This window comes from Solanum lycopersicum, chromosome 6 (genome assembly GCF_036512215.1).
Source record: "Solanum lycopersicum chromosome 6, SLM_r2.1".
NCBI lineage: Eukaryota > Viridiplantae > Streptophyta > Magnoliopsida > Solanales > Solanaceae > Solanum > Solanum lycopersicum.
Genome location: NC_090805.1, coordinates 34,740,134 through 34,795,894, shown reverse-complemented (window position 1 = coordinate 34,795,894; position 55,761 = coordinate 34,740,134). Strand labels below are relative to the sequence as shown.

The window sequence follows — 55,761 nt, the reverse complement described above, 5'->3', positions numbered from 1 at the left end:
AAATAAAGTAATGTATTCTTATTTCTTAAAAACTATTTTTCTTATATGTAATATATTTATATTATTATTTTTATAGATATGATCAAATTCAAAATGCAGTGAATTATTGTACACAAATTGTAAATAATAATGTTATGGGTGATGAACGAGTTGGTGAGTTGCACAATTATGAACCTTCTGAGCATGAATTAACAGACAGTGATGATATGTATGACAGCGATGATGATAATATGGATAATGCACCTAATGCATCCGTTGAAGATCAAAGTATTAATATCATTCTACAGCGATTCCATACTTAGATCACACTGACGAAAATGCAGAAGATTTATTTACACGAGAGATGACGGTTCCATTCGAACGGCACTTTGAAATTTAAACAATCCTAAACATATCCAGTCAGGTTCGATTGTTGAAAACTAAATATTTTATAGTTGTTTATTTATTTATTTATTTCATGTTTGATTAATTTAATTTGTATATGCAACTAGGTTTGTTATTTATGAATAAGATGCAAATGAAATCTGCAGTAAGAGCATATAGTCTTGCTATTAAAAAAGAATTTCTTTGTGATCAATCCAAAAGTAAAAGTTGGAAAGTTATTTGCAAGCGTCATGAGTTAGGGTGTGATTGGATGATTCGGTTTAGAGAGATTTCAAGCGGTATGTGGAAGACAGGAAAAATGATTGAACCTCATACTTGTCTTACAGATAACTATAAGGAGGATCATTGCAATTTGAATGATAACATGATCGCCACTTCATTAATACCATATGTTATGCAAAATCCGGACATAAATATTAAGATGATCCATGAAATTATCAAAGGAAAACATCACTATACTCCTAGTTATAGAAAAGCACAAATAGGTCGAAGAAAAGCATTTCGAATGGTTTATGGTGATTTTGAAAGTTCATTTAAGGCATTACCTCGATACATGGTTGCACTACAATTATTCAATCTAGGCACTATTATTGAGTGGGAGCATCATTCTACAACAATGCAAGGTGAGCAAATTTTTAAATTTCTTTTTTGGGATTTTAAACAGAGCACTGATGGTTTCAAAAGTTGTAGGCCGATCATTTCTATCGACGGCACACATCTTTATGGTTTGTATCATATCAAATTATTAATTGCGGTTGGAATTGATGCGAATGGAATTTTTTTTTACACTTGCATATGCTTTAGTTGCACGTGAGAGTTTTGAGTCTTGGTCATGATTTCTCAAGTTATTATGGACACATGTAGTTTGTGAACGACAAGGAATTGATCTTATTTCTGACCGTCATCAAGGAATCTTGCAGTGCGTTTAATCTTATGATTGGTTGAGTCCACCCAACACATATCATAGATTTTGTGTTCGACACTTAAAAGCAAATTTTAATAAAAAATTTGTAAATAATGAACTCGAAAATCTAATGTGGTTGGCTGCTACTGAGCATCAGGAGAAAAAATTTATGCAACGGATGCAACAAATCAAAACATTGTCTCCTGCAGCATATGAATGGTTGAATGAATTTCCTTTGGAAAAATGGACAATGTATAAGGATGGTGGTCGTAGATGGGGTGCCATGACGCCAAATGTGTCTGAGTCATATAATGGTTTATTGAAAAAAGCTCGGGGGCTTCCTGTGACTGCCATGGTTCGAATGACGTTCAAAGCTCTCGTTGATCGTTTTGTCGAAAGAAACAATCTTGCAATTGCATTACTTCAAAGTAATATGCCATGGCCTCTTGCGATAGATAAAAAATTTAATGATTAATATCAAAGAGCTCAAGGGCACACAGATGTGATGACTTACAACACAGGTGATGGAGTTTTTGAAATTCTTACTTTTGCTCATGATGGTAAAGGTGGAAATGTCCACAAGGCTACTGCAAAAGGTAAGAAATGTTCTTGTGGAAAATGGAGAAACTATCATATGCCTTGTTCGCATGCCACAAATTTTGTGGACTTCGCGGAATCGAGCCAAAATCTTATGTAAGTAAATTCTACAGTGCAAAATATTACAAACGAACATACAGTGAGACATTTAATCCAGTGGGTGATGAAATGTATTGGCCACCAGTTCCTTTTAATTTAATTACAAATACTGAATATTTGCGGACAGGTGGTACGCAAGGAAGAAGCCGACTTAAGAATGATATGGATATAGCTCCGGTTTGCATGACTAGAAAATGTAGTGTTTGTAAGGAGACAGGTCACACAAAGGCACGATGTCCTACTCGATTTTAAATATTTTGTATATGTTTTTAAGGTTAATGTGTTTTTATTATCTTGTTATTACTATTATGATATATATTTTATATTTATTTGTTGACATGAATTTAATTTGTCTTGCGCATTTTAAATATTGTACGTATAATATCTTTACATTATTATTATATTACTGATTTGAACTCTATTAAAAATAATGATTTGAGCTAATATAAAAAGTATTGATTTGATCTAACATAAAAAGTATTGATTTGAACTATGACATAAAGAAAATTAAATCCTGCAAACTTGTTCAAACATAAAAAAAAAAAAGAGGGAAGAATCTCATTACTTTGTTCAAACTTGCACGAAACAACAAAATTTACATATTTCAAAATTCGAATCTTCAGCCTTTTAGAATAAAGGTGCATAAAAAAAATTATTCTTTTGAATCCGAATCTTCTACATCTTCATTTTTCATCTTCATTTTCAAAATCTTCCTCATTTTGATAGTGACTGCCTGTTCCACATCTAGTTGATTTGTGTAGCCTAGTTGTTCTCCGAGGTGGATTTTGTCTATTAAGAACTAAATTTTGTGAAGCCCCAACATTAAATCTTGAATCATCGAACACAGTTATCTATAATACAATATAACAAAATATAATCAAATAAACATGCAATAAAAATAAAAAAAATTATAAAAAGTTAAAAAAATTGTATGAAAATTATTATACTTACATTCGAAAAATTCAATCTTCTACCAAATGGAGAATTATGTATAGGAAATTCATGCATACCATGTTGAAAATCATATTGAGATCCACTAAATTGCGCAAACCCAGATATTAGAACCTGTGGAGTTACAAAACCAACTGTTTGCTGACTAGAAAAATTTGGATTAGTGTTAGAGGGCCCTGCAGAAAAATTAAACGTGGGATAATAAGGCTCGGGAGTCGCCACATTAGTGTTAGAGGGCCCCGCAGAAAAATCAGCTGTTTCACCAGCGGTCCTTCTACCTCGACGAGCACCCTCTCTCGGTGTTGTTTGTCATGATCGGCGAGATACTTGTACTGTGGTGGTTCATCGTATTGAGTGGGAGGATTGTAATCAGGATCAAAGCTCAATCGCTTTCCCTGAAAGACCGCATTCATTGACTCCATTGAAATACGAGCGACTTCCTCTGCATATTGTATCATTTCATTAGATTGATTTTCATCATTTTCAATCATCCGAGCTCGACGATACTGCATTTCATGACCCCTAGCCTATAATGAATAAACAAATATTAATAACAAAAAAATTATTAAAGATTGACATAATAATTTAAAATTTACATAATATACATACTAATGCCTCATGTCTTCCTGCCATGTGTTGATACCCTTTTTGTACAACATGTTGTGGATTTCCTATGACCATGCGGGTATGCCTCATGTACCAACGAAAGTAATCTGTTTGATCACTTATAAATGGAGGTCGAAATATACGATTTTGACGTTGTTCCCATAAATATTGTGTATAGTTAAATGCATCTATATCTTCTTGTTTTATTTTGGATCGTTTATCACGCTTAAAATGATATTCGAAAATTGAGTACACGGTCCAGGAATATGTTGTAAATAACCGAACTGTCTCACAACACGATCAACCATGTGCCACTCACGATAAATTCCATAAATCAGTGGCACCAGTTCCATCAAGACACGTTGTCCTGACCGACACCACTCAGACAATCCATTAATAACATCTTTCGAATAAGGCTGTCAAATAAACTATAAAAAAAATAATTAAGTAAGATTATTATAAAAACAACATTGGCAGAAAAATATTTATGTGAAAATGAACAATCTTACAAAATAATTTTTTTGTACCATTGTGTCATTTAAAGATCTACCAAATATATTCTTATTTAAAATAAAATAAAATATGAATAGTTTAAGATACTAATAACATTAAATACCTGTTCATCAGTTAGATTATCTAGTACATCCCTAATCACACCGATTACAGTTCGTGCCTCATTTTGATGATTTCTACGTCGCGTCCATTTACGTGTAAGCGCAGTTGAAGTCTCAAGTTGATTGGTTCTTAGAGGCTTTGACAATGGTTGCAGGGGAATAATTCTTTCCCATGCCCAAATCTACAATAAATAAATTCATCATTACTTATAATGCATTTAAATTTAAAAGTGCATATTACTAGTATATAAAAAATATTTAATTAAAAAATATGTATACCTGCACTAAAGAGAGAAATCCACAAACTTCATTTGATTTTTTCATTGACGCACGACATAAACAATTATACAAATATGATAATGCGGCCGATCCCCATGCTTGAGTTGACATTAAATCTAAATTTCTCATGTCAATCAAAATGTCCAAATTAATCTTATTATTAGATTTATCTGGAAATATTGATCCACCACATAACCATAATAAATATAATCTAAATCTTTGTTGAACTTCATGCTCAGTTGAGTTATCATTACTAACTTCCAAACCTTCGATATACTCAATCAATTTATATGTTAACAATTTACTAACACCAGAAAAAACAACTAGTATCGGGTAACCATCCTGTTAATTGAAAAATCATTACTTGTCTACCTATAATCCTAAAGAATCAGCTCCATTTAAAATTATAGGACTACCATCTACTACCATTCCGAATAAAATTTCAATATCTTGTAAAGTTATGGTAGCCTCGCCAGTTCGCATGTGAAAAGTATGAATTTCCGGACGCCACCTTTCAATTAAAGCAGAAATTAATCTGGTGTCATACGGCACACATCCAACATCAAGAATTCCTTTAAATCTACAATTTTCAAAATATTGAAGGATGCGAGAATGTAATGGATGATATTTTAAATGTTGCCAAAATTCAATATCACCACGACGCGTATATAAGCAAGACCTCTCTTCTTTTATGCTACCATTCAAAATTCCTTCGGAACGATGATGAACTTGAATTTTTAATACATCATGCTCTACTAGACCAGGATGTACGTATAAATTTGACGGATGCATATCTCTACACAAAAAATAAAAAGAAATATTAACATTAATATAAGTATCAAACGATTGAATATACCAACAATATCATATAAAAGTATAAAATAAATTAAAAATAAAATAAATTTAAACTCACCTTATAAAGAAAATGCTTTTAAAAACTTTAGAAAATTTGAAGAATAACAAGAATTTTAAGATTGTCGAAGATTGAAAGTAGATTGGAAAATTGAAAGATTGTTGGTAGATTGAAAGATTGAAAGTAATATGAATATGAAGGATAAGTCCAATTTATAGCATTGAAAGTATATTAGTACTATTTACAACTGAACACTTTGTTCAACTATTTATAATAAAAATAATTTTTTTACTATTCTCATGTGATCATCTTTAACTTTATATATATATATATATATATATATATATATATATATATATATATATATATATATATATATATATATATATATATATCATTTTGTTTTAGAAAAAACATTCAATAATTTTTCTGCCTTTAATTTTTTATTTAAAAAAATTAATTATTTGAATTCAAATATTATTTAATCTAAATTCAAAATAATATCTTTTTTTAGAAAGAAAATATATTTATTACTTTACTTATTTTTAATTTTTTTAAAATAATGTATATTTTCTTATAAGTTATATATTTAAATTTTAAAAAATAATATAAATTTTTTTTATATAAAATCGTTGTTTTAACATTTTAAAATTTTTTTTTTAAAAAAAAATAGCTTCCTGCAGCGATTTATATTATAATTTTTTTTTAATTTTATAAATCGTTGTATATTATAATTTTTTTTATAAATCGCTGCACTGGCAGCGATATACCTTATTTTTTTAAAAAAAATATAATTAAAAAATAATATGAAATCGCCGCCAAGACAGCAATTTGTAAGAAGCAAAATTTTGAAATCGCTGCTTAGGCAGCGATTTCAATTTTTTATTAAAAAAATAATTTTTGCAAAATCTCTGCCTCAGCAGCGATTTTACTTTTTCAGGTGAGGTAAGTCGCTGCGCCTGCAGTGATTTTACCGTTTTGGTTAATATAAAATTTTATATACCGTTTTGAAATTTTTGTTAATATTTTTTACCCTTTAAGTTTCGGACTCAGATTTCTAACGATATGGAAAAAAAAATATGTGTCAACACTTTTTTTGAGTTTCATATCTAAACTATTGAAAGTGTAAGTTTCATATCTAAACTATCACTTTTTATTTTGAGAAACACACCTCAGTGGTGTGTGTAGTGCACTCTGTTTTTTATATGAAAAAACTTTGACACATGGTATTCCACATAAATAAAATTATTTTATCTAGATAAAAATTAAATAATAAAAAAATAATATTAATTAAAAATTAAAGAATACTATCCATATAAAAAATTTAATTATTTTTCTTACCTCACTCCACCACCTCCTCTACGTACCCCCTCCCCCGACAACCCCATCTGTTTTTTTTATAAAAAAAATTATTTTAAAAATTTCATATTACATTTTCCCCACTCCCCCCCCCCCCCCCGCATTTAAAAAAAAACTACCCCATCCTATTTAATTTTCTAATCTTAATTTTTTTTATTTTTTACGTTTTTTCTTATTTTGAGTTAGATATGCATATACAATTTTTTTTAGAATTTTTTTTACTAGTGTACCGAATATAATATAAATAACTAAAAATATAAAAAAATTTGTGGCGGCAAGTAAAAAATATTTTCGATATGTATATCTAAATACTGGAGAAAAAAATTGAAAGCAGAGGATTAAATGAGATGAATAGAATTATATTTTAAGAAAATAAAATAATATTTAAATTAGTATTTGATGAGGAGATGAAAATGAAGTAAATATTTGTAACCGGTAAGATGTGTTTATTTTACAAAATATTCATAAATATTTGTAACCGATAAGATGTGTCAATTCCTTAATTTTCTTCCAAGTAGTTGGTTACTATTTTAGTTGTTGTCACAAAGTTAGGTGTTCCTTTTTTTTAGTTCTCCTTTCATCTTTATTCTTAACTAAGAAGTTTGGCCGTGCTTCGCACAATTATTAAATAATTAATTCATTTTTAATCATCTTGTATCACTCTATTGTCTACTTAATTATATTATATGAAACTCTTTATTAAATTTTATATCTTTATTATATTGTCCGATTAAAATAGTGTCAAAGTTAATTGTTATTTTCTTATTTCCTCTATCCCACTTTAAATAGGTCACCTATACTACATTTGCCCTCATTATTTATGATGCTAAAAAAATCAAAAATATTCCCTATAATCCTCTACCCAAATAGAACTACATCTAAACTAAATACACCGAAGATGATTCTAAAGCAAAAAATAAATAAAAAAGAGAATTTCTGTATCATAAATAATTGAATTAAATAAAAATAACTTACAAATTTACGTATAATTTGTACTTCTAATTTCATATATTAAATTAATTTAAGATAATAATAACAGTATACTTTTATTCTATGATTCTAAAAATAGAATGATTTTCTAAATGAAATATTAATAATTGAGTTGAGTGATTTTTTAAGTAAAATATCAATAATTAAGTTTTTTTTTGAGTTATAAATAAAACAAAATTGACTTTTTAAATAAACAACAGAAGAAATTAACAAAAAAAAAAAACAAAATACTAATAAAAATGAGAAAAGGCCATAGATTGAAATTAAAAAAAAAGTTTTGCTATTTTTAATCCTTTAATTAAAAATTAAGAGTAAAGATAAAAACAGAAAAAGTATAATTTATAAATTAGGGATAATGCACAAGTATACGCTGAACGTATGCTCGAAATCTCAGAGACACACTTATACTATACTAAGGTCCTATTATCCGCTGAACTTGTTTTATTACTAATTTTCTACCTTTTTCGGTCTACGTGACACTATCTTGTGGATCCAACGCTAGTTGATTTATTTTTTCAAACTAGTGTCACGTTAGCCGAAAAGAAATAAAAAAAATTACTTATAAAATAAGTTCAGGCGATAATAAAAACTTAATATAATATAAGTGTGTCGCTAAAATTTCGAACATAGATAGAAGGAATACATACATTTTCCCTATAAATTAAAAAGAAGCATAGAAGGAAACGGAATTGTAACATAAAGTTTATACTTAAGTTACTTTATAAATAAAATAAAAGGGAACGTAACTTATATTCTATATTTATTTTCTTACTTTTTAATGGTCATAATTTATTTACTGTGTTTAGATTTTTCTTTCTATTACCTTTTTCTTTTTATTTCTTTCCAATTAATTTGATATCTTCTTCCTTGAATTTTGAAAGTTGCCATCTCTAACTCCTCATTCTACTCCATTATCACACTAAATTTTATTATTATTTTTAAAAACAATAAGTACAAATTTATTTTTTAATTAACTCATCGTATCATTTAATATCCAATATTATAATTCTCATTCTTTGTAAATTAACATGATAGAAACAAAGAATTGATACTTGTAATGATCGCCATTCTTAAGATTTACAAATTGACTTGTCAATTTTTGATATGTTGCGCTTCTTTAATACATATTCGATAGATTTTGTAATTATTTTATTTTGATATACATATGTGAGTTTTTATAAACTTTCATTTACAAAATAAATATTTATTATTGATGATTTTATTTTCAAAATTTTAACTAAGAATGGAAGAATATGAGATTAAACCTGACACTTACTTTAACAAAAGAATGTATCCATCAATATCTTAGCATCACCAAGCATCACATTGTAAACATATATTTTCTTTATCTGCAAAATATTGAAAAAGAAAAAATTACTAATTTACAAATAATATGACCTGCAAAATATGATCAGAGTAATGATGCATTACACAAGAAAACATGATGTATTTGAAATTTATAACTAATTCAATACTATATATAAGGTTATGTTTATTTTGTTGTTAATGTTGCAGTTATGTTAACGTTATCGTGAAATTTTATAAGTCTTATTTGTATATTTACTATTTATAAATAATTATGATTTACTGTTAGGAATATGAAGGTTTCATGTAATTATTGAGGGTGTTGAATTTTTATATTTATATAGCTGTCAATTTGGGATAGTGGGCCGAAAGAGAGAAACATTTACATGTCATTACTTTACTAAACGTTAATTAAAAAGGGAAATTTTTCAAAATGTCCGCATTTAAAGGACTCATTAGCACTAATTTTAATATTTAGTAAAAAAGATATTTTAGTTTGTTATGTATCTTATTTATGTTTTTATTATTTATTTTTATTTGAAGAATATAATTATTCAATAACAAAAAGGAGAAAATTAAGGGGGGAATATTTCAAAAAAAGGCAAGCATTCTTAATTTTCTCATCAATTTTCAAATAAAATTTAAATTTTATTTTTTTTTCTCCAGAATTTTTATCTTTTTAAAATTATATTCATTCCACAATATATTCTATTTATATTTATTATAGTTTTTTATTAGTTTGTATTCATTCCAATAGGTATGCCGAATTTATCTATATAGTCATTTAAGAAATATATTTGTATTTTCATATATTTTTTCCCTATATAGTTATTTTTTTCTTCAAAAATCCTGTATGTATTCATTTCAATATGTATTTTATTTGTATTTCTATCTATTCTAGTTTTTATTTAGAATTTTGTATAATAATATATAAAATACAAAAAAATAGTATGATGAAAAAGTGAATGAAATATAAAATTGAAAAGAAATAATTGAATATTTGGTGTACTCATTCTTAAATAAAATACATAACTAGTTGACATACCTTTAGAATAAATACAAATTAGAAAAAAAATGTCAAATTCAGTTGACATACCTTTATTAGTTTGTATTCATTCCAATATGTATGTCAAATAAAATGTAGCTATTTAAGAAATACATTTGTATTCGTATATATTTTTCACTGTGTATTTATTTTTCTTTTCAAAATCTTGTTTTCTTTTCTAAGTCCTATTCATTCCAATATGTCTATTATTTGTATTTGTATTCGAATACAAATAAACTAATAGAAAGTTGTTTTTCTTATAAATAAAATACATAACTAGTTGACATAAATTTGGATGAATACAAATTAGGGACAAATACAAGATTCATAAACCATGCAACATGAAATTTTTAATAAATACAAATATTGATAGTATACATAGTGATTTGAATACAAATTAAGAAAGCATACCAAATTCTAAAAAAGAACTATAAATACAAAACAAACTAATAGAGAATTGTTCGACAACTATCCGATCTTCGTCGTCTTTTTCAAGATCCTCACGAGTAGACAAAGATTCTACATTTGCGTTCTGAATTTGAGGAAGGCTTTGCACACCAATGAGTCTTGTAAATGTTCTTGCCCTCTTTCTTCCCTCATTTTAGCAGCGGATCATACATTATACACTATTTGTTAAGTAATAAATAAATTAAAGGATGAAAAATCACCAGAAATTGGTTGATTAAGATGAATACCTCTAGTAAGACTCTTGGATTCAGCCATTGAAGAGTAAATCATAACGGAAATTGAAAAATACAAACAACATTTTTTTAAGATTTAAACAAAAATAAAATTAGAAAAGAAATCTGAAAATAGGATAAAGATTAGAGATACTTTAATCAAAAGGAATTCTTGTTGATTCAATTTTGGATTAAAAAAACAACCAAAATATATGGCAAAAAAATATTTGCAACTTGAATGTTGGATGAAAATCAGAAAAGATAACCATGAGAGAGAAAAAAAATTAAATGGGAGAGAGAATTAACAATTTGAAAAGATAAATATGAGAGAGAATGATTTTTTTTTTTAAAAAAAGGATATATAGAATTAACTGAAAAAGAGAGATAAAATAGGAAGAAAATTGGGACACATAAATTTTTTAAAATAATGACATTTTTGACATTATTGCTAATATTTATAAGTATGGATATTTTTACTAAATATGTTATTTATTTTGACTAGCTTACTAATTTTTCCTTCAAATAATTAATTAAAATCTATTAATTATCTTAGCCTTAATTAAAATTAGAAATTATATGAAAAAACAAACTTATATCAATAAATTACTTAAAATAACTACTGATTGCTTTATTTACTATTCTCCACTTATTTTTGGTCATTATTACGGTTGTCAGAAGTGTGCTTTTTCCTCTTTTTTTACCCCAGTTCACACGCTACTTATGTGTCTCTGCAAAAAAATTCTTTTAACCTTTTTTCACCCTAAATTCAAAAATTCAACCTCTCCCTCTCAATTTGTTCTCTCAAATTTTTCAGGTAATTGTTTTTTCGATTTCATTCTTATTTCATTATTTTATTTGTATATTACTGCAAAAAAAAAATTCCTTTTAAGTTTTTTGATTTTATACATCCAAAATCATAGATGAAGAAGAAACACCTTCTGAGATAATCACTAGAGGTATACAACCAAATTAACAGTTTTTGTATGATTTTTCATCTTTTTCTTTGGGTTTAACTCAGGATTTCGAAGAAATTTCAGGATCCATTGCTAAATTTTGAATTAATCGACAAGAGTATATGTCGAAATCTGGTAATACTCCATTGAAGATGCAAAAAGTCATGCATATTGCAAAATAAAAAAGGAAGACCAAAAAAGTGGATAAACATAAAGAAAATAATTTTTTTTTCATGTTTTGACTTCAAAGAAGAAGCATAAAGTAAAAAAGATTGCATCTACAAGCAATAAAAGACAACTCAGTTGAAGTTTTGATTTCAAAGAAGAAGCGTAAAGTAAAAGATATTGCATTTACCAGTAATGAAGAAGATGCCCAATCTGATTCAGTTGAACAACTACAATTTGAAAGAATTGAGGTAAACTATATATATATGTATATATATAATGTTTGAAGTTCAGATATAAAGTTGTATGCATATCTTTAACGGTTGGAATAGATTTGTATCTTTATATACAAAAATGAAAATTTATATTTCAATTGTTGTTGTCATTATTTTGATATTTGTGTTTTACTTATTTTTGGTTTCACAGTTATATTCATGTTTGTATAACTTTTTATTTGTATATAGATATTCACTTTATATAACTTTGTATTTGTATATAGATATTCACTTTGTATGACTTTGTATTTGTATATAGCTATTCATTTTGTATAAGTCTGTATTTGCATATAGATATTCACTTTGTATAAGTCTGTATTTGTATATAGATATTCATTTTGTATAGTTTATATTTTATACTGTTTTTGCTGTCTGTCTTTATAATTATACATTTGAAATTGTATAATACATTCCCATTATTTATTAGGGAGCACAATTTCTTTTCAAGGAAGATCCACTTTACACCCCACATATGCAATACTATATCAATATTGGGGTAATGGATCAATTACGCTCCAATCAAGCTGAGAGATTAGTGAAATGAGGCACCAGACAAGCCAATCAGATCAAACGTTGATGTGGATAGTAGTGACCGTATCATAGTCACTTAGTTTTATTGTATCTTTTATGTTTATTTGAAATTTTGTATTAGCAGTAATACTTTGTGAATATTCCAGTTTGATGGGAATAACATTTTGTTGGCTCTATTATTTTGTTTAATGATCTTTTATTTGTTGATGTTTCACATATTATACAATTTTTTCGTGAATATAACTGATATAACTAATTTATACAAATGAATAGTTTTACAATACTTTTTGAATAATTATTCAACTTAATTGAGAAATCATTATACAAATGCAATTATTATTGTAAAAACAATAAAAATTTGTATCAGCTGTCTTTTTAGTTTGTTTGTTAGTTTATATGTCATATGCAATTATACAGTCTCATCAAAGTATTTACAGGACTCACTAATCCTGCAAATGTCACCTTTTGACTTCAAATTCGCCAATTTTTTTTATACAAAGTAATTTCAAAAATACCAAATATTATCCGCAGGTTGTATATCAAAATACAAATGCAAATATCAAGTCTACATTTATACGAACATTAATTTATAGAGACACTAACTTCACATAAACTATAGTTATCAATGAATTATAAATATTCAAGTAGCAATTCAACTTAAATTACTTTATACAATTTTACAAATTAAAATCACTTTATACCACTAATTTATACAATAATTAGCACAATTTAATTATTTCAATTATTTTATACAATTAACCACTGAAATAGCTCAATTAAACAAGTAGAGATAAATTGAAATACCATCTGTAATCATGTATCAATACAACTAAAATAATATTCAAATGACAAAAGTCAGGCAATGTTAAATGTATAAAATCATCATATATATTTAAAACTGAATCTTTCTAAGCTTTTTGAGGCTAATTTTTACAAGAACGCCTATTGTGTCCTGCAATGCCACATGTACTGCATGTTTTGTCTCCTTAGATTCAAACATCTCTCTTGCTGATTTATCGCGAGATTTTTTTTCTTGGTCTTTCAAGAGGCATTTTGGACTCTCGAGGCAGAACTAAATCAGTCATTATATATCCAAGGACCACCCACTGTATTTTATCTGGCAATGAGTATATTGGAAATTCATAAGCCTTCAACATTGTTTATTCGAGCAGATTTCATCTTGTCCTAGACTTTTGAACTTCAAACAGCCCAAACATGTTCACATGATATTTCTTCATACTGAAAGCTTTCACAAGTACACTTTTTTAAGACAAATTATATAATTTCTACCTTTATCATTGACATTGTGAACATATTCTGTTGACGGAGAAACCTGCAATATACAAAAATAAATCAAAACAGATTATTTATGTATAAATTTATACAAAATTTAACTTTATACAAATAATCATTGAAACAGCTCAGTTATACAACTGCAAATATAAAAATCTATATTTATATGAACACTAACTTATACAGTCACTAACTCCACATAAACTACAACTATCAATAAATTATACATATTCAATCGCAATTCAACTAAAACTAGTTAATACAATTTACAAGTCTAAATCACTTTATACAAACTAAATTATACAAAAATTAACTTTATATAATTAATCACTAAAATTGTCCAGTTATACAGCTGCAAATATTAAAGTTTTCATTTATATGAACACTAACTTATACAAACACTAACTCCACATAAACTACAACTATCAATGAATTATACATATTCAAATTGCAATTCAACTAAAACTAATTTATACAATTTTACAAATCTAAATCACTTTATACAAATTAACTTATACAAAAATTAACTTATACAATTAATCACTGAAACAACTCAATTATACTTCTACAGATATAAAAGTATACATTTATACGAATACTAACTTATACAAACACTAACTCCACATAAACTACAACTATCAATGAATTATACATATTCCAATCGCAATTCAACTAAAACTAATTTATACAATTTTACAAATCTAAAACACTTTATACAATCTAACTCCATAGGAAACAATTGAAACATAGACTCAATCAAAGCTTGGATTATCGATTACGATTTGAATTTCGATTAAATAATTTATATAATTGAAGCAGTTTTTTCGACCTAAATATCAACCGATTCAACCAAATCTCCAGAGCATTAAATAGAAAAGAGATGAAACTATATACCTAAACTGAATCGATTCATTGTATTATGTACCTGTTATATAATCAACTATGAAATCCACACCGATTCGACAATATCAAAAGAAAAGTGAGTTGCCGGCGGCGATTGGAGGTACTCAATTCTATTGGCGAAGGAAGATATAATAGGTATAATTTATAGCGAGCGTGAATTAAGAGACTTATACCCTCCGAGATTATCGCCATTTACTTTTAAAAAAATTGAATTCCTTTTGTATAAGCTATTATAACTGTAGCTACTAGCTACTGTTTGTAATTATGAAACTTTAGCTATATATATATAATGCACCTCTTTTTTTAAAAAAAAAATTTATGAAATATTAAATTAATATATATATATATATATATATATATATATATATATATATATATATATATAATGCACCTCTTCTTTTTTTTTTTAAAAAAAAGTTATGAAATAGTAAATTATTATTCAAATCGAATGTTATAGCCGTAATTTATTTTAATCGTAATTTGCAGCAAACATCCTTTTTTTGTCATCTAAGTCGGTATATAATTAGTCATTTTTGGTATATAATTAGTCATTTTATATATTTTGGTATAAAATGTATAGAATGTGTTTGTTTTTGTACAAATACAAGTCTTATTATACAAATTACAATGTATAAATGAATTTATACAAAACTGGACAATGTCTATAAAATTAAATGTTTGTAGCGAATTATACAAATCAAAGACTCCATAACAGATATAGAATTTATTATGAAGTGATGCAAACTATAGCTATAATATACAAATATAATTTTTATGATTGTTACGTATAGAAGTTGCTCTATTTTTTTCCTGAAAAAAGCAAGTAATAATATACTTTTTTATATACAAATTTTGGATTCAATATATCTTTATGATATTTTATTCAGGTTCTGTACATTGGAAACAAATTAACTTTGAGAACAAAAAGATATAGTATATATTTTAAACAAAACAAAAAAGGTTTGACAACAATTTTAATACCTAATACATACATTACGAACCGAAATGTGATACTAACTCCATCCACTTTCAATTCTTATAGTTTACGGTCAAACAATAGAACTTTAACTAATATTTTATTATAGATTTTTTCATTATACTAAAATGTGAAAAATTACAATTTATAGTACTTTTCGTTTAATTTTTGATATCTAAATATTTTGTATAAAATATCAAATTAATGTAACTTAATTTAACTATAAAAATTAGTCAAACTTACATTTGAAAAAGTAACATGACTAATAAAATTGGACAGAGAAAATATATACATTTAATATACCAAATTTGTATATAAACTGATTTTATACATTTTTTTATACATTAGTGAAAATTTAATATGAAGAACCAAAACATTTAGGGAACTATGCTGTGATGGACAAGAGGAGTTAAATCCAAAATAATTTTCAATAAATCTAAATCACATTGATTTTTTTTATCACACCTACTTTAATACCTACTTCATACCACAAAAATAAAAAAATATATGTATATCTTTATTATGTATAGTATATATATGTATACACTAAATTAATATATAAATTCAGTGTATGAAATGTGTGTATAACTCGATTTCAAAAGAATATACTAAACTAAAACTACTGAAATCATAACTTTAACAGTTTGTATACATTATTATAACATTAAACTTTGATGAATATATATATATATATATATATATATATATATATATATATATACCAATTTAAAATCAATTTCTATATCCATATTATACACCAATTCAATCCATTTTACACACACACACACACACACACACACATATATATATATATATATATATATATCAGCAGTTCAAAGTCTTACTTACGTAAAGAAAGAACAAAAGATTCATAAACAATATGTGTAAAATGGATTGAATTGGTGTATAATATGGATATAGAAATTGATTTTAAACTGGTATAATAGACTAAATTAAATTCGAGGAAATCAGATTCTATATTTTTAAGGATTTATTTGTAAAAATTGGTCATACTTATACGTGTATACAATTGGTTTATAAACTGATCATCCTTATATGAGTACAGATACTGAGAAAGTGCTCTACTTTGGTACTATAATGAAAAGCACTAAGGTATGAAAAACTACTATTCGTAATCGGACCATTCTAAATGTAAAAACCACAAAGATATATAAAATATAAGTTTAACTTTCACATGTAACAAACATAAAAATTATATTTGTATGTTATAGCTATAATTTGCATAATTAAGTTCTATATCAAACATAAATATGTACATTTCACTACACATATACAAAAGAAAACAGTTATATAATCTGTTTTGGTATACGTATACAAAAGATCAATTGTATAATTTGGGGAAGATAGTTTTTGTATAATCATAAGTATATAGGACGAAAATATATGAACTTCTATTTGTATATATACAATTTTCTCTCGCTTTATACAAATAGAAACATAAATACAATGTACACATTTATGTTTGTATAAAGTGAGAGAAGTGAGTGAGTGAGCAAGATCTAGGAAGGCGGCGAGCGAAATCTGGGAGAGAGGAGAGAGGAGAGAGGAGAACGAAAATATATGTATATATCAATTTTCTCTCACTTTATATAAACACAAACACATTTTATACATTTGCATTATGTATAAGCGAGAGAGGCGAGGGAGAGACCGAGAGTGGCAAGCGAGATTCACTAGAAGATCTAGAGGTGAAATAACAATAGTTTGTTATGAAATACAATTAAATCAAACTATGATCATAACATTTAATTTGAGTTAATAGTTTGTTATTATATATAATTTACCCAAAACTAAGTTTAAATGAAGATATCCAAGCGATCAACAAATTATATAGTTTCTAATACGTTTTATTTTATTTGTTCACTCTTGATCTTGATTTGACACTCGATAACTTCTCGACGTTGACAACATGTTCATTTCGAAATTCTTGATCCATCAAATTTGAAGATATCTTTTACTATTTTTCAAACTATTTTGAAAAAGTAAACGAAATTTTTAATTTTTCGGATATGATTTCAAATTGAAACAAAGAACTAATAAAACTCAAAATGGAATTAAAGAAATAGCTAGTTTTAAATATATACAATAAAGTAATAAGTCTACAATACATATAGTCATGTTTCATTTACATAAAAAAATATTCAAGTCGTAGGAAGTATATATTAACTATACAATATAGCTTCCCATAAGTCATAGAAATTATACACCTCAGACTATACAATATAGCTTATCTATACATGGGATATACAATGACCATACATTAAGAGACAGTCAAACAACTGGAATTTAATTTAACTATACATGAAATATATACGGACTATTCATTCTCAATCAACTCAAAATTGCCTCTAAATAATCCCAAATTTTAGATATGAAATCCTCTTGATACTTTTGAGTCTATGGACATATAACTGAAGATTTATGAGCAGTGAAAAAGAAGAAGAAAAAGACGTAAGAGAAAAAGAAACACGCAGAGAAATTGAGAAGAAGAATATTGTTGTTATTCCAAATCTTACTTTAATTACATTGTAGAGTTCCTCTTTATAATAGTTGTGATATCTTGATCACACTTAGTTATTCTAACATACTTACAACTAATTGTAACTACCTAACTAATTAATAAAAGTAAGTTACATACACTGATTTAGGAACATGTATAAGAACCAGGATCACACATTTGTCTCTGTTCATTCTTCTCATTCCAACACTTCCCCTCAAGCTAGGAAGTGAGAAGATGTTCAAAACTCCTAGATTGGAACTGAGATGTTGCAGTTATACTTTTATAAGTCCTTTGGTGAGCAGGTCAGTAGGTTGATATTGTGTAGGAATGTACTTGGTAGACACTAACCCTTGTGTGTTTTTTTCTCTTATGAAATGACAATCAATTTCAATGTGTTTGGTTCCCTCGTGATAGACTGGATTGGCTGCAAGTTGCATAGTAGCTTTGCTATTAGTGTGTATGTTGATAGGTAGTGACACATCAATGCTAAGTTCTTCTATTAAACCTTTCAGCCATATAATCTTTATCACAGTCGTTGCAATACTCCTATATTCAGCTTCAGCTAAACTCCTAGAAACAGTTGTTTGATTCTTTGATTTCTATGAAATTAGAGACCATTCATACTGCACAAAGTAATCAGTTATTAAACTTCTAGTTAGAGGACATGATTCCCAATCTGCATCACAATAAGAAGTGATAGTATTTTTTGAGTAACTGGACAGTAGTAGGCCTTCTCCCGGTTGGTTTTTCACATATCTCACAATCCTTATTGATGCAGTCATATGTGACTTCTTAGATTGTTGTAGAAATTGACTTAATGTCTGAAGTCCATAAGAGATGGCAGATCTTGTCATAGTTAAATATAGTAGTTTTCCAACTATCCTTTGATAAGCTCTTTGATGAATTAGTGGATCAGGTTCTGCCATATGTGTCTCTCCCCTATACTGTTTGGTAGTCAATTTTGAGTTGGTGTCAATTGGAGTAGCACCTGGTTTAGATGCACTTAGACCGGTTTCAAAAATCAACTCTAGTGCATACTTTTTTTGATGCATTAGAAGCCTTGCTTTGATCTTGCAAATTCAAGTCCCAAAAAGTACCTTCACTCTCCCAAGTCTTTCATCTTGAAAGCTTGTTTCAAATGATCTTTTGTTTCTTCAATTAGGAGCAAATTGCTTCCAGTAATCAACATGTCATCCACATAAATAAGAATTAGAATCATGCCTATTGTTGTCTTCTTTATAAACAGAGAGTGATCATGTTCACTTTGTTTGAACTCAAATTTGAGTAATGCCTGAGATAATTTAGCATTCCATTGTCTTGGGGCTTGCTTTAGTCCATATAGGGATTTAGTGAGTCTACACACTTTACTCTCCCCCTGACTCTTAAATCCCTGAGGAAGATCCACGTAAACCTCATCAGGTAGATACCCTTGTAGGGAAATATTGAATACATCCATCTGATGGATATGCCATTGCCTTTGAGTTGCAATAGTTAGTATTGTTCTCACAGTCTTCATCATCACCACTGGACTGAATGTCTCCTTATAATCAATTCCTTCTTTTTTGCTGTAACTTTTTTCTACTAGTCTTGCCTTATATCTCTATATTTCACCTGTGCTCTTATATTTGATCTTATAGATCCATTTGCAACCTATAGTCACCTTTCCTTTTGGAAGAGTAACTACTTTCCATGTATGATTATTTTGCAGTGCATTAATCTTAGATTGCATTACCTCAACCCACTTAGGATCATAAACAACTTCCTTGTAGCTAATAGGTTTTGTACTTGCACGAATCTTCAACAAATATGATTGACAGGAATGATTTACCTGATCATATGATAGGTATTTGTCCAAAAAGTATGATGTATGTTTAGCCTATAGAGATACAAAGGATTTCATCCACAGTGGTGGTTTCCTTCCCCTTGCAGATCTTCTATTTTCTTCTTGTACCACCATTGGACCTGGTTTAGGAACCTAATTTATATTAGGTGCATGATTATTGATTTCTGCAAGGACCTCCTCAACTGAACTTGTTCCTTGATCCGGGCCAGTAAAGATAAATTGATGTGATGATTGTCCATCATTTAAACCAGTGAATTTGAACAAAGGTGTATGTTTTTGATCTTGTGATTTAAATGAAAATATATCTTCCTCGAATATTACATCTCTGTGTACAAAGAAAACATGAGAAGTTAGATCATATAACAAGTAACTTTTTTGAGTAATTGCATAGCCTAAATGAACAACTATTCTGGCCTTACTCTTTAGTTTATCAGGTTCTTGTATATTTTTAGCAAAACACAAAACCTAACACTCTAAGATCTGACAATGTAGGTAATTGTGTAAAAGGAGTCTTGTTATTAATAACATGACTAGGAATTCTGTTTATAATATATAGGGCAACTTGAACACATAGACCCCAAAACTTAATAGGAATGCTTCCTTGAAATCTAATAGCTCTTATACGCTCAAGAATATGCCTATGTTTCCTTTCAACCACACCATTTGTCTAAGGAGTATAAGCATAAGAAGTTTGATGTAAAATGCCTAAAGAAGTAAACATGGTTGAATACACATTATTCAAGAATTTTGTACCATTATCAATTCTTATGCACTTAATAGTTTTGTTAAATTGGGTTTTAACATGAATCAGAAACTATTTAATAATAGTACACACATCCGATTTTAGTTTTAACAAGAATATCCATGTATACCTAGATGTTTTAACAAGAATATCCATGTATACCTAGACATGTCATCTACCACAGTAAGAAAATATTTGTGTCCATCTTGACTGAGGTTTTTGTAGGAAACCCAAAGATCCATGTAAACTAAATCAAAACATGCAGAACTTTTTGAAATACTAACTGTGAAATGTATCCTTATTTGCTTAGCACAAGGACAAATAGTGTATTTATTGAGTGTCTCAGTCATACTACTTAAATCCGATGACAACATCTTCTTCAAAACTGAGCTAAATACATGACCAAATCTTTTATGTCACAAATCTATTTCTAGTTTAGAATCTACTTCTAGTAATTGAATAGAAGAACTAGCTGCAATATCAACATCTCTTGAACTTGTATTTCTTTGCAATATCTAAAGTCCTCCATATTCTTTACTAATCATCTTCACCCTTCCATATGAGAGATCCTAAAATATACAAAAGTTAGGAAAAAAAGTAGCAGAAAAATGCAGTTCCTTAGTAAGTTTAGACACAGATAAAAGATTAAATTGGAATTGTGGTACTTTAAAAACTCCAGTGATCACATCATTGTTAAGAAGGACACTTGAACCAATAAATTCAACTAATGAAAAATCTCCATTGGGTAAATGTACTTTCTTTTGTTTATCAACCTTGCAAACAGTGGATTTGTTCAAAAAGCTCAGATTAGCCACCATGTAATTAGCGACACCTGTATCAATAATCTAACAAAGAGTAGAACCATTATTGACAGTAGAGTTAAAATAAGTGCTTGTACCTGCTTTATTACCTACTACATTAGCTAAATGAAATTGTTTCGAATCTTTGTTTAGAAACTGGAGCAATTGTTGATAATCCTTTGATATATGAAACAGTTCTAATTGATTGTTCTCTTCATTTGAAAATTGTGTATAGTCATTTGCAGTGAGTTTAGCAGAATGACATATAGTTAGATGTTTGTGATGAACATGTTCCTGAGATTATGTACCTTCCATCATTGCATTATATGCAGTGTTAGGCTCCTAATTCTTGAATTTGAAATCTTGATGATACCTTATTAACTTGTAGCACTTACTCTCGTGTGATTCTTAAGCTTGCAATAATCACAATACAATTTTTCATTCTTCTGGAATTTTGGAGTACTACCATTTTTTGAGTACATAGCTAACTCATACGCTTGTTGGACAGAATTAGGATTAGACCCTAATATGCCTGTTGTAACTATTACTGATTTTTGACTCTCATCAGACATGACCATTGAATATGCTTGATTTACTGACGGAAGTGGGCTCATTAACAAGATCTGAGACCTTGCTTGTAGGTAAGATTCATTTAAACCCACAAGGAACTAAAATAGTTTGAGTTTCTGTAGGTGTACTAGATTCTCTTTTGATTTATCACATTCACATGAGGAAGTAGGCATCACAACCTCAAATTACTCCCACAACCCTTTCAATTATGAAAAATACATAGACACCGAATTTGTTCCTTGAGTTATAGTTACAATCTCTTGAGGGAGATTGAATGTTCTTGACCCATCTATTTTGTTAAATCGTTCATACAGATCCTCCCAAACATTTTTAGCACATGTTGCATACATGATACTTCCAAGAAGGCTTTTCTTTACAAAATTCATAAGCCATGACAATACTACAACATTCACCCTTTACCAGATATATTCTAATCCTGGTTCCATCTACTAGCCTCATTTTGTTTCTTCCTAACAGGGCTACTTTCATTAATCTATACCACATAGAATAATTTTCAGAATTAGTTAATTGAAATGAAATAATCTGACTTCCACTTACATCAAAAGAATGAAGAAATAGGGGATGATTGTAATCAATGTCTGAAGTCAAGTTTCCACTTCCAGATCCTGGATTTGATTATGCATTAGGGGCAAAAATCGTTGTATTTGAACCATTTATCATTGCGTTATTTGCAAAATTGTGATCAATCAATCTTAGTAGAATCGTTGATTGATTTATTCAACTAGGAATATCAGTTGATTTTGCTCTGATACCATGAAGATATATGAGCAGTGAAGAAGAAGAAGAAGAAGAAGAAGACGTAAGAGAATAAGAAGCATAGAGAGAGTTGAGACAAAGAAAATTGTTGTTATTCCAAATCCATAGAGAGGGTTGAGAAAAAGAAAATTGTTGTTATTCCAAATCTTTCTTTGATTACATTGTAGAGTTCCTCTTTATAGTAGTTGTGATATCTTGATCACAATTAGTTATTCTAAAAGACTTACAATTAATTGTAACCACCTAACTAATTAATGGAAGTAAGTTAGTTACACTATAACAATGATTTAGAGAACATATATAAGAACCAGATTCACACATTTGTCTTTGGTTCATTCTTCTCATTCTTAACAATAACTCACTTGAAATGGTCCACATTTTCAATTTGTCGAATTTATATTTAAAAAAATAAGAGAAGAGAAGAAGATTGATGACGAAGGAGGATAAGGGTGGAAGAGGATGAGGAGGAGGAAAGAAGAAGGAAAAGAATTTATTAATGGTGAAATTGGAAGGAAGAAGACGAAGATTTTCGGCCAAACTTAATAATTTTAAGAATTTGGTCAATATTCTAGTAATAGAAAGGATCGAGTGACTACTTTGCATAATTCTCCCTTAAAAAGACCCCCAATAAATAAACATTTATGAGTGGTGAATGCAACTTTGCACTCCGCCAAACTATTCAGTGATTTTCGGACTGATATGCGTTGTTGCCAGATTTTTTAGTACATACATGTTTCAGTAAAATAATCATAGTTTTGTACTCTGAACTCCCATTCAATTTAAAAAAAGACTCAAAGATCTTTTAACTTATTAGATTATGAGTCACCTAATCATCTTAAGTTAATCCTTAGATAACTCATGCAATAATTAAGTCGATAGAAAGTCTTTAAATTTGATTTGGTGTTTGAGGTAACTTACGGCCATAAACCACATTCGACACACTTACTACACTTAGTAAAGGACCTTAACATACATATACAACTTAGAAAAATAGAGTTTGTACCCATACACATACAGAAGATGGTTCAAATATTTGCTTAGAAGTTATGAGGCATTACAATCTTTGTTGTGGCTAGATCAACCTAGCTGGGTGTTCGTGGAGTTGTTCTAGATAAGGTTGACGTTGATGTTAATATGATCGTTATTTCCAGTACCAGCCATTGAACCTTCTAATTATCTTGCTACACAAGAACATAATTTGCTAGCAAGAATTTAAGAGTTCGGAACCTAAAGGGCGAAAAAAGTTGACTAAAATTCTAAAAAGGTATATCACAATACTTTATAACCAAAAAGGTAAAATCACTATTGATGTAGGGACTTATTTTGACGGCGTTAAGCAAAATCGCTGCTCGAGCAGCGATATTGGACAATTTTATTTTTATATTTTTGTTATTATTTTTTTAAAATTCTTTTTTTAAATTATAAATTGAAAATCGCTGCATTTGTAGAGATTTTAGTTATTTTTTGTAAATCGCTCCTTTAGCAATGATTTTAGTTTTCTCTTTTTTTTTAATTGTGTTGCAAAATCGTTGTTTTTAGCTTCTTTTCTTTTACCAATTTTTAGCTTCTTTTTTTTTAATTGAAACTTTTTTTTAATAAATATTTCAGCCAATCAGATTATGATTTAAAAAAATAATTGGCTAAAATATTTATAAAAAAAAAAAAGAAGTTTCAATTTTAAAAAACAATCCACAAATAATTTGTTAAAAAAATAATAAAACATTAACTACTAAACGCTAATTCTGTAGCGACTTACAACAACAATTTAAAATAAAAATACTGAAATCGCTTTCTTTGCGATTTACAAAAAAAAAAAAAATTAAAGCGATTTACAATTCATAATTTTTTTTAAAAAATAAGTAAGAAATTTCACTAAAATCACTGCAAATGCAGCGATTTAAAATACACAATTAATAAAATAAAGAAGCAATTTGTTTTTTTTTTTAAAAAAAAAACTTAAAAAAACAACAACAAAAATCGCTGCCGAGGCAGCGATTTCAAAATTTTAAAATCAAAATCAAAATTGTACAATATCACTGCTCGAGCAGCGATTTTGCTTAACACCGTTAAAATAAATTGCTACTTCAGTAGCGATTTACTGTTTTGGTTAGAAAGTGTTTTGATATACCTTTTTGAAAATTTTGTTCATTTTTTTTTGCCCTTTAAGCTCTGGACCGAAGAATTTAGAAAAGTCAAATTAGTAGCAGAAATATCCTTAGCCCCACAATGAATATCAAACTGTTTACCCTAAAAAATATATATTTTAATTTGCAAGAGAGGTTTAAAGGATATATAAATCAAATTGTTAATCAAATAAAATAAGTAATGTTGTAAGAGAATTAAACTAATCGAAATATAAAACAAATGTATCATGTAATTGAAATATATTCCAACATAACATTCCTTTCCCTATAAACATAAAATTAGAAAAAGAAGAATGTAACTTTATTATATAATAGATTAATACATCTTGAAATGCCATTATAAAATCACAAAATAATTTTATTTAGAAAGTAATTAATTAGTGAGGAATCATGAATCGTAGCAGTGGGGTTAGGCATGTATTAATGGAGGATGTTTTCTTAAGTGGATGAAATGATTAGTTAGATTCTTAATTAGGAGAACCTTTAAGTATAGATGTGTTTGGTCTTCTTTATTTTTTAACGTAGTTAGTAATTACTCCTACTCTATTTATTTACTTGGTAGGTGCATATAACTTTTATTTATTTTTCATTTTTTCTGATTTAATCTCTCTTTCTTTTTTATTGGGCAATAACATTGATTGAGAACATTCATATATTGTGATAAATATTGATCTCATATATTTATCACAATATAGGAATGTTCTCAATCAATGTTGTTGCCCAATAAAAAAGAAAGAGAGATTAAATCAGGAAAAACGAAAAACAAATTAAAGTAATATGCACCTACCGAGTAAATGAATAGTTAAAAATGTCCCTTATATATCAACAATGATGAAATTAATATTTAAATTTCATTTCAAGTGATCGAATATGATCTTTTAAACCTGTGACTTGTGAGAAGGATTAATATAAATAGAGAAGTATTGAGAACACTCCTAAGTTCGTCGTGATTTATTAGTTTTATCCAAAAATTATTGATAACAGACATTCTTTTACTTAAACTCAACTTACTTATAGGGATCTTGCAGCATGAATAAAATTTCCTCCTCAATTCTCTCCAAGTTTATGGGTATTTTCAATACTTTCACAAGTTTTTATTAAGAGTCTCATGCTCTAATAAGAGTTATGAGACCATTTGTTATGTCATGTGACAAATCATGAGTGTACCCAAGTTTAGTTAGTCAAGTAGCTAAAAGGGTTGTTTTTAAGACTGTTACTAGTTCGAGCCTCGAGGACGAAACTAATAATTTATGTCAAGTTTAAGAGTGTTTTCAATACTTTTTACTATCATATATTAATGTTTTTTAATATAAAGCGAAAATGTTTTACAATATGATAGTACCGCATCTAGTATTTACTATAATAATGTTTTTGATATGTATGTTTTCTTTACATACTCCAACTGTTTTGTCATGACTATGCACTTAATTAAGTGTTGGGGCAAAGCTTACAACTTCATTTACAAATGTTTTTTTTGTATGATTTGTGTTGTTTATGTATCACTTAATAACAACATATATACTTCACCTTTTTCCAAAAGTGAAGGATACTGAAGTGGACATAACAATTATACTAATGAATAATGTCTCTAGCTATGTTTATATGATGAATACTCATGAACAATAATCTCAATGTATTGTACTTTTGGGTTGTTTTCATCTATAAAAATATGGTCACTCGATCTACTAATAATTTTTTGTTGTCAATTGTAATAAAGAAACAACAACGTGATGCAAAAAAAAAGAAACAACTTTCGTTTTGCTTTATTTATGACGTGTATGAACCTAACAACAACAAAAAAAAGGACCTTAATTTAGGGTAAAAAGTTAATTTTATAACTATATAAATTTCTGATTGTGCCTTTTTAAATATTTCTATTTCAAGTTTTATCATCACAATTCACAAGTCACAACCATGCTATTAAGATCGGCTAGACTATAGAGTAACAAACAATGATTAATAGAAAAAATAATTTTAAATAATTATAGTATTTTATTTATGTAATTATTTATCTTGTCCTAAAGGTTGATATGAACTCATATTACGAGTCCTTAACTTTTTCATTCTCATTTTGTTATATTTATTATTTTATTATGAAATATTGCAAAATCTCTCAAACGGTTAAAATCTTTGAATTATGCAAAAATTATTGTTATTTATTTAAGAAAAGATAAATTTTGCTTTTCCAAGTCTATCTAAATTTCGAGCATGGGAAATAGTCGATAATACTCTTTTTGTCTCTATTTACTTGTTCATTTTTGACTTGACATGCATACGCCTATTAAGAAAATATTAATTGACATAGTAAGTTTATTATTTTACACAAATTAATTGATAGAATTTCGAAATTAATTTACCCATTAAAGATGTTTTACCTTTTTCAAAAATATTATCTCTCTAAATAAATTAAAGGTATAGTAATTAAAAAATATTGTCTTTTCTTGATTTATCAAAAATAAATAAGTCAAAAGTCAAAAAGTCAAAATCGAATAAGTAAAAAGGAACAAAGGGAGTATTTCACTATCATTCTATAAATTTATTAAATTCAAGACAGCACTATTTTATTGTGATCGTATTAATATTAACTCCATAAAACAATGTTTTGTAAAAATTGAATCAGTCAATAAATGGACAAATGACAGAAATCACAAATTTTTAAGGTAAATTTATCATTTGTTCCTTATAAGTTTATAATTACATAAATCTGTCAAACTAATATAATAATATAAACACTGATACATTAATTTGATGCGCGAGATACATTAATCGTTAAGTAAGATATATTACATTTTATACACGATACACTAATTTCATGTACATTTTACACCTGATACACTAATATGATGAATTTTTAATCAAACTAAGCCATTATATAAAATAATTTACCAAAGTAATACATTTTTCTAAAATTTTATAAAATTAGTATAAACCTATTTCACGGTAACGTTTTAGGATAAATTTTTTTATAAAAAAACTAACAACATTAGGTTGATATACGTTACTGTAAGTAACATTTTACTCCTAAAATGTTATTTTCAGTAACGTTTTACTCCTAAAACGTTACTATGAGTAACGTATATCAATCTGACGCCATCAACTTTTAAAAAATAAAATATATCCTAAAACGTTACTGTGGAATACGTTTATACTAGTTTTGTAAAATTTTAGAAAAACATATTATTTTGGTGAATGACTTTATATAATGGCTTAGTTTGGTTAAAACCTCCTAATGATGTGCGAGATACATTAATTTGATGGGTGAGATACATTAATCTGATGCGCAAAAATGAGGAATTTTGATAATTTATAAAACTAATAGGGGAATAATGATAATAAGAGAACTTAAAAGTAAGATTTCTGTCATTTTTTCATAAATCAAACTTGAAAAACGTTATTGGATTATTGATCAATGGGCTTTTAATGATTTTATTAAAAAAGAAGTATTGGTTATTAGTTTACTTTCAATTTTTATTGTTGGGTTATTGAATAAATCAATAATTTATTAAGATGATGGTAATTTATTACTTTACCCTTCATAAATATTAGTACAATAATTGAACTCTACACTACACTATATGCACTTCATACTTCACACTTCAAAATAACTCTACTTCAAATCATAATTTCATATTATATTTTAGCTACAACGTGTAATTGCAGTCTTTATACTACATATAATTTTATTAATGTAATTTTTTATTATATTTTTATTTCAACTGACCTATTTGTTTCACCGTATCATGCCAAATTGTCAGAGAAGAGAACTCATTTTCTTATTTGATAAATTGCAAATTATTAAGGTTAATATTGATAAATAAAAAATTACTTAAAAATATCTTACTATTAATTTTGTTTTTGCTTTAATATGTTTCAAATTCGAATACATACTGTTTTATGTTTCATATTCCAAGAAGCATCCCCCAATAACACTAATTCTGATGATATACATTGGAAAATATGAATTGCTTGTCCATTGCTATACAGCAGCATGTGACAAACTCCTTTTTTCAATAAAGCGACAACTTCTGTTCACAAAGATTGTTCATCATATCATTAAATCTTTTTATTACTATAAAATAAACTAAATTTAAAAAAAGTTACTTTACACTTCTCTTAAAAAGATAAAAAGACACTATATATGATTCATTATTTGACTAACCAGAACCAAAATCTTAATACAATAATTATGTTTTTACTCATGAGTAGTGGTGGGTATAATAGTAAGGCAATTATATATATTAGTGAAATAATTTTTAGCAAATAATGATAGTTTTGTGAGACTTAAGATTTAATAAATGTGATGTAACCAAAGTTGGTGAGAAGAAGATGTAGGTGGTGGAACTTAAATGAGACAAGACTGATTAGGGAACATGTACACCTGTCTATGAATTTATCATGTGTGGACCTATGCTTTACTATTTGGGTGGCCATGGTTTAGTTGCCTAAGCTAATGGGAATTCATCAAACCAATCTTTTATTCACACGTAATTCCTTCAACTTATTTCTCAACTTGTGATTCATTTATTCTTAAATACAAATTTTGAAGATTTATTAGAGAGTAGTATAAAAGATTAACTTAGACACATTCTTAAATTACGACATATGACATAACAAGTGGTCTCATATTCTTATGATAGCATGATATTTTTGATAAAAAATTGAGAAAAACATTGAAAATAATTCTAAATTTGATGAAAATTTAAGTATATATTTGATGCATGTTGCAAGATCGAGAGTATATATAAGTTCAGCTAGTTAAATAAAAATATGTTTTTAAATCTATCAATAATTTAAAGGTGAAATGATTATTCACACCGCATTTATTAGTAGGAAATGTTTTTTTTCATGGAAAAATGACAGAAATCTCACATTTAAATTCTCTTCTTATCATTACCCCCCATTAGTTTTATAAATTCTCAAAATCTCTCATTTTCATGCATCAAATTAATATATCAACGCATCAAATTAATGCATCTCGCGCATCAAATTAGTATATCATGTATAATATGTATATCAGATTAGTGTATCATGTATAAAAATGTAATGTATCTTACTTAACGATTAATGTATCTCGCATAAAAAATGTATCAAAGCTTACATTATTGTATCAGTTTGAGGAATTTCTGTAATTATAAACTTATAAGGAACAAATGGTAAAATTACCTTAAAAGTATGTGATTTCTGTCATTTGTCCTTTTTTTATTTCCTACTCGGTGTCCGAAGCCCTTATTAGTAGGGAATCCTTTTTTTAAAAAAATTTCACCCAATATTCGAAACCAGCTAAATCGCGCACTTCAAATCTAATTAAGAATTACGCTCCTAACAAAATTCTCTTTATATCTAAAATCAAACTCAAAATCTTTGATAAAAATAAAACCGTATCCCCACAATTTCACAAACCTATGTTGATGGTAGGGATTGCTCTCATCCTTCGGTGGATATATAAATTGGATAAATAAATCTTCAATCTCAATATATTGATCCACGTTAATATCTTCTCATTTAAGATCTTCTAAAATATCCTTTTCAAAGTTTTAAAGAAGATTAACATGAAAAGCCATTGATATGTGCTCAAAACAACAAGAGGGTGTCCCATTGTGTACCACTAGCAGCCTAACAAACAAGACAAATCAAACGTTATGTTTTAATTTACTTGGACAAGTAAAACTGCTTATTAATTCATTCAACCAGAGCATTCTTTTTCTTACGAATAAAAGAGATACTTTAAAAAAATAAAATAATAATCTGAATGTCGATAAAAAGAAGACACACTTGTCGATCCTTGGTATTATGTACCTTGTGTCATTCAACGTATATATATATTTTTTATTATTTTCACCGAATATCTATTATTCATATTAAAAGTTTGATTATTTCAAATTTACATAAAATCAATTTAAAAGGAAACACTTTCTGTCAAAAAAAATTTATATCATAAATTCAAATCCATAATCTCTAATATGTGGCATGTCATTCAACATATTAATGAGGTGGAAGTCAATTTAACTTTGAAATATTGATTTGCCAAGTCAAGATTAACAGCATCTTTAAAGTACTTTCCTTTGTTATCAAAACATTTTTTTAAGCACTAATTTGTTTGTACACTAGTTTGCATTTCTTTTTATTTTTATTTTATTGTTATAGAAAGGGGAATTGGCCATCACTATTTTCAAATGAGGATAAAAAGCTTTCTTTTTTTTTTAAAAAAAAGAAAACTTTGCTGATGTTGGGGAAAAAATGGGAAAAGAAGAAAAAGACAGACAATAAGGTAAAAAAAATTATTTTATTTTTTTCCTTGAGTTTTGATCTGAATATTAAAAAGATAGGGAAGTGGATTAAAATTATAAAAGTAAGGGTGACATGCAGATGCTATGAATTTTAAAGTAAGGTTTGGTGCTGAGAATAAGCATTATAAACATATTTTATCGTGTGTGAAGCAAATTTGCGATTAGAAAGGATCAGGTACCATAATCCACATTAACAGCCCCTGCCCCACTTTCACACCTTTTTTCCCCTCTATTTTTCTTTTAATTAAATGTCTTATATATAAAAAAAAATATGAAAACTTGAAATTCTTTTTGCAAAATGTAATACTATTGAACTTTATTTATTGTATATTATTATTACTATATAGTATACTAGTTGAAACAGATGTAATTATACTGTCTTGTCTCAATTAATTAAGGAACCTTTTGCTTTCCAAAAAAGAAAACTGTTTCTCAATTAGAATTCCTAAATTTTTCAGGTGACAATTAAATCTCTATTTATCATCACATCTCTTCTTTACTACTACTCTTATAAAGATAAACAAACACATAGCTTCCCACCACTTGTCATGGCATTTTTAATTCGTGAATTTATAATAATCGCTTGAATTTTTTAATATTTTATGTTTTATTTTGTAAGTGTGTTTATTTTTATGTTGTGCGGAGTTGAGTAATACTCTACTTGATTTAAACTAGAATTGGTTTAGTCAAGTTGTAATTGTTGTAGTGCAAAAATCTAAAAGATTACGAATTTGAAGATCATGGAGGTTTATCATCGTCCTTATAGGCTACTTGTTGATCCACATCCTGTAGTTCCACCAATAAGCAAACCGTTACCTCACCATGGTTACTCAAACGAAGCGAATTTCGATACAAACATGGTGATTATACTAGCTGCTCTGCTTTGTGCATTAATATGTGCTCTTGGATTGAATTCGATTGTGAGATGTGCGTTACGTTGCAGTAGGAGATTTGCTTTCGAGTCAGAAACTGCGCGATTAGCTGCAACAGGGCTGAAAAAGAGCACACTCAGGCAACTTCCTCTCTCTGTTTATGGATCAGGAGTTAATATTCCGGCAACTGATTGTCCCATTTGCCTCGGAGAATTCGTTGATGGTGAAAAAGTGAGAGTTTTGCCTAAATGTCACCATGGATTTCATGTCAAGTGTATAGATATTTGGTTGGCTTTACATTCTTCATGTCCAACATGCCGACAATCGTTGCTGGAACAGAACACAACGGCAGCAGCAGCAGCAGGGGATGTGGAAACTGGATTGAGCCAACCAACTCTTCCTCCTCCTGCTCCTGCTATTGCTACTACTCGTGCTGTTGCTGCTGAGGAGGTTGGTTAATTTGCAGTATCTGTTTGTTTTCAAAAGGGAAAAATATGTAGGTGATTTCAGGTTATTTTTTATAAAATCATATACGCAAGATTGATATAGCTTTCAATTGCACAAAGATGTGCTAGTAGAATTGATGTCATTCTTCATTTTAAAATTTTGAGTTTGTTTTCTTTTCAATCCAAACCTGTATTTGGAAACGGTTCCATTTATCCAATCTTTGAATTTGCTTTGAACTTGTCTTCTTAAGAAAATTGCATATGTTTGGCTAAATGGTGGAGTCAAGGTATTAACTTTTTATGTTCGGTGCCAATTGGTTAGGTGTGACTTTGAGGTTATAAAAGAAAATCGAGTGACTTTTTGTCAAAAGAACAAATAGTTTAATGACTTTCTACGCTAAAAATCTCCATGACTAAAGTGAGTAATGAGATAAGGTTCTCCCTCCCCTCCTAGTAGTTCTGGACACAGGGTGCCCTTCCTTCGCTCTATTCCCAATTCCTCGGCTAAGCTGAGTGACTTTCTGTGAAAAGAATTATTAGTTGAGTTACATCTGAGATATTAATTCTTTGGATGAGTAAAGCAGAGTTCATAAATTTCATGTGATGGTCAACTTGAGTAGGTGCTTCCATACTTATTCCACATGATATGTTTTTTTTTCCGGTGATTATAAGCTATTCGTAATAATTTACAGTTGCGTTGTCAGATGTCAATGGTAAGATGGAGGTCTTGTTACTATGGCCAGCTAGTCATGTAGATTAAATATCAAACCATGATCTTGAACAGCCAGCAACACTGCTACTGCTTGATTAATCTGGATCAGCACTCTGGAAACTGCAAATTTGTTCATAGAAAGCCAAAAGTTTGAATATTTGTTATGCTTTTTTTTTTTGGTTTCTCTCTGTTTGATTTGACAAGGCACATTCATATATTGATTGTTAGCCAGAAGGAACAAAAGGAATCATTAGCATGTGCGAAAAGAACAGAATCTCTCTACACAACTTTTCATCATATAGCTCTTTTCTCCCCTTTTATAGGTCAATTTGGTCCACAACATATTTATTTCAATCTGCAAAGCAAGGTATCAACTGGACATTTAGGCAACATACCCTCTCTGATACCGCTTATGACGTTTGATTGATCAGCATTATCTTCTACTTGATTAGGTTCAAGTAGAAAAGATTGCTGGTAAATACTACCATAGTGCGCAAAGGAACAATGTAGAATGATGATTGAGTTGAAAGAAGTCAATTCTAGAATTAAGATTGGATACCCTTTCCACTTCTTGCTTGCAATTGCGATCTGTCACCGTGTTCTTGTCATCAATGAACTGAGTAATGATCATATGAGATTACACTCAAGTTCAGTACAAACAAAGAAAGGCTAGAAATTTCCCATTTGCATAAATGTTTGTAGACAGAATAACAAATACCTATGCTAGTGGGAGGTAGTAGGTACATAATATAATTACCGGAGGCAAAACTAATGTGGCCTTTATATAAAACAAAAGCAAAACAGCAAAGTGCAGTGCTAGGAGACAGCATGTGTGCTCATTCAAAGCCAACCCAAGTGCCCAAAGTACCAAATCTGTACGAAGGCCATCAATATTCAATAGTGTACCTTTTGGAGCCATTTCTTGATATTCTTCTGATAATTGGAAGTAGAGTGCTAATAATACTATGATACTGCTTTATTCAAACTCCTTTCCATGGCTATGTTCTATTGGTGCATTTCATGGTTAAGGCGGATAATTATACCAAATATGGTACTCCACTACTTTAACTTAATTTGTTTCAGTGTTGGAATATTTGCAAAGCTAAGGGGGATCTCCTTGAACTGACTGCACACTTTTATAACAAGTGTTTCAAGCAGGGGAAAGGATTCTTTAGAGGCATCCCAACTTGAAATCCATAAGTTCACTAGTTTCAAGAACTAAAGCTTATGGAAAGTAATATCTCCAAGGCACTAATCTCTGTTGTGAACATCACTTAACAGCGACTCCCATGATTGGAGATAGTCCAAGCTTGGTAGTCCTGTAATGAAAGATATCATGCTTTCTAAACGAGTCCCCATAATTTGAAGGCAAGTGTAGCTCGGATACAATGGTGGACCACTCAAAGGTAAGTTGTAGTATTTGAAGCTAGGTGAGACTCTCTAATAATTCAAATATCGTTCTAAACATAATGAATGTGCTAACGATATATTGCTTCAGGGTTTGTCTAATTCTGTCATATTATTTGTGTGTCTATAACATATACTATCAACATTGTCGTCAACTTGGATTAATTTCAGAGACTCTGCCATTGTCCTCCTGGAGAGCTGATTAGGGGTTTGACAGGTGATTTGGGTATATCTTAGTTTCCCATGATGCTCAAACTCCCCAAAATAATTGTTCCACCCATGTCGGATCTTCCAAAAATGAACTATGTGAAATCCAACATTTTTGAAGAGTTGTAAACAATATAAATGGCTTTTGTACATATCATTTCATATTAAGCTACATAAGTCTTTGAGGATGCATGCCGCATTGGTTTTTCAGCTAGCTGCACAATAGTCTGTCTATGCTTTTGATGCACTTGTCAAATTCAAACAAATCTTCATTAGTTTGAGAGCAATTAAGGGAAAGCAAGCATCAAATAGGTTTTCCTGGATTGGTCATTGTCAGTGATTCAGCATGAAAATCAAACTTATATGTGTTAACTGCAAGGTATGTTAGGTGATTTAGTGGTTTGAACCTAGCTGATGAAGACAAACGATTGAGAACTCAAATCCAAGACCTCAATTAACTAACCTGCCAAAAGGAAATCCCATGAGTAGATTTTCCTGGATTGGTCGTTATCAGTGACCTCAAGTGTTGGTGGAAAGGCTTCCGTGTTTTGGAGCCCATAGATACAAACTTAGAAAGCTTTTCACTGTAACACCATGTTACTGCTAATTTGATTCATCAAGTAATTTTCAGCAGATTCAATGTTCTGCACAAAGTCTTCCCCTATGCATAAATAATTGGGTATGTAATCAAAACTCATAAACATAGTCATCCAACTATATTCTTCCGATAGTTAAATAAAGCATCTTTCACTTCATTCCACCAATATTCTTCCATTTTCCTTTTTTTGATAATCTCTTCGATCATCAATCACTAGATTGCTATGTCGAGTTAGCAGATGCTTAGATGGAGCTACGCTTAAGAGAAACGTCCAACGACCACATCTTAGTCACCTCCACATTAATTTGCTTCATCTCTTTTAAGATTGTAGAAAGTGAGCAAAAAATATGCCAAAAAAAAAGCATTATACTGAGCAAGGATAGAGTCAATCAACTTCATATGCCGAATTGATGGTATCGTATGTCTCTGAATATCTTTAAGAATTTTATGTTCATAGTGCACCGTTGCGACATCTCTGAAAATAGATGACAACTCCTCCTTTAAAATGGATGTAAGAGATGACAACTCTTTCTCCAAATCACTCAAAAGAGGTTTCATCAAGAAATCTAAACCAAATTTAGATTTCGACATCTCACTCAGTTTCCTTTAAAGAGAATCTAGAAAGCTCAATCCACCAAAGGTGGGAACTGAGATGCAGTATATTTTAAGGCTTTGTAGTAAGTCTTCACTTGTGCTTTTAGATCTTTAGTATTCTCCAATATCTGTATTGAGCAAATACTTATTTTGCTAGTGTCATCTTAATTTGTTTATATAGAGAGCTAGGATGAAGCTTTTGAATTACATATAGTACATCACCCGCTATAGTTCCAACCTTTTCCATAACCTCATTCAACCAATTACCATTAATAACATGATTTGACACATTAGCATCAAGGAAAACCAACAAGAACTCTATTGCCACATCAACATTTTGAGCAGATATATTATCAGGAAAGTTCTCGAGATTTTTGTTTCTGAAATACATCAACACAATGTGGAGATGATGAGAAAATCCTTTGGTAATTTCTTGTATTTGATAGGAAAGAAACAAATTCCATTGTTTAGTGAGAAAAACACAATAGACAAGAAGAGAGGACTGATAGAAAAAAGAATTATTTTTATTGACTGGAAAAAATAATTGTGATGCAGTCATTCTAATAAGCAAAAACATAGTAAACGTTAAGCTAAAATATAGTAACTATCCAACAAGATTTTCTCCTAAAACCTAGGTAACAACCCACGTTTAAACTACTTCCTATAGACTAGCACAAACAAAACAGATAAGAATTTATTCTCTAACATAACTCTAATTTACTAAACTAAATTATTAAAACTAACACCCTCCCTTAAACTAAAAGCTCTCAAGCTTAAGACTGGTCAACGGACCGGAACCGATTCACCGGACCGGAATGAACCGGTACCGGACTGGACCGGAACCCGTTGACTGGTATGTTGACTGGTACCGGGATGAATCGGACCGGAATTACCGGGATTATTCATCGGTTCCGTCCTGTTCCACTATATACCGGGATGGAACCGGAATGAACCGGAACGGACCGAGATGGAACGGGACGGGATAAACGGGACAATACTTTTTGGAATTATGAAAATATAATTTTTTTATTTATTTTTTAAAGTATCAATTAATAGTTTTTAAATTTATACTATAATTTTTTACTTAAGTTTATTTTAGAGATATTTTATTAATTTTTTTGTTGTTGTTAAGTATGGAAGTAAAGTCTAATAAAGTTTTCAAATTTAAATCTTTTGAGGTTTATAATTTATAAGTTATTACTTATATTCATTAATATTTAATTTATAAGTTATATTTATAACTTGTATTTTGTAAATATTAAATAAATAAAATTTGTAATTTTAAAAAAATTAAATTAAAATAAGGATAAAACAATTACAAAAATTAAAAAATATCAATTTAATTTATTGAAATTTGTAACAAATTACAATTTCAATTTACAACTATCAGTAGAGTACATAGCTTACGCAGCCACCCTCTAGGGGCGAGGGGCGGGCAGCAGGGCAACTGCCTCGTGCCAAGAAATATAAAATATAATTTATTAAATATATAAATATTAATTATATAAAATATAAAATATAAAATATAAAATATAAAAAAATTAATATATATTAAATAAACCAGACCGGAACCGGATCGGACCAGACTGGAATCGGAATGAACCGGTACCGGTACACCGGTACGAAATTACAATTCCGTCCCGTTTCATGTACCAGTTCAGACTATCCCGTCCCATTCCGTAGGCAACCGAAACGGGACGAACCGGAACGAACCGAAACGGTACTGGTACGTCCCGTTCCGTTGACCAGTCTTACTCAAGCTTCAGTTTAACTTCAGCTTCTTGAACTCTTCCATTGTGTTGATGCCCATCAACCTCCTCGACTTTTGGAAAAGAAGAGACCTGAGAGGTTCAGTAAAAATGTCCGCCGACTGATCTTCACTTCGGCTGTACTGCAGTTCTACTGTTCCTTCGTTATTGAGATCTCGCAGGAAATAATACTTCACATCGATGTGCTTGCTTCTTCCATGTAAACAGGATTTTTTGATAGCTTAATGGCAGAGTTGTTGTCGCAGAAAATTATAGTTGCTCCTTTTTGTTTGAATTGTAGTTCTTCAAGAATTTTCTCAACCAAATAGCTTGACAAGCACAGGCTGTAGCAACAACAAATTCCGCTTCAGTAGTCGATAAAGTGACAATTTTTTGCTTCCTGGAAGACCATGAAACAACCCTTGTGCCTAACACAAAAACATAGCTTGAAGTGCTCTTTCTGTCGTCTTGATCACCTGCATAATCGCTATCAGCAAAACCAATCAAATCATATTTTTCACCATTCTTGTAGAACAAACCGAAATCCTTAGTTCCTTGTATGTAACGACGGATTCTCTTGGTAGCTAACAGGTGAATTTCCACCAGACTCTCCATATACCTGCTTATAAGACTTACACCATACATGATGTCGGGCCTTGTGGAAGTTAGATACATCAAACTACCTATAATTTGCCTATAGAGTGTCTTGTCTATCTTATCTCCTCTTCCAGCTTTGCTTAGCTTCAGGCCAAACTCAACTGGAGTATCGGCGGAAATACATTTCTTCATCTTGAATTGGTTTAAAATTTCCCGCACATATTTCTTTTGGGAAACAAATATACCATCATCAAATTGCACTACTTCTAAACCAAGAAAATAATGCATCTTACCAAGATCAAACATATCAAATTCATCCATCATAGATTTCTTAAAATCAGAAAACATGGTACTATCATCTCGGTAAATATAAGATCATCAACATATAAAAATACAATGAGCATTTTCCCAGATTCTCCAATTTTAACAAAAAGAGAGTGCTCGTATGGACATTTCAGGAAACCAACTTTTAGAAAGTAAGCCTCAATGCGACTATACCAAGCTCGTGGAGCTTGTTTTAGTTCGTAGAGAGCCTTTTTCAACTTGTATACCTTATGCTCATCTCCAATTTTAATATAACCAGAGGATTGCTCAATAAATACCTCTTCCTCCAAGTATCCATGTAGGAAAGCTGATTTGACATCCAATTGAAAGATAGGCCATGAATTTTGTGCCGCCAAGGCAATTACCATTCTAATGGTGTCATGCCATGCGACTGGAGCAAACACTTCACTGTAGTCCACACCATGCTCCTGCTTGTATCCCTTATCCACCAATCGCGCCTTACACTTGTAAATTTCACCATCTTCTTTCAGTTTTGTCTTATAGACCCACTTGACACCAATGGTTTTCTGCCCATTCGGAAGATCTGATAACTCCCAGGTTTCATTTCTTTCAATAGCATCAATCTCATCATCCATAGCTTTCCTCCATTTCTCCTCTTTGACAGCATTCTCAAAAGTTATAGGATTGCAATTTGCAAACAATGCAAAATGGGAAACATCTTCATTAACATCAATTCGTGTTACCTTATAATCCGTCATCCACGCGGGCCTTCTGCGAGCACGACGAAGAGTTTGTTCAGCTGCATCAGTTTCTTCTAAAGTTGCTGGTACAGTTTCAGTAGTTGGTGAAATTTCAGCAACATCTGGTAGAATTCCAGCAGTTGTAAAAGCTGAATTCTCTGCACTTTCAGGCATCACAACTACTTCTTCGGCTCCAGTATAAAACACAATTGGAGTGGACTTCTCGATACTCCATTCCCAAGTGTCTTCTTCATAAAAAACGACATCTCTGCTGGTCATAACTTTCTTTGTCAAAGGATTGAACAACTTGTACGCCTTGGATATGTCGCTAACACCAAGAAAAACACATGTCTCACCTCTATCGTCAAGCTTCTTTCTTTTTACTTCGGGGACATGTGCATAAGCAATGGACCCAAAAATTTTAAAGTGGTCTATTGCCGGGTTGCTTCCGCTCCAAGCTTCCTCAGGTGTAACATCTCGAAGAGCAAAAGTGGGACATTTATTTGAGATGTGAATGCTCCAATTCACTGCTTCTGGACAAAATTCCTTTGGAACTCTTCCCCGAGCCAACAAACTACAAACCATATTGAGAATGGTTCTATTCTTCCTCTCTGCCACACCGTTTTGTTGCAGTGTATATGCTGTTGTGAGCTCTTTCCAAATGCCACTAGTCTCACAAAAATCAGCAAATACCTTAGAGTAATATTTTCCTCCGCAATCTGTCCGAAGGTTCTTAACAGTCCTTCCAGTCTCATTCTCCACACGAGCTTTGAAGATTTTAAATACATTAAAGGCCTCCGACTTTTCTTGCAGAATATACTTCCAAGTCTTCCTGGAATAATCATCAATAAAAGTAATAAAATACTTTTTACCTCCATTCGAGATTGGTGTTATTGTCCCACAAATATCTAAGTGTACCAACCCCAATACCTCTTTGGCTCTCCATGACTTACTTTTCGAAAACTGAGAACAATGTTGTTTGCCAACAACACATTCTTCACACACTTGGGAGGGAACAACAATTCAGGAAGCCCCGTCACCATACTCTTCCTTTGAAGGATCTTCAAGCCACCAAAGTTCAAGTGACCATATCGAAAATGTCACAACCATACTTATGCCATAGAGCAAGAATGAACATTTTCAATCTTCAAAGGAAACAACCTATTTTGACTCATTCTCACAACAGCAATAATTCCCTTGGAAGAATCAGAAATTTCACATGCATCATTCCTTAAGGTGATGACATATCCTTTTTCTAACAGTTGTCCGACACTCAACAAATTGCTTTTTTAAGCTAGAACATATTACACATTGGATATGAGCTCCACACACCCATTTTTGGTTCTAAAATTTATATTACCCTTTCCCATCACATTCACAGTAGATAGATCACCAAAACTAACTGTCGATCGGAAGATTTCATTTAAATAAGTAAAAGAAGACTTACTTCCAGTCATGTGGTTACTATAACCGGTATCCGCATACCAAAGAGCTTGTTGGTTAGGCTTTTTTTCAACATGAACTGCCATTAACAAAGTTTCTCCTTCTTTGTTCTCAACGAAATTTGACTTCTCCTGTTTCTCATCAGGCAACCTAGTATAACATTCAGAATGATAATGACCAAATTTATGACAAAGATAACATTCTACCTTGGATTTATCAAAATCCCTTCCTATACCTTTACCGTAGTCATTAGCTCTAAAATTTCCACAGCCTTCTTTGTTGCCTCCGTCTCTATTTCCACGATCTGCTCTTCCTCTTCCTCTTCCTCTATCTCTACCCCTTCCTCTAAAGAAATAAAAGTAGAAGTCTTCAAGGCCTGCTCCTCGGCAGTTGAATTTCGATTCATCTTCTGTTCATGCACCAATAAGGAGCTTTGGAATTCATCAAGCAATAACTCATCTATATCTTTTGACTCCTCAATGTAGCAAACAACATAATCATACTCCGGCGTTAAAGAGCGCAATATCTTTTCAATAATTGCGACATTGTTTATCTTCTCTCATCGCATTTTTTTGCCAGTCATCGTCGTTCTAGCGCAGTAAATCATTATAGACTCTCCTTCCTTCATCTACAAAGTCTCAAAATCCCTTCTCAAGGCTTGAAGCTATGCGCGCTTCACTCTAGCAGTGCCTTGATATTTCTTACTCATGGAGTCCCATATATTCTTGGAAGTTTCTTTACAAAGAATAGTTTCCAAGATAGGACGCTCAATAGCCTAAAAGAGGTAATTTTTTGCCTTCAAATCTTTCAACTTTCTTGCTTCGAACTCCATCTTTTGAGCATTCGTCAAATCCTCGACTTCCGTTGGAGCGCTGATGCCACCCTCGACAATTTTCCAATACTCTTTTGACTGTAAAATTTTTCTATCAGCATACTCCAATGGTCATAATGACCATCAAAACGAGAAATGACTGCTTGCACGAAGTTGGTCTCTGAAGCCATAAACTCACAATATCTCTGTCTGTTTTCTTTTTGAAACTAACCTTGCTCTGATAGCACTGATAGGAAAGACACAAATTCTAGAGATATATTGTTCTGTGAGTAAAATACAATAGAGAAGAAGAGATTACTGATAGAAAATAGTTTCTTTTTATTGACTGAAAAAAATCTGCGATGCAGTCATTCTAATCAGCAAAAACATAGTAAACGTTAAGCTAAAATATAGTAGCTATCCAACAAGATTTTCTCCTAAAACCTCGGTAACAACCCACGTTTAAACTACTTCCTAAAGACTAGAACAAACAAAACAAATAAGAATTTATTTTCTAACAGAACTCTAATTTACTAAACTAAATTATTAAAACTAACAGTATTCATGCTCATATCTGTCATCCTCATTCAGCTATAAAATCAGCAACAACATTAACTGAAACAACTCTCTCTCTCTCTCTCTCTCTCTCTCTCTCTATATATATATATATATATATATATATATATATATATATATATATATATATATATATATATATATATATATATATATATATATATATATAAATTTTATGTGACCTCCATATTAGACATCTTTTATGCTTTCTTGTTTCGGCAGCACAAAAAATCCTTGTTTTGGAATGTTATCTATTGTATCATTAAAGTTGCAATTTCATGTTGTATTCAAGTGTTTCATGTATTATATATACTTTTTTGACTTATTTTAAATTTTATGTAGTCTTGATAGTGAAAACAATTAAGTAAAATTTTGAATTACAATAATTTTTTTTAGAAGAAAAAACTAGAAATAGAAATATTGTTAGTTTAGGGTGAAAGTAGTAGGACCCCGCTCCCCTCCAGTATACTTTCAACGGTAAAGTCAAAAATACACTTAAACTATTAGAAATAATTTATATTTACACTAAATATTGGCTCAAAATTACCCTTCTCCTTGAATTTTTGGGTCAAGTGCGGTTTTTATTAATGAAAGTTGTTAAATGTCATCTGGATATCACATTGCACGTCAATAAGGTTCCACTGCCACATAGACTAAAAGGAAAAGGGTCAAAATTACCCTTAGACTATTCGAAATATATAGCTCATATTTACCCTTAAACTATATTTCGACTCAGAACTACCCTTTCTGTCAAATTATTATGTCAAAAGTGTCCTTATTGACGGTAAATGCCACATGAATGTAACATTGCACGCCAATAGGGTTCCACTACCACATACACTAAATCTCTAAATCTTAATTACTCTTTTCCCCCCTTAATTTCATTATTTTCCAGAAACAATTTCAACCCTTCTCCATTATTTCGCTACTAAGGTTTCACAATTTTCTCCGTCGTTAGGTTTCAAAGTGGATATTCGTGGTTGTAGGTTAGTAAATCTTTTTTCTTATTTTATTATGTTTACAACTATAAATATCTATTTTGAAATTCAGCCCCAAAGAAAGCTATGAAACCCTAGCCGCGAAATGAGGGAAAAGTTGTAAAATCCTAACTATCATGCTTAAAAATCGTAAACATAATAAAATAAGAATAAAGATTTACTAACTACAATCACGAATGTCCATTTTGAAACCCAGCCCGAAGAAAGCTATGAAACCTTAGCCGAAAAATGAATGAAAAATTGTGAAATTATAACTCTTATGCTTTGAAATCGTAACATAATAAAATAAGAAAAAAAAATATACTAACCTATAACCAAAAATATCCACTTTGAAACCTAGCCATGAAGAAAACTACGAAGCCCTAGCTGTGAAATGAAGGAGAAAGGGTGAAATCATTTCTGGAAAATAATGAAATGAGGACGGGGGGGGGGGGGGGGGGGGGAGTAATTAAGATTTAGTCTATGTGGTAGTGGAATCCTATTGACATGCAATAATGTGGCATTCACATGACATTTACACTTTTAAATCATTGTTACCCATTGTTTCAAAATGTATTGTATCGTACTCTATTGTACTTAATTGGATGATAGATACAATGTTTGGCTAGACTGAATTATTTGTTCTTGTTTAATAACATTTTAATTGTTTGGGTTAATTGTATCGTACTTTATTGTAATTTGTAAATTTACTAAAATATCCTAATTATTCTAGGGTAGGAGGTTTGACTAAATTTAAATAATTAAGAAAAAGGGTAAAAAAGTATTTTGAAATATTATGTAAATATATAACTGGAAAAAGAAATTAAGTAACAATGGGAACACACCAAATTGGTTGTTCCATAAAATAAAGGTTTTCATTGTTACGTAACAACCAAATTTAACAATACAATGCGATACAATACATTTTATGTAACAATCAAAACAAACATTGTAGGTATAGTAACGATACAATACAATGGATAACAATGATCCAAACATAGTGTTAACAACTTTTGTTAATAAGAAAAGTGCTTTTGACCCAATAGTTTAACGGAAAGGGTATTTTTGATCCAAAATATAGTTTAAGGGTAAAAATGAGCTATTTGGATAGATTATGGATATTTTTGACCCATTTTCATTTAGTCTGTGGAAGACAAATCCTATTGGCTTGCAATGTGACATCCACATGACATTTAACAACTTTCGTTAATAAGGAAGACATTTTGACCCAATAGTTTGACGAAAAGGATAGTTTTGAGTCGAAATATAGTTTAAGGATAAATATGATCTATTTCGAATAATTTAAAGATATTGTTGATCCTATTCTGTACTTCCAATAATATATTAGATGTTTTTCATTTAATTACTCATTTTACACTTTCACTTTTCATTTTTGTGATGATTGTTCTTTTAAGAAAATTAAAAATTATAATTTTTGTGATGATTGTTATTTTAAGAAAATTAAAAATTATAATAAAAATAAGGAGAACTTACATAAATTTCACTAGTTTATCTTAGATATACTTTAGCTTGCAATATTTTTATAAGAATTTGGTGCCTCCATATACGTTAAGATACATGTATTTCACATAAATGAAGGACAATTTAAGTGTAAATTATTCTAAATACATTACACTTAAGTGATTTCACATGTATCTGAGGTACATAACAAATCTTGCTTGCTTCCACGACCTCTCTCCCACCTCGCTCGTAACTCTCTCATCTCGCTCGCCACTCTCCCATGTATTTGGTATCCCATATACATGTGAATCACTCTAGATACATACATATACATGCATTTAATGTGATTCACATGCCTCTGAGATACATACGAATCTTGCTTGCAATGCTTACATCTTCTCCTAGTTTTGTGTATTTAATAGCAAAAATACATGTATCTAAATATAAAATACGTAAGAAACTTTTAATTAAGTAGTATATGTTAGTGAAGTACAAAATTTTAGAAATATTGGTATTATAATCGAAAGTACTTATTATCCCAATGATACTTTCAAATGATTAAATTATTAATTAATTTTAAAACGAATAAAATTTGATAAGAATTTTTAAAAAGTGATTTATTAACCCTTATTTTAAAATAAATAATATTTTGGGATAAATTAAAAGGCTCAAAAAGAAAAAAAAGATTTTTTTTGGTGATCTAATTATGTGTAACGTCATGAGAATTAAGGTAGAAAACGTCAGCGTCGCCATGTCAGTCAGCACACAATTCACGCAAAAGGCGTGTGTCATCTTAAACCAATCCATTCCAAAGCTTGTGTCGTTGCTCGAACTGCGCGTGCCACCTCTTCATTCCACGCATCCTCCTTGTGCCCATTTTAACCACTCACAAAATCTTACAAAATTACATAACATAAAGTATTAATTATTTCTTTTGATTTGTTCCATATTTTAAACGCGTGAAAAAAAATACATTCAATACTCTCATGGGAAAATAGAGGTATTTTTGACTAATAGTGGTCCGCACCTACTATTGCTTGTTCGTGGCAATTTCTTACTCTTTATCAATTTGCTTTGGCGTGTACTCCTAAATACCCTTTAAAATGTGTGAGGCTTTTTCTTTTTTCTCTTGTTCCAAAAAAAACCAAGCTAATCCCTTTTCATTCGGAACATCAAATCTGACTCCATTCTTATTCAGCCCCCCCAAAATCCCCTTTTACTAAATCCCTTTTAATTCCTCCGGTTTACAGATTCATCAAACATGGAATTGTTAAAGATGAATCACCCTACAACTCATTCATTGATTCAATTTAACAAACCCAATTCCGTTTCTGATTTGAAATTGAACACTTGTCTCTCCGTTTCTAAGCAGAATAAGAGAAGGGCGTTTCCTCATCGTGTTTCGTCTTCTCTGTCTTTATCAAATTCATGCGGCGGAGTTGTGAAAGAGGATCAGAAAACGGAAGGTGTATTATCGGGGAAGATTGGTGAATGGATGAATGAATCGGTGGTGGATATTGTGAAGAACTTGAAACAAGCGCCGTTGTTGGTTGAGATTTACAGCGAGGATGGAAAAGGGGGAGTGAGAATCAAGACGGAGAGAGCGGTGGAGGAAGACTGGCCGATTAAGAAAAGTGAATGGGAGAAGAGATCACCAGATGGGCTTATCTTCGTTGGAGAACTTGGAGGTGAGGATGAGAAACTTGTAGAGGAAGAAGGAGAAGGGATAACAAAGGCATGGGGAGTAGTTGTACAAGGGAAAGGAATGGAATGTTCACCAGCTTGTTATTTGTTGAAAACCAGTAGAGTTGGTGCTGGAATTGGGATGGGATTGTTTTGCACCCATTTTTGTTTAGCTAAAGTACAGAATTTTAGGGACACTGCTCTCATGCAGTTTCAAAATTCTTGGTTGTTGCAATGACTATTCATCAAATCATTAATTCACCAAATGTATAAACAACATTTTACTCATAAAGCATACTACTAATACAATGAATTGTTTATATCACTCTGCTTTGATTTAGTTGTTAATACTCATCCTAAAATTATATTGTGAGATACAGAAACTCTGAATCTAATAATATTATTTTGCTCGAAATAGGCTAGTTATCTCTCAAGGAGAAGAAATGAGACCTGCAATAAGTTATGTTGTATATTTAGCGTTTTAAAAAAAAATTTCATGTTAAAATCTCCTAAATCTAAGATTAGAGGTTCACTCGGATTTAAACCTTTGGAGGAGTTTAACATGCTCACAGGGGTGCATTAAAAATAGAGTTCATGTAAAGTGTCATCAAGCATCTCATTGTATCAAATATAAATGTGAAATTTTAAATGTTTAGTATATGCTGAAAATGGTAAGGCACAAAAAACAAGATACTTATGTGCTCTTCTTTATTTACTAAGAAAGATACTTGGGCAATTTCCACTTAATTCTTTCCTCAAATATGATTAGAATTTTTAATGAAATGTTATTAAATGTATGATTGAAACAAAATAAATAGAGTTTAATGAACCTAACTTTCAGATTGAGTGAAGAGTAGGGACGAAAACTTTAGTATTTTAGCGCGAACTCTATTTGCATAACTTTAACCATGCAATAGGAGCATTATATTCTGGAAATAAGCAAAATTTAAATATGCAATAGGAGCATTATATTCAAAGAAAGTTGACATCACCTATAACATGCTTGCTTACAAGTGTGCATTAAGAAAAAATGAGGAGTTCATGTAAAACGTCATCAAGTGTCTCAACAATGTATACATATAAACGTGAAACTTTAAATGATTAGTATATGCTGAAAATGGTAAGATATAGATGTGCTCTTCTTCGTTTACTCAGAAAGATCCTTGGACAATTTTCACTTAATCTTTTCCTCAAATGTGAGTAGAATTTTTAATTAAATGTTGTTACATATATGATTGAAACAAAATAAAAAGGGTTCGTTGAACTTAACTCTCAGATAGAGAAAAGAGTAGAGGCGAAAATTTTAGTCTGTGCAAATTCTATTGGCATAACTCTAACTATGCAATCAGAGCATTCATGGAATGAGAAAAATTTAAATAGGAATTCTCCTCTTTTCCCCTTAAAACACACAACCTTGCATGATATGTGGGCTTTCACTTGCGTACTTATCTGGTAAAGACAAAATGAATATGAATTTTGATGTAAAGAAGCCAACTTAGAATTTTATCTTTAATCTCCAATAATGAGAAACAATGACACCCATTAAGTTGTCTAATGATTTAGGAAATACAATTTAACACATGTACGCTCGAAAATAAAAGTAAACGTTGAAAAACTATCTATTTCCCTGCTTTCCTGTAGCGGAAGCTAAAAAGTCTAGATAAAACCCAAATAGAAGACCTTACATGAATCTTGAGAACTTGCTTAGGAAAGTATATCACATCTTGGATTTATCTCTACAAGTGCATCAACAGTTTTAGAGCTGATGTTGGGACAATGCTGTATGTTCAAGCCCTGAAGGTTCTGAGTCAAATCGAGCAAGAAGGGTAAGCTATTGTCTGACACCAAAGGGCAACCAGACAGTGAGAGGATCTGCAATTGAAGCTGTATAGCACTAGACAAAGTTGTAATCCCCGAATCAGTGATTCCACACTTGGAAACATCGAGTACATTAAGCGTCCAACATGAGTTCCAAATTTCTACTAATGTTGCATCAGTAACATTTTTGCAGCCATCTACGAGCAAATACTTCAAGGATTTCCCACACTTATTAACTATATATGAAACTGATATGTCTGTAATATTGACACACCCGCTTAGATTTACCGCCACCAAATTAGCTGCACAATTTTTAACTAGAGGGAAGATCCCCTCGTCAGTTATAGAAAGTAGCCCAATCAACTTTATATGAGTCAGTCTATGACATAGTCTACTTATTATAGCAATGGTAGCATTTCCTACTCCAAGACAATTGCGAATAGTCAATGATACCAGTGAGTTACAACAAGGAGCCTTTGAAGGAATTGCATTGGTTAAGTCATTCACACCGAAACACTTCACTAAGGAAAAAGTCTTCAGCTTCTTACCACAGTTCAAAAGTATACCAAAAAATCCAGCCTGGGTAATCAAGTGGCATTCCTCTAATCGAAGATGTTGAAGTGATACCAAATCTTTGATACAAGCAACCAATCCATTATCTGACAGGACGACACTTTTTCGAACACAAAATAACTTCAAATTTGGGCAAGCTTTACAGATAACATGAAGACCCAAATCATTGACTCCACTGCAAGCACTTATTGAAAGGGCCTTCAACTTATGCAGACATTGACCAATGCCCATGACCCAGAAATCCCTCACTACTACTCTTCGAAGTTCACCAAAATCTAGACTTGTCAGTGCAGTTCCATGTTGTGAAATAATTTTTATAGAAATGTCGCTAGTGTGTAGTGCCTGGAGCTCTACTTCTGTTAAACTATGACCTGCTGACAGAAAGAGATCTTCAATTCCTCGATCCCCAATGAGAGGACAATTCTTCAATATGATGACCTTCAGTTTCGGACAATATAAGCCCACCGCTTTGGGAACCTCATTACCAATCTTAAAACAAGAATCAATGGTCAAGGAGGTCATGTGAGAACAGTTCTTTGCAATGTCCAACAAAGAACTATCGGTAATTTTTGGGCATTGGAAAAGATAAAGCTTCTCTAACAGATGGCACCCATTAGCAATCTCAGATAAGCCTTCATTACCAACAAAAGCCATATTCGACAAGGAAAGATCTCTCAGAGTAGGGCAACATCGAGCTATAGCCTTGAGACCACCATCACTCACACTATGACAAGTATTGTCACCCCCAATAGATAACTTTGACAAACCTTTATAATTTGAAGCTCCAACGGCAATAGCAGCAAGTCTGACATCAGTGGCCTCCCTACCAACAAGGGACCTGACAAGAGACCCCTTACCTTCTATGCCATTAGATTCTGGAATCTTATCCTTGCGAATGCTGCTTAAAAGTGTAAGCCAACGCTTGGAAACACAAGCACATACACTTCGCTCTTTTCCACTGGGAAGATGTTTGAATACCTTAAAGAGGCATTCATCAAGTAGGATTTCAATGGAAGGATGATTCCGCTGCTCAAAATTTTTAGAAGCTGTAGTAACACAAATCCTCTTCCTAGGAGGAAAATTTACATTCCTATTTTGACCACGTGATAAAAAAAGAGATGATTGTCTTGAAGTTGGATATGAAGCTGCGAAGAAAACACCATTTTCTAAAAATCACAAGATATAAAACATCAAACAAAGATCATAATAGAAACTTATATACATTATATTTCTATATAAACTTTCACTTGAAAGAGGGCGAAAAAAATAAGATAGAGACATAAGTTTTGTGTTTAGTACGAAGGAAAACATTTTCTGGCAAAATGATTTCAAATTATTCATGTTCATTTGACTTAAAAGTTTTCCAAATAAATTTAGTTTCCTCAAAATTATGGAAAATGACTTACCTCCAAAAATAATAAGGAATTTTTTTTCCAAAAACTCTTTATCCAACTCACATCTCAACTTCCCACCCTAAATCAAATCCCAATTATCGATTCCTGATACTTATTTGAAATTCGGATCACGATTCTCAATTCAGGACCAAAATTACGAATTTGATTGGAGACCCTACTCTCGAGTTCTGAATCAACTTGGGGTTGATTCTCGATTTGTATGTCAAAAATCCTAGTTAAGCATTCGAGGTCAAATTTTGGGTTGGGTTGGGTAGTGATTTGAGTCAGGTGTTAGAATAGGATTTTTGGTTAAGAGTCGAGGATACATCCCAAGTAGTGTGCCATTTTGTATTATGAATCGATCTTTGAGTTCGAGTATCGGGATCAAATTCCAATTCAGAATTGAGGTTCTACATCGAGTCCCAAATAGGTGTTGGAGTCAGGTCATGGTTTGAAATTCATATCCCAATTCAGATTTTGGGTCTGGATTCTGGATCTCGAGTTCAGTGTAGGGTTAGGTTTCGAGGCCAAGTCGTGATTCAGAATTTGGTCGTAATTTAGAAGTTGGGGTTGGATCTCAAATCTGTCGTCAATGTTTAGTGTCAAGATCGTATTCTAATTCAAAAGATGGGTCCAGAGTCGAGTGTCGAGGTAGTATTCTGATTCAAAAGCTTGTTTCTAAGTCTGTTGTTAGAGTTTGGTCCAAATTTGGAAGTTAGGTTTTTGGTTGAGAGTTGGGGTTGAGTCCCGATTAATAATATTCACATTTATAAAATTTTACCTTAAAAATTTGTTGTAAACATAAATTTAATGCAAGTTAGGATTTGAAACAAGATGATTTATAAAGAGACGTTATAGAAACATACCTGAAGTCATTTTCAAAGTACCTCTTTGTTCTAACCTTATGTTATCACAATTGTCTGCGGCCGAAAAGTTTTTGAAGAACTATATCATAACCCTAGTGAGTGGAGTGGGATGACCAATTTATAGAGGCTGAGATTTAATCTTGACCGTCCATCAAATAACCAATCAAACATATGAAAAAAACTCATGAGATATTTGTTACAATCTTTAAATTAAATGGGCCATAAATAAAATAAATAAATTCAAACATTTATTATAATCAAGCAAATAATTATTCTAGCATTCAATTTCTATCTCAATATAGTTTTGATTATTTTTATAATGTTATTTATAATTTAACATTTAATATTTTTAATTTTCATTTAATTATTAGATGAAAAGTTTAGTTCTTTTGTTTTCTCTTCTAGTTTATGTCGCACATACTGACAAATATAAGTATTAATAAAATTTATCTTATGATAGGATTGAATTTAAAATTAAAAAATATACAATGAACTTATAGCATGTAAATACATTTAAAAGTTGTTAAAAACGTAAATTTTATCCTCCGATCTCAATTGAAGAAGTGAGTTTAAAAATTCAATAGTTAATTAACTTAATTTTATATGTATGCAATATATATATATATATATATATATATATGTATATATATATATATATGTATGTATGTATGTATGTATATATATATACATGTATATAAGCTTGAACTTCCACTTTCAATAGTCATAAGAAGCGTGGATGACACCAATTCTGATGATTGTTTTGAAGTGAAGGACATTTTCCTACTAATGAGTACAAATATGCGGCCTTAGTATTGTATTTAAAAAAGAATTAACATGGGTACGTGCAAAGTCTTCAATGAATACTGTGGGTTTTGGACAAGTATTGCCTTACTTTCTCTTAGTTCAAGCTATAGCGATTGTTCATCTTCAAATATCCGAGGCCTCCAGAAAGAAGGTTCTTTTTTTTTTCATTGCACTTCTTGATGTCTTGGTTCACTGTCGTTCTAAATAAGTCAGATAGTTGATCGAGAAAGCACCACCTAAAAGTGATCATTGAGATGGTTCTAAAATCACCTCAAAGCTGGAAAGAAGAAAATGCCAAGTTATTGCAAAATTGTGGAATTTCATTCTATAAAGTAGGGCTTTAGTTTTTCACTAGAAGCTCAGCCTAGAGTTAATCAACAACCTAACCCTGAAATGAGTTGCTCGATAGGTTAACCTCTAAATAAGTTGATCGACATGTTAAACCCAAAATCACTTGATCGAGAGGTTAACTCCGAAGTGAGTTTATTAACATATTAACCCCGAGATGAGTGTATTGACTGTTACACTCACTCCATAATTGACCCCTAAGTTTGGGGGAATAGGAAAATATTGTATCTTTTAAAAAATGGCACTCTCCATTGATTTCCACAATAATATTTGCTAATGAAACCTTTTTTAACATGGTTCTGGTCTCTTTTTTCGATTGCTTTACAAAAGGGAACAAAAAGAAAAGCCCTAGGATGAGTCATTATATTTATTAGCCTAGAGAAAGATATCACAAAGCTAGTCAATGAGATAACGATGACTAGCCTTTGATTGAAGGCCGAGTCGGTATAAAGGATAGGCTTTTCCAACTAGATTTGTCACAACTCAATCCACCAGGCCGCGCAGGCACCTACTCTAACACTAAAGTAGGAGAACCCTCAAACCCCAAGGTTTATACATGCGGAAAATTAACAAACATATGTATAATATAGATAAAATCTTTATAACAAACTCTTCTTTTATGAACAAGTTAAGACTTGTAAAGTAATTAATAACCCCAAGGATCTAGTCTGACAAGTACAATAGCTACTAAAAGTAATGACAGGACAATAATAATAAAAGAACGCAACTCTCAACATGCGGAAAGAATAGTCAAAGCTGTTCGATGATTTCTTCGTCTTCACCTAATGAAACATCACCAATTATGCATCCAGACTATGTCAAAAAGACATTGAAATAATATTATCAGTACAACCACACGTAATGGTAGGAATCATCGGTCAACCCGACACCCACCTTATAATATAAGAAATGAACAATAAGATAATGCAAGTACTACTCGTTTGTCCACCCTTGCCCTATCTTAAAATACATCAACTTACACTAATACTATGATCACCAATCACTTTACTTTACAACCTCTAACACTTCAAGTGATGTTAAATCATAGCCTAGACATGCTAACACATTTGATAATCCCAAATATCGATCTTTTCATATTCTTAAAGTATCGTCACCTTATTTATCCCAAGTCGTAAAGTTTCTCCTTACTTTAATATTTAGACCTATCCCAATTCTCCTTGGGTACTTACCTGGACAAACACTTTGAGAAATCACTCTTTCTGAAAAAATACACCTCATAAAATATCTACACATCACCCCATACTCACATACAGACATGTGGTTCCACCTAAATTAGGTCATTATTATATACGAACAAAATCATCACATGTATATGCACATCATGATATTGAAATAAAACATACTTTACTTACACACTTATCACTAGTAGTTGGTCCTTTCATGGGACACAAACTCAAACTTTAGTGCACCGATGTGGTACCCGATCCAGTTAGATTGTCGGAATGTGAAAATATGACCCTATAGTTGTGCCAAAACGTGGAAACCTGATCCAATATACATGTCGGAATGTGACAATCCAATCAAAGTTAGCTTGCTAGAACGTGGCAATCTGATCCCATCAACACACCACAATCACACACACAAATACATCATCAAGATCATAAATGTACATTATAATTTCATAGCTACGTTTATCCATATCAATTACAACAAGCGTGATTAAAATTGCAAAGTTCATATACACACAAGTATCACAATGAAGCAAGAACATGCATACATCATAGAATCATGCAATCACAACCAATCACCTAAGGGTTTTCTCTCAATTCTCATCACTCAAGAGACTAAGTTTAGCCCTAATTCTTCCTTTGGGTTTGTAATTAGGGTTTTAAACCTAAATTACTATCATTCATCAACTTGTTACTTCTATAGGTTGAACCTAGCATAGACCAAAATTTATTCCCTTGTACCGGACACCCTTATTTAATTCTACTCAAGGAAACAACCAAGTAAACTTGACTGATCATAAATTCTCTACATCAAGAACTAACCCCATATACTTTGTATTATAAAAAAATTCCAATGAATTTACTCGGTTCAGAAAGGTCTACACATATTTCATACAATTGATTTCGTATACAATGAGGTAAGCACAAATTTACAACTACTCAATGCATAAAAACATAACCTACTTAGGCACCAAGCAATTTCACAGAGTTTTTATTTCTTTTTAAAGTTTTTTCCATATTCTCTACGGTGAATTTGCCAAAGATTTTGCAAGATTCCGTCATCCCCATGGTAGAAAGCGCATTCTCCTTCTTTCCCAAGCTTAGAATATTTTTTGAGGTTTCTAGGGTTATTTACGACCTATGAGTTATTTTTATAAAGATAGAAAAATAAGAATTTTGTGTAATTCAAATTTTGCCTCGCCGATCCCGCTGCAGCTGGATAAGTTGCTGTTGCAGTGCCAACGACATCTGTCCCGCTACACAGTGGGACATCGTCCATATTTTCATGAATTTTTGCCCATCTCCAATAACGAAGGTTCGGGTAATTATGAGATTCTATAAAGTTAAAAGGCTAGTTTCCTCGCATTAACATTAGTAAGAAAAAAAACTTTATAAGAAGGCTTGTCTAACCCCTTAGAAGAGTGAGGGTTATAGAGATAGGTCTAGTAAAGTAAAGTCTTACCTTAGTCTTGCAAGTCTTTTTGTGTGCATGTCTGCTTTTTTGGTACGACCCAAAGTACCCCTAGGCGTAACCGGCGTCGTTGTCCTCTAAAAGGACTAAGACAAGCCCTTAGCATACATCATAGCGCATCATAGGTCAAAAATGTGGAAAACTTAAAACCTCTCATTTGTATCTACTTTATGAGGTTTACATAGACCTCTCATGTATGAGGATTACTTAGGCTTCTCGCATAGACAACATAACCAACATATAGAAATTTAGTCTAATACTTTGTCTCACATTAACTATCTAAAAAGTTAATCACAATAGTTGAGGCATAGTCCTTAGTCTATTACAATATGTCCATATAAGCTACAAGAAAGTCTCAACATGAGAATGGAATAATTGTTTGAAAACATAGACAAAACTAATAAGGCATGATGAGTGGTTCTATCCTTGGAACTCATGAGGACTCACCAAATAACTTAGGAAAGATCCAAGTCTTCTTCTCCAATAGACACAAATATCCTCAATGGACCGAACCTAAAATGTTTGGGAAAAAGGGAGAAAATATGTCTTAGTACAAACCACATGTACTAAGCATGACTCCTATGCACAAAAATCATCAATGCATCGATTTCATCAAAATCATGGTTTCTATCAATTTAACTCAACATGCATTTATAAGAAGCATAATAAGCCAATTCAACATAGTAGTAACCCA

The 55,761-nt window shown here is 30.6% G+C and overlaps 3 protein-coding genes and 1 long non-coding RNA gene across 7 annotated transcripts; 3 read left to right on the top strand and 1 right to left on the bottom strand.

Moving 5' to 3' along the window:
• Positions 1-11,304: 11,304 nt before the first annotated feature.
• Positions 11,305-12,754, top strand: LOC112941635 (uncharacterized). The gene is made up of 3 exons (XR_003247058.2): positions 11,305-11,480; positions 11,685-12,035; positions 12,487-12,754. It is a non-coding gene; the product is annotated as an uncharacterized lncRNA (long non-coding RNA).
• An 18,896-nt stretch (positions 12,755-31,650) lies between these two features.
• LOC101255204 (RING-H2 finger protein ATL74) lies at positions 31,651-33,773 on the top strand. 4 transcript variants are annotated; one of them, XM_069299171.1, is made up of 3 exons: positions 31,651-32,306; positions 32,390-32,768; positions 33,457-33,773. In XM_069299171.1, the coding sequence occupies exons 1-3, from the start codon at positions 32,269-32,271 to the stop codon at positions 33,517-33,519; spliced, it is 480 nt and encodes a 159-aa protein (XP_069155272.1). In that variant the 5' UTR covers positions 31,651-32,268; the 3' UTR covers positions 33,520-33,773. The 4 variants fall into 4 exon arrangements, with proteins under 4 accessions (XP_069155272.1, XP_069155273.1, XP_010322127.1 ...); XM_069299172.1 differs by having other exon boundaries at positions 31,654-32,306; positions 33,469-33,773; XM_010323825.4 differs by having other exon boundaries at positions 31,671-32,768.
• Positions 33,774-45,833: 12,060 nt separating this feature from the next.
• Positions 45,834-46,928, top strand: LOC101254906 (uncharacterized). The gene has a single exon (XM_004240815.5). It carries the CDS (start codon positions 46,182-46,184, stop codon positions 46,839-46,841), a length of 660 nt encoding a protein of 219 aa, XP_004240863.1. The 5' UTR covers positions 45,834-46,181; the 3' UTR covers positions 46,842-46,928.
• Positions 46,929-48,196: 1,268 nt separating this feature from the next.
• Positions 48,197-51,264, bottom strand: LOC101253906 (EIN3-binding F-box protein 1-like). Its single transcript, XM_019214278.3, has 2 exons — positions 51,255-51,264; positions 48,197-50,160 (listed from the first exon to the last, which is right to left on the bottom strand). The coding sequence occupies exons 1-2, from the start codon at positions 51,262-51,264 to the stop codon at positions 48,308-48,310; spliced, it is 1,863 nt and encodes a 620-aa protein (XP_019069823.1). The 3' UTR covers positions 48,197-48,307.
• Positions 51,265-55,761: the final 4,497 nt, after the last annotated feature.

What these genes read in the sequence shown, in the direction of transcription:
- LOC101255204 (XM_010323825.4), top strand. Translation starts at nt 32,187, where the DNA reads ATGGAGGTTTATCATCGTCCTTATAGGCTACTTGTTGATCCACATCCT. An exon ending in GTGCTGTTGCTGCTGAGGAG is followed by an intron (nt 32,769 to 33,456) that starts GTTGGTTAATTT and finishes AATAATTTACAG; the next exon opens with TTGCGTTGTCAGATGTCAAT.
- LOC101254906 (XM_004240815.5), top strand. Translation starts at nt 46,182, where the DNA reads ATGGAATTGTTAAAGATGAATCACCCTACAACTCATTCATTGATTCAA.